At 35.9% G+C, this 72,089-nt stretch overlaps 1 protein-coding gene and 1 pseudogene across 4 annotated transcripts; one reads left to right on the forward strand and one right to left on the reverse strand.

Annotated features, from left to right (window-relative positions):
- The first annotated feature begins 11,249 nt into the window (after nt 1-11,249).
- LOC140801884 (protein ALWAYS EARLY 3-like) lies at nt 11,250-50,844 on the forward strand. 4 transcript variants are annotated; one of them, XM_073157238.1, is made up of 20 exons: nt 11,250-11,389; nt 11,731-11,851; nt 14,337-14,435; nt 14,708-14,770; nt 21,429-21,506; nt 23,527-23,716; nt 29,214-29,488; nt 29,582-29,942; nt 35,699-35,782; nt 39,567-39,853; nt 39,955-40,011; nt 43,533-43,850; nt 43,943-44,121; nt 44,203-44,485; nt 46,969-47,208; nt 47,483-47,647; nt 48,574-48,714; nt 48,836-49,054; nt 49,287-49,577; nt 50,509-50,844. In XM_073157238.1, the coding sequence occupies exons 2-20, from the start codon at nt 11,747-11,749 to the stop codon at nt 50,707-50,709; spliced, it is 3,636 nt and encodes a 1,211-aa protein (XP_073013339.1). In that variant the 5' UTR covers nt 11,250-11,389; nt 11,731-11,746; the 3' UTR covers nt 50,710-50,844. The 4 variants fall into 4 exon arrangements, with proteins under 4 accessions (XP_073013339.1, XP_073013341.1, XP_073013340.1 ...); XM_073157240.1 differs by having other exon boundaries at nt 47,510-47,647; XM_073157239.1 differs by having other exon boundaries at nt 29,226-29,488.
- A 10,543-nt stretch (nt 50,845-61,387) lies between these two features.
- Nucleotides 61,388-61,485, reverse strand: LOC140802466 (5S ribosomal RNA; annotated as a pseudogene).
- Nucleotides 61,486-72,089: the final 10,604 nt, after the last annotated feature.

Genomic DNA, 72,089 nt, shown 5'->3' on the forward strand with positions numbered 1-72,089 from the left:
AGAGAGAGAGGCGGTGGAGGGGAAAAGGGTGGCGGTGCCGGGGCATGCCATGTAATCGAGCAACATCTCTAACAAAAATTTCAGCCACCGACTTGGCTGAAAATGGATGTGACAATACTAAAAAGTGTGCATATTTGCTCAATCTGTCAACCACCACAAAAATAACGGAATAACCATATACCAGCGGAAGACCCACTATGAAATCCATAGAAATATCTTCCCAAACACGGTCTGGTATAGGTAAAGGCTATAGTAATCCGGTCGGTTTCAATTTGGTTGCCTTAGCCTTTTGACAGACTTCGCAAGCATGGACAAAACTCCTCACATCATATCTCAATCTTGGCCACGTGCAACTCTGAGATATCCTCCTATAAATCCTCAAGACACCCTCATGACCAGCCTCTGGATTTTTGTGGAAGTGCTCTAACAATTTCTGCCGCAATCCTTCATTTCGGGCACCCGAATGCATCCGCGGTCCAGCAGCAAACTGCCTCGATTCTCCAACTCTAGATGGCGCTTCGGATCATCCAACACCTCTTGTAATAATCTCAAAATATCGGGGGTCAAATGTACATGCATACCTCAGCTCGTCAAAGAAGGGAAAGGTAGGAGAAGAATAGGCTGCAAGCTCGGCGGTATCGGTTTGGCGCGATAGTGCATCCGCCACTCTATTTTCCCTTCCCTTCTTATATTGTATTTCATAATCATACCCCAATAATTTTGTGACCCATCTCTACTGTGCCGAAGTGTGTATACGCTGTCCTATAAAGTATGGAAGACTCCTTTGATTGGTTCGTATAATGAATCGTCTACCGATCAAATAAGGCCTCCACTTTGTCACCGCATGCAGAATTGCCAACATCTCTCTCTCATAAGCCAATAATTGTTGAGATTTTTGTGATAAAACCTTGTTAAGATAGGCAATATGATGTCCTCCTTGCATTAGTACAACTCCTATGCCAACACCCGATACATCACATTCCACAATGAACTCTTTGGTGAACTCTGGTAACGCTAGAACGGGTGTCGTCGTCATTGTTGTTTTTAGTTTTTCAACGGCTGAATTGGCTTCTTCCGTCCATCTAAAAAGTCATTTAACAAAAAAGTAAGAGGAGCAGCGATCTGTCATATTCAGCAATGAATCAGCGATAATATCCGGTCAGCCCCAAAAATCATCTCAATCCGGTGGTAGTAGTATGAATAGGCCAAGCGGTCATCTATGCAACCTTTTGAGGATCCGTCACTACACCATCCGCTAAAATGATGTGGCCTAAATACTCTACTTGTGGTACTCCCCATAGGCACTTGGACTTCTTAATCTTCAATTGGTTTTGCTTTAACAAATTCAGCACATCCTCTAAATGCCTCCAATGCTCCAATTCAATCCTACTATACATCAAAATGTCCTTAAAAAATACCAAGACATACCTTCGTAAGAGGCACCAAAATATATCATTCATGAGGCCTTGAAAGGTAGCTGGAGCATTGGTGAGACTAAAATGCATCACCCGGAACTCGTAATACCCGTCCAGAGTTCGAAACGCAGTTTTGTTGCACATCCACCGGTGAACTCTAACTTGATGATACCCAGCACTCAAGTCAAGCTTGCTGAATATAGTCGCCCCTGCAAGCTCGTCCAGTAGCTCTCTCTATAACCGGAATAGGATACCGATCCTTGACGGTAATAGTATTTAGTGTCCAATAGTTAACACAAAAATGCCATGTTTCATCTTTTTTCACACCAATAGCACGGGGGATGAGTATGAGCTATAACTTGGTTGAATGAAACCTTGCTCCAACATCTCGACTACCATCTTTTAGATAACTTCTTTTTGCACATGTAGATACTGATATGGCCTCACATTCACGAGTGCAACTCCAGGTACAATCTCTATGCGATGGTCTGCCGCTCTCCTCGGTGGCAACTCCTGTGGCTCCTCAAACTGTTTAGAAAAGTTATCTAATAAATTAGACAATTTAATAGTAGTACTTGAACTCGTTTGAGGCTCATCTCCTGCTGGTCCTAACTGAAGAAGATAGGCCAAATCATACGCACAAGGCAGCCCCACCATAGGCTACATCCTAGGAATCGGCGAAGACTGAACACCATCTAGCCTCACATCTTTGTTTTCTTATTTAAATTTCATCCACATGCTCTGGAAATCAAATGTGACGGGTCCCAAACTCTGTAACCACTGAGTACCAAGGACAATGTCCGCTCCTTGCAACACCAACGAATACAAGTCCACAATGATGTCGTGTCCTTACACTCGTATACTAACCCGGTGATACAAGCTCTCCGCCTTAAGCTTCGTGCCGTCTCCAATAGCAACGTCAAATCCCGTGGTCGGTTCAGCATCCAAACACAATCTCCTCACTAACCTCGTCTAGAAAGTTGTGTGTAATCCCCGAATCGATGAGGATGTGCACACAATGCTTTCTAACAAGTCCATCTACTTGTAACGTCCTTGGCGCAGAAGTACCCGAATATGCATGCATCGATATTTCAGCTTGGATATCTTCTTCCACACCCACCTCAACGACCTCCTCGTGGGCCTCCTCTGGACACTCTCCATCATCAACAACCTCATCATCCTCCTCGAGACCATCGATGAGCATCACACTCCCGGTCGATTTGGAACATCGATGACCTGGGGTGAAACGCTCATCATATCGAAAGCAAAAGTCATTCGCACTTCGCTCCTCCACCTGGGCAGGTGTGAGAGTTCGAACGTGGGGTCTTGTGCCTCCTCTAACATCAGAAGAAGGTCTCAAAGGTGGTCATGGTCTAGTACTAGCAACCACTGTCCTTGAACCTGTAGAATTTCCAGCCAGCATTCTAGGTGCAAATCTCAGTTGCCCCAATTGGTTTTCACTGCCATCTTTATAGCCTTATGATTTTGCTCCATCCTCACGGCCTTCTCAAAGGACTCCTCAAGAGTAGTAAGACAAAGAACACTAACATCTGCCTGAATCTCATCCCGCAACCCTGAAATAAATGTGCTCATTAATGTCAGTTCGGGCCAAGGTGACTCATAACGACTACTAACTCTTTCAAACTCAGCTTAGTACTCCAATACGGTCGTCCTCTGAACCATCTTACTTAATGTGGCAACAAAATCTTCATATGCCGCTGACCTAAATCTGCGTGTAATTCTCCTATAAAAATCAGCCCATCCGGTAAATCCTCTACCATGAATAATCGATATATACCAATGCAATGCCGTTCCTTGGAGGTGAAAGCTTGCCATCTGGACCTTTGCATCTTCCGTTGTACCTTGACAATCAAAATATTGTTCGACTTGAAACACCCAATTCGTTGGATCATCGCCTTGGAATTTTGGAAAATCCAAATGTATAGTTCTCCTCCGAATAGCATTGTTGGGTTCGCGAAAGATCTTTGGTTCAGGTCTAAACCTCTGTGCAAGTTGATCCCCTTCTCTAAATCTTCTAGCACGTCCATCACTATCTCCAAAGGGATCAACCTTATCCTCAAAGTGTCAATCCTCCTCATCGACGAAGCGCACCGGTGCCGCATGCCTCTCGGGTTCCACCACCGTCGATCTTGGGTTTTGCAATGGAGGTGGGGAATGATGTGTAAGCATAGGTAAGAGGGGATCATTGACACTCACATGATGCACCTGAACCTGTAGGGTATCAGTTCGATGAGGTCCCACCGCTGGTCCTTTGTGAAACTCCGATCGTCATCGAGGAGATGACAAATCAAATCGGTTCATGACATATTTCTTGAAATCATTGTGATCCTTTTGAATTAAGTCAACTCTATGCATCAATGTATGGAACATGCTCCTAAGTTCATCCATATTCACACTCATGGACGTTGGTTGACTCGGTCCTGTTGTGGTCGCTCTAAAGGAATCGACCTCACGGTTAGGGTCATCATGGATTGAGTCTTCCCTTGTCGGTGTGCTCTCTATAGGTCTCCTTGTTGATGCCATCGTCCTTGTTTCAACTATTAATGGAGGTCTGAGGTTCACCTACTCTGATACCAATTGATAAGTTCTCGACCCAAAGATAGGCTATGCAATGATTCCTTCAAGATTTGGATATATTATAGGAATTAGTCCGCGCAATCGTAGGAAAATATTCGTCAAATATTCTTCCGTAGTCATAAAATTACGAAACAAAGTGGATTAAATTTGTAACTCCCTGATCTACAATTTTTTTATTTATACCCTTTGTAGATTCAAACTTCAACTGGGACGAAAATATGGAATAACGTGGGTGATGGTGGTGGTGATGGGTGGAGTGGATGTTAGGGTTATAGATGGATATGGAAACGAAGGTGGATTATGGATGTGAGTTAGGGATATAGATGAAGGGAACAAAGTGGTTGAGATCCCAAAGAAGAGGGGTGACTCGACAGTTGAGGGAGATTAGAAGTTAGGAGAAATCTTGTTAACAGTAGAGGTGGAAGGATAGTGAAGAGGGAGGAGGGAGACAAGGGTAGATAGATGATAGAGAGGTAAGAAATCAATATTCTAATAGCATAATGAAGTTGGCTGCCATCCACATATTTATAGAGGCTAGCCAAAGTCTTAAAACAATATGTAACCCTAATTCTAGAATATTCCCGCTGATCGCGTTCGAATGCACAAAAGACGTTTTCTATATGTGCGAACGTGATGCAGATATTCGAATGCGGACGTTCGAACTCGCCCAACCACGTTTGAATGCACAATATGCGTTCTATGTATTTACAAACTTAATGTAGACATTCGCAAGGGCATTCGAACGCGACCCCACCTGCGTTCGAACGCGAATTACAGGAATTTTATTTTAATAAAAATAAACAACTAATACAGTAAGAAAAGATCCTAACTAAATATATCAAAGGATAACCATAAGAGATTAATAAGAATAAAATTTTCTCATAGATATACATGTGATTAAAAAAAAGAGACAAACAAAATAAACATGAGAATCGTAAAAAGATTCACATGAAAGAAATAAAAGAATACAACTATTCTAAGTCATAAAAACACAAACATTCACATGAAAGAAATAAAAAAGTACAAACAACTCAGTTCATAGTAAATCAAAGATGTTTAGAGATACAATCAACATATTTGTCTCTCTTCTATTTGCTCTATTCATCCACATCTCCTGAGTCATTTTGTAACAACCTATCCCTAAAAAAAATTGCATGGCATGACGTGGTCGGCCACAATGTGGCCGGCCTCGTGCCATGCTGGGGTGGCGCGAGCTGAGGGTGCCACGCATTAGCAGCCGCAGCTTATAACGCCCCCGCTCGGCACGGGCACGTGCACGCCCACATGCCCACATGGCACGCACGGCGCACGCAACAGGATAAACGGAGCCCGTCCAGCACAGATACACTCATGCGCACATACAATCATGACATAATCAAATACTACCTACTAACATATCCATGCTCACATAATCCAACACCAAATAAATCATACCATCAACCAAATAAACTTGTTAACATATGAATATCCAAGTCCATAATAATATACATTAGACCACTACATAATCTAGCAAGACTCACACAGGCCACAACAAACCATCAAGATACAACTAAACAACTAATACATGAGTACACTATAATCTGACATGTATTATACAAATCATCGTCTAATACAATAAAGTATAAATATCAAATAATAGTATAACTCAATATCTGGTTAAACCATCTTTTATACCATCTCATGTCTATAGCTTACCTCATCCTCACTCTAAAATATCTTTTCAAGATATCTTATGTCGCTATCACGTACCACATATTTGAAAGGGGTTAAAAGGCTCAATGAATAGACCTTACTCCGAATCAGTGATGCCAAATAGAGAATAAATCATGTATTAGATAATATGAATTAGAAAGAGCATCATGTCATGAATGAGTATATGAATATTCCTCTTATACATAAATAAAAAATAGATAACATGTCATGTCATAACTGATAAAATATATAATCCTCGACAATGTATAAATAAATCTCCATGTCATTCTATTATCATAACTCTCTCTCAAATATAACATATATGATGCATGTCGATCATGATCATGCTATGATATCAAATACAACCACCTATGATGCATATTGACCATTTAATAATTAGGTATAACAAATAATAATAAAATCATATACATTTCTCATCACGATCATCACCGATATCTCCGTATAATATCATCATACTAGACCACTATGCATAGTCAACACCCGATACCCGATCTCAACATTCTGCTTATAGGCTCAAAGTATATCCTACCATACGCTAAGGGTATCTCAGTCATAATCATACCATGCCATACGCTAAGGGTATATCAAAATCTATCTAGATCCGGTACACCACTAGTTAATAGGAATCACATGAGGGTAACTCGCCACATGCATGCCCTAGCGAACGGCAAGTGTTCGATTGTCTGTGCGCACAGACTCAACTGACCTCGGACATGGGCCACGAGTTATCGCATATCAGCGACCATAATCATCACTCTAGGCACCCCTAACTCTAGCGCCTACTCGGGTACTCTCATGCTTTTTTCCATCAACTTTTCTATCAATGAGATTTATGCATTTCCTTTTATATGATAGATCACGTGTATATATCTAGTACTAATGTATTATAACAAGTCATGCATATCAAAAATTTAGGTGGTAAGGAAATCAAGAAGAAAATAATGCAATGCAGTCTCCAACCATAAAACTAACACATGTATATCACTGCTAGTCTATCACATGCATACTCATGCTAGAGATCACTCCAACAAAAAGTCATAATAGTATAATCATCTTCAATCATCTCTATATATCACCAATATATTTATATCCCAAATCAGCCTAATCAAATGCATAATAAAATATGCTCGACTGAAATCATCTTTAAATAAAGTCATATAATCATGCTGGAGGCCAAAATATTCATGCACATAATATATAATATATCCTAACTTAAGAAAGGCGTCTAAAGGATAAGACTACTCACTGTCTAATCAGAAGACACGAACCACACATCTCTCATGTCCGTCAGTCAAACATCAACTCATCATTAGGGTCTACGGGATCTCACATAAGGGGGTTCGGGGTCTAAAAATATTTAAGTACCATGAACTTAGTCGTTTATGTAATTAGAATTAATTCAAGTAAAATATAACTATTTATTAGGTTTAGAATCACTTCTCTTTTATTTTTGATTACACAACTAGGTCTATATTATAGATATGATTCAAATACTATAATTATATTATTATCATAAAATGCTAGTTATAACATAAGGAGAAAAGTTTGTTTCTTTTTATTTATAATATTCTAAATATATAATTATAAAGTAAAAGCTAAATAATTATAAATAAGATATAAGTATAGATAAGATTTATTTTATAATAAATTTATAATTCTTAGTCTATTTTGATTAATCAGAAATTATATATAGTATTTACTTAATTACGCCAAATAATAAATTAATTAATTAATAAGACTAAGTATCTTATTCTACACATAATAGTATACGATAAATTGTTAAAATTACTTAAAATTCATAAATCTAATATGAATAAATAAATAAAAGTATTACCTATATTTATGCGTAATAGTTATAACTTCATTAATCATTAATTATACTAATTAAAATTAATAATCATCATGTTGAAGAATATATATATTATTATGAACATAATTAATGTCTAAATAATTTATTTGCATTAATTAAGGAAGTAATACCTAATTGAATAAATAAACAAACATAAAATAAAGTAGATAATAAAATAATGTCACTAGAAGCAGAAGGAGCTAAGAGAGAAGAAGAATGGCAGAAGGAAGAAAGAAAAGAAGAAAGAAAAGTAGAAAGAGAAAGGAGAAAGAAGGAAGAAGAAGAAGAGGAGAGGAAGAAAGGAAGGGAGGGGACCGGGCCGGTGGGGAGGGGCTTGGCCGCTGCCAGCCAGCGGTCGTCCTCTCGCCAACGGCTTTGTTCCGATGAACCCGAGAGAGATAGAGAGAAAAGGAGAGAGAGAGAGAGAAAGGAGGAAAAAGGCTCACCGGCGTTAGTGGAGGTGGCGGCGGCAGCGGTAGGCCGGCGGAGTGGTGGCAGTAGTAGATATATATATATATATATATATATATATATAGAGAGAGAGAGAGAGAGAGAGAGAGAGAAAAGTGAGAGAGAGACCGAAAGAGAGAGAGAGAGAGAGAAATAAAAGGGAGAGAGGCGGTGGGGAGGGAGGCTGCGGCGGCGACGGCGACGGCGAGGCCCACCGCGTCAATCGGCCGGGCCGATGCTTGGGGCGCGTGGTGCCCTCCTCATCTGCCACTGCATGGCACGAGGCTGTTGGCACTGTAGCCAAGCCGAGCCAGCTAGCTCCGGTGGGCCCGCCGGCGCTGTAGCTACAGCACCGACGTCCCCACTGCCTCTTTCTCTCCATTTAAATCTCTCTTTCTCTCTCTCTTGCCGAGGCCGACCTACCGCCCCCACCGTTGTCCTTGGAAACCACTGTAGCAACTTCCTCAAGTGTTGGTAAGCCTCTCTTCCTCCCTCCCTCTCTCTCTCTCTCTCTCTCTCTCTCTCTCTCTCTCTCTCGCTCGCTCACACCCGAGCTCGGGCTTGTCGGAGCCGAGCCGCCGACAAGAGGCCAGCCGTTGGCTGGCCAACAACGGCCGGTGCCACCCTCCCCATCGACCCTGGTCCGCACTTCCCTCCCATCCTTTTTCTCCTATAGTTCTTCTTTCTTCTTTCTTTTCTTCTTCCTTTCTTCTTCTCCATTCTCGGTTCCTCCTCTTGCTGCAATAGTGTTGAGCTTGGCCTAGCACTGTAGCAAAGAGGATTATTATTATTATTTTAATATTAATTCTATAATTAATTTCCAATGTTTGGTAAACTAGTCTATTTAGATAATTAATTATTTTGATAATTTACACTCACTAATATAATTTACTAAGTATGTTTAGTATAATGATCTATTAATTCTAATTATAAATATTGCCTATAAATTTATTTATAGTTAGTTATTATTTATTGGATTAATATATGTAGTATTGTTGATAATAATCTTATATTTATATTTATATTTTATATAACTATTTTTAGTATATTATTATTGTCTAATAGTTTGTATAAAATAAAATACTAGACTTGCATATTAAAATGTATAATAGGATAATAGCTATTTTGTGTATAATTTATGATTAATTAAATAAGAGTAGGTATTACAATATAAGTATTAATAATATTATTTTTTAATTATATATTTATTAAATCATATATATAGTAGTTATTTACAAAACGGAGATAAATTACTATATAGTTATTTCGTATTCTATAATTAGCAAACTAGAATTTTTATTAAATATAAATTATGGTAAGCATATTAATATTATCACAATTAAATTTATCCTATGAATCTAATCAATTTTAAACCTAATAAAATATTATATTTTACTCAAACAGATTATAATCGGATAAACAACTAACTTTATGTTACTTAAATATTTTCAGACTCCGAACTCCCTTATTTGAAACCTTGGGGATCTCACTAGCGATGAGTGACGGATGATTAATGGGCGTGAGGGATACGTGTGTTGGGTCTCTAATAAGAGATGAGTAGTCTTATCCCCTAGACGCCTTTCTCAAATTAGGTTATATTATATATTATGTATATGCATGTTTTGGTCTCCAGCATGATTATATGACTTTATTTAGAGATGATTGCAGTCGAACATATTTTATCATGCATGCAATTAGGCTGATCTTAGATATGAGTATGATGATGATATATAAAGATGATTAGAGATGATTATACTGTTATAATTTTATGTCTAGTTGATCTCTAGCATGAATATGCATGTTGTGATAAATTAGCATGTGAATGCATGTGTTGACTACATGGTTGGAGATTACATTATATAATTTTTCTCTTGATTCTTGTTCCACCTAAATTCTTGTTATGCATTGACTTGTTATCGTACTAGATATATGCACATGATATATCATTTAGAAGGAAAATATAAAATATAATTAATATGATAGTTGATAGAAAGTGTGAGGATACCTGAGTGGGCACGAGGGTTAGTACGCGCTTGGTGGATGATTGATCACTCGACATAATCGCGATCTTGTTGGCCTTACGTTTGAGGTCATTAGTCTGTGTGCACAGTAGATATTCGGACACATGCCATTCGCCAAGGCATATGTGGCGAGTTATTCTCACAAGAGTTCTATCAACTAGAAGGGTGCCCGGTCTGGATGGATGTTGATACCCTAGCAGGTGGCAGAGTATGCTTATATTTGAGATACTCCTTGCGGGTGGCAGAGTATAATCTGAGCCTTCGGACATGATGTTAATATCGGGTACCGGGTGTTGACTATGCATAATGGTCTAGTATAATGATGACATATAGAACTGATATTGATGACTAAGATGTTAAGAAATGCATATAATTTTATTATTATCTGATTACCTGATTATCGAGTAGTCAATATACATTATATATGGTTGCATTTGATATCATAGCATGGTCATTGTCGACATGCATTATGTGTTATATTTGAGAGAGAGTTATAATGATAGTATAACATAGAGATTTGTTTATTCATTGTCGAGGAATATATACTTTTATCAGTTATGACATGTTATCTACTTTTCATTTATTTATTATTGAGAATACATTCATATACTCATTTATGACATGATGCTCTTTCGGATTTATATTATCAAATATATTATTTACTCTCTATGTGGCATCACTAATTCGGGATAAAGTCTATTCACTGAGCTTTTTACTCATAACTCTCTACGGACTCGGCTCAAAGCCAAGCCAGACTCGAGCTTCAGCCGAGCCGAGCTCGAGCTAAGCTTGAGCTGCTCGTCAACCTTGACAATCCTACTGGTGGTATGATGAAAATTTATATTTAAATAAAAACTTATACAATTGAAGATATCCTCAAAATCAGTGTAAGGGCATTTTGGTACTTTTTTAAAAGTTTAGGGAAGCTACAAAAAATTTAAATTGGATAATAAAATAAAATTATAAATACATTTGGTTTACGGTGAAAATGGCCCAAAAGGGTTTGAAAAAGAAGCATTCTTGATCGTAAAAATTAGTCTGATTATGGGTAGGAATCAGGCTGATCGTCTATGTGACTAAAGTTAATACTCTGATTTTTGGATAAGAATCAGGTTGGCCGAAACTCACGTACACTATCGGGTCGGAGCCGACCCGAATCCGAAACCCATGGATAAATTTCCCGTCGTCTCTCCCACGCTCTCTTCTCACCTTCCGTCTCTCTTTATACCCCGACGCTTCCCATCCCCTTCCGATCGGGCGACGGCAAGCGACGGTAAACTACAGCAACGAAGGCGAGTAGTTTTCCGGTGATATCAATCTCCGGTGAGGAGTTATCCGGCTAGGTGAGGTGTTCTTTTTTCTTTCTTTGGTTAGGTTTTTTAATATTTAATTTCTCTCTCCCTCCCCTCCCCCCCCCCCCCTCTCTCTCTCCCCCCTCTCCTCTCCATTTCTCCTCGCTGCTATAGAACCCTTTCCCACTGCATTGTTCGTTTTCCAAATAATCTCTTTAAGTTCAACATGACATTTCATCCATCAAATAGTAATTTTCAAATCCCTATCCTCCTGCCCTCCTCCGTTGCATCTTGGTCTACTTGCCTTATAGAGTTTCTGGAAAGTACTAAGCTATGATCTCCATGCATTCTTTTTTTTTTTAATCTTTTACTTTTTTAATTTTTTTTCAAAGTGGAAGGGATTTTTAAATGGCTACAACAAGAAAATCGAGAAATGTGAACAAGCGCTTTGCCAAGTTTAGTGAAGACTGGCCTGATAAGGATGCAACAACTGCAAATAAAAGTAGGATGCGAGTAAGTATCTTCTTAATTGCTTTACTTTTCTTCCTGTGCTTGGTAGAGCATATTCATTTCTATTTTAATTGCTTTATCATTTTTATTCCTCAATAATATGTTTGTAGCGCATTGAAATGTTTGTCAAGATTCATGATTGCATGTATTCCTTTCCTAGAAAGTGGGGTGCACCCAGTTAAATTTCAACATGAAGTAAGTTATAGTTAAAAAAAAAACAATGATATTAAGTGAATTGGACAGTCGAGGGGAAAATGTGTGCCAACTCTAGACAAATTCTTTTAGTGCCTATTTCTTGAATATCCTCCTATTTCTGGGTATATGATGTCAATTGACACTTAGGAGGGAAATACGAGCGGTAACTCCTCTAGATGGTATTGTTGTTCATGGGTGAAACCATCTTCTGTCACTCTACAGTGCCTATTTCTTAAATATCCTCCTATTTCATTCTACCGGAGCTTCTATTAAATGACTGAGATTTATGTCTTGCCCGTCCAAAATGTGCACTCAATTCTACTTCTACATGTTCCCTGACATAAGAAAGACTTATTTCCAAACTGATTTATGTACAGAGAAATGATATCATAATAGACTAAGAGGAGGGGCTAAAGGCAAGATAAGTTAAAAAGCAATGGCCTGCCTACCGATGCCCTTCCCTAGGTGGGGTGGAAGGTCTATTTCTCACATCCCTGATCCTTTCTCTAGTGCTTTTAAGTCGTGGAACATGCACACTTATGGAACACATGATCAACCATTTTATTTGTAGTATTCTTTAAATAGAGGGCCAAAGAGAAAAAGCCAGTCAGTAGTTAATTACTTCATAGTGGGACCATCTGCGAGGTGATATAAGAAGAGAATGCCTTTCATGTATAGCTTAATGCTGGTGGCAAGCTAAACAAAAGTTTCACAATGAGAGCTAATTTGAAACTTCTCGATGGGCGCCGCCCAAGCATGTCTTTGATGAATGTGTAGGATGTTGTAATTTGGCAACATTCTTCATGAGGCTGTCCACGGCAATGGTGAAAGAGCCTCACCAATGGGAGGGACTTCATGATTGGAAAATAAATGCAGCTGTCTAGGCTAACAAAGATGCCATTGAGCAACTCCTCTATAGAAATTCTAAAAATTCAAAACTATGATTTCCTTTGGGAGTACTGATAATTATATTGAAATAGAAGGTGTTAGCTCTGATCTCCAATTCACGTGGCATGCCAAAAGTAATTAACATTTCAACTATTAAGTATCAACATTCTGGTTTTGGAACCATAAATGTATCCTTTGCATAAACAAGTTAGGTCAATTAGTGGTGAACAATCCCACATAAAAGTGTGCCAGTATGAATGGCAATGCGTCTCTCCACGGCTAGTGTGCCAGATGTCAATGTTTCTCGTTGGCCACCCATCAATATGTCCATGACTACATGCCACCGGTGCAATGATCTTGAAGTACTGTATCACATCCTAAATACTGTGATAACTAGTGAAAAGAACAATAATTAGTGGTTGGTAATGCTGCATTGGTGCGAAAGGGATCATGCACTCATTGCATCATTGCAGTCATAGACTTCATTGGCGTTCGATAAATTCTCATCCATACTAAACAAGCTCCGGTTATTGCTGATTATCTGGTAGCCATATAATGAATCCCTTTAAGATTTAATGCCGGTAAATCAATATTCCTGATCCAATGAGTATCTCATTAATTAACAAGAAATGCTAAAACTCAGTCTGCCACCTTGTACTTTATCACTAGCCAATTTCACTACTGAAACCCATTCCTCCCAATTCACCTTTGAGGAACTACCTCTGTATCTATAGATATTGTAATATTGTACTTTAATTTTTTCACCTGAAACACTATTGGTTTACACTTCTTTGGGTTGGTATGGTTCTTCTGACTTTGTTCTATGCAAACGTCCAAGCTTTTATTAATCTAAAGTAAGCAAACTAAGCAACAACTTCATCCTATTTATAAGGATGAGAAAGACTATTGGAGAACCAGAAACATGTGGAATTTGATGTTTAAGAAGGTAGTGAGATCGGTTTCACCTTATAAATAAGTGACGATCCTTTCAGAAATCTGAATGTAAAACATAAATTTTAGATTTATGCTTTCCTCTTTGCTTCCAAACTAATTGTATGGATAAATGAAAGTACAGTTCCTCCTTGAAAAGGACAATATTTTATGACATACCTTTTACTATGCATACTACTTTCCTATAACCCTTTTAAATGGTCACTGTTGGTTGAGTTTAAGCAATTCATATTTGTGTTGCTGATCAATAGATTGACATGAATTATATTATGTAGTAACATGAATTATATTATGTAGTAATTCTGGATGTGTTTGTCATATGATGTTGAAAATTTTGAATTAGCTGCTAGAATTCTCACACAATAGTGCAGATGAGAATATTTCTACTGGTATTTGATTATGATTCATGTCGCTTGATATCACATGATAAACTTTTTAAAATAACCCTTTGCAGAAGAAGAAATTGTCCGACATGCTAGGTTCTCAGTGGAGCAAAGAAGAGCTTGAGCGTTTTTATGAAGCTTACCGCAAGTATGGGAAAGATTGGAGAAAGGTTTTCCATTTTACTTCTTCTCCTTGCTCTTTTTTGAGAGTTTTTATGTTTTGGGTTGAGATTCTGATCACTTAACAGAAAATATGAATGTCTATACATATAATCACACACTTAAAAAGTCATCTCTGTTGGGTTTGCTTTTCTTTTTCCCCTTCTTTTCGAAGAAACTCATTTGGGACTTGATTTAGTCAGATTCCTGTACATTTCTTGAAAAGTAATAAAAAGGTCACTGAATTCTTGACATTTAAGTTGTGCTTCATTTGGATTTCTAGGTGGCTGCTGCCATACGTAACAGATCGACAGAAATGGTGGAGGCTCTTTACAATATGAATAAGGTAAACATATACTTTGATTATTTCATTTGCATTCATCAAGATGACCTTTTGCAATTTATATGAAATGATGCTTTTTCCCAATTTCTAGCTTGCAAAAATACAAGGTTGCTGGAATGATCCTTAGATAAATGTATTAATGAGGGATATAGTATTCAAATATGAGAATATGTATTATAGCTGAGACACTCAAATCAGTTTTTCTATACTATCTTTTTATTGTATCTTTCTCTCGCATCGCCGCTTATGTTTACTAGACCTTTTTCTCACCTGCTGGCACGGCCATGTGCCGTTTGACACGGCCCCGTGCTAGTCATTGTGCCATGTGGAGCCATTTTTTTAAATTTTTTTTCTATTTTCATTGGTCATTATCAAATCAACTGATTAATTGATCATTTAGAAGGCTTGGATAAATCTGATGATAATGAGACTAGAGATGATAATGATGATGGTGATGGTGATGGTGATGGTGATGGTGATGATGATGGTGATAATAACGAGACTAAGTCCGGTGGCGATGATAATGGAGATGAGACATGCGTCCTTGTTACACAATCTTTTTAGAGATGTATTATTTTTACAAAAGACATGAGTTTCTAGATAGTAAGATATTAGGAGAGGTGCACCCATGGGATGATATAAGTTCATAATTACCATCATATCAATCACACCCATCGAAGCCAGAACACTATTATTATATTCTATATCTACAATCTATATATGTTTATAGTGTGTTTGTGCCTGTGCCGGTGTCGGTGTCATTCATTTCCGTACATGTTTAATATTCATGTCATATCATATCATAGAAGAATTATAAAATTTCTATTTGTATAAAGACTATGTGAGACGTTACAATGAGCAATACTATCAGTGTTTAATGAAACATTCTCGTGTTATTCTTGTGCCGACAAATGAAGTATTTGATTCTCATTGTTATTTTACGTTCAACTAGATATTAATTTTAATTATTAAACTATTATCGTTTAATATTATGTGTTCAATTATATTATGGAGTGTTCAATCATAGATATTAATTTTAATGAATGTCTTCAATCATAGTATGTGTTAAATAATATTTATATTTAAACTGTTGTTTTATCTTTAATAAAATATGTTATTTACAAAAATAAACTAAAAATAAAATATTATAATGTAGGTTTTAAACTTTTAATACATATATTTAAACTAAAAACTAAAGATTGACATATCAAAGACCGAAAAACATTTAAATATTATAAAAAGTTTATTAAAAATATTTTAAATGCGTGCTAGTGGCACATAGGGGCGTGCCTAAGGGTGAAAACGGGTCGGATTAATTCCGACCCAATTCGGATAAAAAATTTCTATCCGATTCGGATACGGATTCGGATATAGATAGAATTTTTGAAAAAAATTCGGATACGGATTCGGATACGGGTCGGACATATTTTTCGGATTCGGATATCGATATCGGATATCCGTTTACCCGCATATTTTTTTAAATGATTTACCAGTTTTTAGTTTGCTAATTTAAATAGTAAATATTAATCTTGTTACTAATAATACGTTATATATTATTTATAGAGATTAATTTCTCTAATTTTATAAATTTGACATATAAAAAAATTATTAGTTTTGAAAATAATTTATTTTATTAAAGATATAACAATCGTTCAACACATAATATGATTGAATACAATCATTAATTGACAATAGTTTAATAATTAAAACTAGTACCTAATTGAACGTAGAATAATATGGAGGATCAAAGACTTTGTTTGATATATCATGTTTGTTACATGATAAAAAAAGGGTTGCATAGAATAATTTAGGTTTACCACTCTATTGGATCCATTTCAGATCAATAAAACTCATTTTAAATTAATAAAATTCGTTTCAAATCTCACGCAATCCGTGTCGGTCGTCATGGCTTGACACGGGGGTATAGGGTTGGCAATTGGGTCGGGTCAAGATAGTACAAATACTAACACAACCTATTTATTAAACGGGTCAAATTTCTAAATACGAATACGACCAGTTATTTAAACAGGTAACACGACATGACTCAATTAACCCATTTAATAAATGGGTTGTATTCTTTATACAACACGGTTAACTCGTTTACACAAAACGATTAACCTATTTACACGACATGATTCACCCATTTAACCTAGTTCACTTGTTACAAGTTTACTATAAAACCTTAATTCAACAATATTTAGAATATATACATCATTTTCTAACCAAACTAACAAAAAAAGAAACAAATACACAAATCTAATAGAATTAGGCAATATTTAGTAACAATATTATAGCAATATTACGACAATATTTAGTAACAAATCTAGTAGAATGAAGACACCGGCTTTTGGCGATGGAGGTGTTGTCGGAGTCGGTGAAGTGATGGCGGAGATATCGAGACATCAACGGCGGCGAGGCGTTGGGAGGGGACCTCCATGGTGATGGAGTCTCAGATCTGGCTGCCATGACGGCGAGGCTTCGAGAGCAAACCTCCATGGTGATGGAGTCCAGCTCTAGCTCTCATGGCAGCTGATGGCGAACATGATGGTTAGAATATCAAATTAAACTAGGAGGATAGAAGTTAATAATTCAAAAACAAATTGAAAAGAAAGAAGAAAAAATTGTGGCAAATTGACCTTGAAAGGTTATTGTGCTGGACTCTAGAGAGCATGGCGACTTCTCTCACAAATCTGGATTCTCTCTTTCCTACTTCCTCAGGGATGTCCCCTCTGTGCACAATCTTGATAGCAACATTCTGATTCTTATACCTATTTATAATGCCAACCAACAAATAATGCATAGGAAATTAAAAGAGGAGAAAAGAAACTAGATAAAAACAATGAATTGGGGCAAGCGGTGGAGACCAGTGCAAGGAAAAGAAAACTTACTTGCCCTCGTAGGCCTTCGCATGGGCATATTTTCCAATCCTCGGACCAATAAAGAGCTGCTTCAGATCGATGAGCCACTTGGGATCTATGCGGGAACTTTGCCGGCGATGAACCCATCTCCAGATTCCATCTCTAGAGCACCGGGGATGATCTAACATCTATCTACCTATCTAGCTATCTCTAAAGGAAGGAAAGCCCCCCTACCACAAGAACCAACGGAAGAAAACATGGATAGGAAGAGAAGTAGAAAAGGGGCAGTTTCCTACTTATTCTTGCTTCTAATTTTGACCTTTTGGGAATGACATTGCAGGAGAGTGAGAAGTGGCAAAGGGAGGAGTGGAGGGTGGGAGCGTGGTTGAAGAGTTGGTTGTCAGTTGTGACTTATGGGAGATTACAAGGGTGGAGATAGTGATGGGAAAGAGCCAAAGAGGTGGTTGTGTGAGATAGTGAGAGAGTGAGGTAGGGTAGGTTAGGTTAGAATTTAGTTTATATATACTAATGGGTTGGTGGGTTGACCCGACTCGATCCAATCTGTATACTTAAACGAGTTAAACGGGTCAAAACAAGTCACTGTGATAAACCCAAACACGACCCGATCCAACTTACATACTTAAACGAGTTAAATGGGTTAAAACAAGTCACTGGTATAAACTCGAACACGACCTGATTATTAATTGGGTTAGGCAAGTTGACCTAATTATGACCCGAATCCGATTAGACTAAACCCAAATCCGATTAAGAGTCGGGTTATTGTATTGAGTTATTGAGTCAGGTCCAATATTTGCCACCCCTAAGGGTGTGCTCCTGTGCCAAATGCGGTGCCATCATTGGTCATCAAGACTATTTAATATGCCAAGTACACACTAATTCAGCAATCGGCACGCTCAATGCCTTCTACCATGGAAATCTTTGACTGTGAGTACATGTGGCTTATGGATTGATAGGTAGGAGGCACAATGTAATTGTTGTGGCTCTAGTGGTGCTTGGTCATCTGAGAGCTAGGAGGCAAGCTTATTCTATAGGAATATGTATTAGATCAGCCCAAGTCAAAACTGTGCTAATATGATAGATGGTGATAAACCCTTCCTATACTTTGAGTTTCTATCATCCCTATCATGCTATAGGAACACTTCAGGTCTTTAAACTGCATCTCTCTCTTCTTCCCCACTAGAGCCTTCCTTAACCACCATCAGCGTCCTCTTTCTTCCCTGGTATAACTCTATTTCCTTTATCACTGTAGCCTTGTTTTCTCCTATTGCAGCCAGTTTCTTCTCCACTGTAGTCTTGTTTTATCTTTGCACTGCAGCCCTCTTTTCTTACAAATCATATTCTACTGTCCTTACTTCCTCAAATCTATTCTGTTTTCCTTCTTTCTCTATATTTAAAGCCCATTTATTTGAAAAATTGCTACTGCATTGTCATGAACCGTGAAATGTCTCAACAAATAATCTTGTTGGGGGCATCAAAGATTCAAAATGGAGATTGTAGGCAAGATTTCTATATCTACATAGGGTGGCAACCAGGTCGGATTAGTCGGGTTCGAGTTGGGTCAAGATAGTACAAACACAAACACGACCCGTTTATTAAATAGGTCAAATTTTCTAAACACGAACACGACCTGTTTATTAAACATGTAACACTACACGACCCATTTATTAAACGAGTTATATTTTTTATACAACCCATTTAACTCGACACTACCCATTTAATAAACGAGTTGTATTGTTATACAACCCATTTACACGACACACACGACACAATTAACTGATTAAAACAACACGATTCACCCATTTACGAAGACATGATTTACATGTTTACAAGATTATTATATAAACTTAATACAACAAAAAATTTAGAATATATTTTTAATTTCCTAACCAGAGTAACAAAAAAATAAATCACAAATTACACAAATCCAGCAGATTTACAATATTATGACATTATTTAGTAAAAAAATTTAATTAGCTTGGCTTCCAGCAGTGGAGACATCGTTGGAGTTGGCGAAGCGGCGACAGAGATTGAGGTATTGGCGGCGGTGAGGTTCTAGGAGTTGGCTCCCGTGGCAGCGAGCTTCAAATTTGTTAAGGAAGATGAGGCGGGAGAGGCGATCGATGCGATTAGAGACAGTGAGGCAGTTAGAGGAGAGTTAAAGGTAGTGGAGAGAGGAGGGGAGGGTGGGAGGCTGTTCGTCTAGCGTCCCCTAGATCTCTGGATCTGTCGAGGAGGATGAGGTGGGAGTGGCGAGGAAGGACTTGGTAAATGTGGCCGAAGAGGCGGTAGGAGGAGAGTGAAAGGTAGCAGAGGGAGGTGAGGAGGGGGATCTCGCTGGAGAGGAGGTTGCTCTTGATGAACCGCTGAAGATGAGAGTGAGAGGTAGCGGAAGGGAGGGAGGAGGGTAGTGAGAGATAGCTGAGGGAGGAGGGGAGAGCAGAGATGTTACTGGAGAGAAGAGTGAGAGGTAGCATTGGGGAGGGTGGTTGCTAGTTATGGAGAGTGAGAGATAGTGTAGGGGAGAGGACGATGGTGGAGAGGGAAGGATTATAATTTGGTGGAGGTGGCTAGGTGAGATGGTGAGAGTGTGAGATAGGGTAAGTTAGAAGTTTTATTTATATATATATTACTAAGTTGTGGGTTGGCGAGTTGACCTGACCTGACCTGACCCGTATACTCAAACGGGTCAAACGGGTTAAAACGGGTCATTGACATCAACCTGAATATGATCCGAACTCGATTAAACTAAACAAAAACCCAATTAAGAGCCAGGTTATCGGGTTGGGTCAATATTTGCCACCCTTATATCTACATCTAAACTTGGTGCCTCCATAGTTTGCAGATTGAAGAAAGAACTTTTTGTTAACTTTGTTGCTGATTTGAGAAGTTCTTGATAACAGTGGCCTATTTTTTATAGCATGAAAAACAAAGAGTATGGAATTCAATTTTATGGTTTCACACCATTAATTGCAATTTTCAGTTTTGTAGCACTAGTCTTAAACATAATTTGAGCGTTTGGTACAATGCAACTCATTCAGTAAATTTTGTCTTATACTCTTACGTTGACAACTTAAACCAGGCAGACTAAAACTTCAATATATTAGCCCTAGACCCCCTTAAACTATCACTGTTTTAACAAATAGCCCTTGATTTATTTTGACTATCTTTCTCTCAACTTTTCTCTTCTTTCATCTAAGGCAAGGGTAAAATGCTCTTCAAAGTGCCTATAATTGATGACGTGACAACCAAATGACATTTTCTTAATAAAGAAATCAAATAGGCAACTAATGAAAGAGGTATTTGGAAATTTTTACATAGTTGAGGGTGCTAATGTGCGACAAAAAATAAATAAGAATTCTATGTGAAAAAAAAAGCAATAGTTTAAGAGTGTTTAAATGTTATTATCCCTCTTAAAATCTGTTACTATCCCTTTGTTCTTACACAGCAGTGGAAAAAAAATAAAAAGAATCATTATTTCAGTGGTCAGCTTGTCTACTCTAGTTTAGATATTGCCTCATCATGATGATTCTTTACTTTCTCTCTGTGATTTGGCCTTCTGATAGTACAGTTTGGACTACATTCTTTGTTCGGATAACTGTCATTCTTTCTTGAAGCCCCATACTGCTTATTTATTAATATTTTCTGCTTTAGGATAGATCATTTTGAGATGAGTTCTTGTAACCTTATGTACTTCTTAAAGAGAAATGTGCCCATAAGTACTTTTCCTTATATGCTATATTTGATGTGATGGTTGTGATTCTTAGGTTAGTGTGCAATTTCAGGCTTATTTATCCCTTCCAGAAGGAACAGCTACTGCAGCTGGACTAATTGCAATGATGACTGATCACTACAATATTCTGGTGAGATTGTTCATCTATTTCCAATTTAATTTCTAAACTACTGTGATTTCCTATGCTTTTTAGTTCTTTATGACTTCAAAAATAATTCTGTTGATACATCTACTAGTCTATATATGTTTCATGTTCACTGATTGATGAACAAAGTAAAAAAAATATAGTTTTTTGTAGGTATACCCCTCAAAAGCTACTTACTTGCATCTATGCCCTTCTAAATTTAATTTTGCATACATAGACTTCAAACTCTCCTGGTCAGACTAAAAATCAGTAATCATTCTGCATATAATTAGAGGCAGTAAGGGCCATCGGTGCTTGGTGATCTTCTGAGAAAACACTACTTAGAAAATGCTGTAGCAAGGTAGACATCAGGAACTCCTCTCAGATCAAAGACACCATGTACTGGTAGCACCGGAAGTTCATATATGATAAAGATAATATGTAATGTGATACCTGCTAATCATTCTGATAAAATATAAAACATTGAGTCTTCGGAGAACTATTGAATAGCAATGTAGACGATGAAAGTCTAAAAAATAAAGAAACTTTTCCATAGCTAAATTGCCATTACATCTAAGAAATTAGTCTGAATCCCTAAATTGCAAGAAATTACAGTCTGTGCAGTTCCAAAAAATATTTATAAAATATTCATACAACGTCCAAATAATATGAAACCAGATAGATTAGATTGTGACGTTATGATCTACACCTTAATCCATCTACCATCTACCACATGTAAACCCTAGACTCAGTGAGCACCGCTTCCAGAAGGACAGCAAGGGGCTTATTAGCTGTGTGACTCAAGCACACGGGTACCATTATTGAATATGTCAAGGCTCGAATGACTCAAATGCTTGACCGATCAACAACTCGGAGAAAGATCGTCTCTTTCAGGTTTCATTGAAGAGCTAGCAGGAAGCAAGGCAGTCAAGACTGATTTGATCGTGAGCTTTAGATTGGTCTTAAACAAAGCAATGGCTTGACTAATTATGATTTCAAGTTCTCCGTTTGGCTTATGAAAGTTTTTCTGAATTTGGAAGTTAATGGTTAGCAAACTTTGCATTCATTTCATCTATAGTTGTTCAATTGTAATATCTTAATTCATGTTAAATCACGGACAAGTTATAGTGCCTCTTTATTATCTAACTAGCATACTGATGTAAGATAGTGTCACAGAGGCTTATCTTAACCATACCAGTGCTATTTCTGTCTTCATGTACGATTAATTTGACAATCTATGCCAATTGCAGCTGCACTGTGACACTCTGAATTGTGAATCTTTAGCAACAGGCACACTTACCTATCTAGTAATGCATGCATATTTAGTGGATGTTCATTAAAGTGAATTTGACTACTGAATTCGAACATATTCATATTATCTTAATTGACAAAATGATTTATAATGTATTGAAAATAACCTGGTTGGCTTTCCACAAGATTGTGGTATGTTACTATGTGAGAATTGAGCTAGTAAGCAAACACTACCTGCTGTTACTGACTTCAAGTAAGTAGAGAGAGTATTGCACTATGCCACTGAACCTTGTTCCATATGTGCATAAATTTTAAAATCATAGGTAAATTAAGCTTCATTTGTGACGGCAGAAGTAGTTACAATTATAGCTTGTTTCCCTGTACAGAGATTACGAATACGTCTCTTATCTCTTGGAATGTAATATTCTTCTGTGCAACTAGGTACTCTGAAGTAAGTGGAATAAAATTCAGCTGGTGGATTTTTTTGGTGATTTCTTGGCTTCATGCTTTCTTAATAATTGTTGTACCATCATGTTTTTCTATATGGTAATTTTTGTTGATAACTTACTTGCATCCTATTCTTTGACAGGATACTTTAGTTGCTTCATTTATTTATTTGCAGATAATGGAAATAACAACTAGAAGAAATTTAATGTTGCTGAATATCTTGTTATCACTCTTTCGATTTTCTGCTTGCATCCCTATGTTTTTCAATGCTCCCAGTTGGTTGGTTCCCTTTATTATATTCTAAAAGAAATTAGGGTTAAACTGACAGGAAGGAAGTAATAGTGATCATGAAAGCAATGATGTATCCAAGTCATCTCGTAAACCACAAAAGCGTGGCCGGGGAAAACTTAAACTAGTGTCGAAAGGTTCTGATCCACGCTATCCTGATCTATTGCAATACCAATCAGCTTCATCAAGCTATGGATGCCTTTCTTTATTGAAGAAGAAGAGGTCTGGAGGTAACTTTCAACACTTGAGCATGATGCTCTAACAATAAAATGTATGCTTTCTTGGTTAGAATGTGGTTTATTTTATTAGTGCACTTACTACTGTTGCAGGTTTTTTTTGCTTACCATAGTTAAGAAATTTTTGGACGACAGTTGTCATTTATATATGAGAGAGATTTGTTTATGAGGCTGAAGATATTGCACACTGTACACTATTACCTTGTGTGTGTTGTAGTTTCATAGACTTGTGAATACTAGGGGTGTAAATGAGCTGAGCCTGAGCGAGTTGGCTTTTGCTCAGGTTCTGCTTGATATTATTTTTGACCCGAGATTTCTTTTCAGGCTCGGCTCAACTCTTTTGACCTGAGCCCAAGCTCTAAATGAGCTCATTTTCTTCCCTGTTGAGCAAGTGTCCCTTGGTTGCTATGGGGATCAATTGAGAGCGTCCAGAGTTGGGGTGCTGGAGCTGTAAATCGTTACCTCCATTAGATTGCAGAGATAGAAGAAAGAACAAAGCCTAAGCCGAGCTTGGTGTTGCTGGTAATGGTGGTTTCTTGGCTGAGATGTTGGAGATGGTGGAGCAGAGAGTCAAGGGGAGGGATTGGGAAGGGAGAAGGGGGATGAGGAAGAGAAATGTTGAAGTAGTTTTGGTGGATTAGGGGTGTATAGTCGTCGGTTTGGAAAATAAAAGTTCCTCTTTGGAGCACAAATGTAGAGTAATAGAAGAGAGAGATGATAATGGAGCACAGAGATAGAGGACAGAGGTGATAGAAGTCCAATCATGCCTTCTTGCATTAATCGTTTGTATTATTTTAATTACTAAAAAATCTAATCTTGCTGTCTTGCATTTATTGTTGGTATTATTGTAATTGTTAGAAAGTCCTTTTGTGTTCTCTCTCTCTTCAATTTCGATAATAACTATGCATGATCTGTCATTTGTTGGTGGAGGATCTACGGAGAGATTTGGATATTGAATAGTTTCTTATGTAGGTTATTTGGGAACAAGTTTAGCATGAAAAATTAGATTGGTGAGTGATGGATGTAAAGGTTCATATTAACACGCTGAGGAAAAGTGCAAAGGATTGATGGAGATATGGACCATTCATTCTATTTCATATTAACACGCATTTATTTTGACAGCCTTAGTGAACACTTCCCTTTTATGCGCCTATTCATTCTATGTTACTTTGATTTTAAGGTTGAAGGAATTGAAACTAAATAAATGATTGATGGTCCACGCAATTTTACAGATATTTTTGGCAGTTCTATGATGTCGTGATTCTCTCTTGCCATGCATTTTATTTTTTCGAATTCACTTAATTAATTATTTATGCAGTTGTAGGAGTATCAATTAGACTTGTATATGTTACTTCTTCAACAAAGTTGGGGTTCTGTGCTAGTGTTAAGATATCTTTGCAGCTGTTGTAAGTTGTAATGGTATATTGCTTCTTATATATATATTCATAGCTAATTGGTGTTGGTTTCCTTTTATTACATATTTGATTAATGTGTTGCAGTGGTTTACCTTTTCAAGTTGTTTCTTTCACATCTTAAAATACATAGTCTACTCTTTTATCAAACCAATGTTTTGAAAATTGGAAAAGACGACCACTTGTATTGCCTCACCTCTCAAACAGTAAAGGTGGCCCTCGATATGGGGGTGGGCTGCTTTGGTGGGATTGGCAGCCCACCTTGGCGTTTGGTTTGTTGCAATTGTGGATGCAGATAGGTTGATTATGCGGGATGATAGTGGGTCGGGTCAAGTGACCGGTAACAAAGTGGGTCGGGTAGGCTTATGGTTAGTTTAAAAAAGAGAACTTGTTCGAGCCCTAATTCTTTCTCCATTCCTCATCAATCTCTCCCTCTCTCAAGCTCTTTGTTCTTATTCGATGGCGGTAACAAGTGACGGTGTTTTAGAAAATGATCAAGGCAACCTCAATAGGTGGGGTGGCCACCAAGGCGCTTGAATACAAGTCCTTGAGGCGGGTTGAATCTAGGCACTCAGATGGGCAGTTAAATGGGCGTCTTAGCAGTAAATTGGGTGCTATGTGATTAAGCTGTGTTAGAATTTGTTAACAATTCTAGTACATGTATCAAGTATAAAGTACTATTCGTACTTTGGTCCGCAAACCTATGAGTCAAGTTGCAAAGGGTTCCTAATTCCTATTAAATGGGTGTTTTTGCCATAGCTTTTATTTTTCTCTTCCTTTCTTCCTCTCTTTTTTATTCTTATAAGGATTAGTAAGGACAACTGTTATAGGAAAGAGCAACAACTAAAAGGCTGTTGACTAGTACTCTAAGACTACTCTTGTGGTGGCAATGACAACAATTCCCTTTATGCATGGAATAACAAGTTTTCTTATAGATAGATATGAATATCTTAATGTTTCACGGCTTTTGTCTCATATAACTGCCTTAATTTTAGGTGCTCACCTAGACACTAGGTAACTCCCTAGTTGCTCACCTACTGTCTTTTAAAACTTTGGTGAATTGTAGTGGTGGTGCCGAGCGACAGTGGTGGCAAACGATGGTGAAGGTACCCCCCTCTCTTCACTCACTCTTGCCCCCATCGGTTGCCACCACCGCCTCCTCACTCACTCTCATTGGCGCTCACCCTCTCTCAATCCCTAGTAGCATCTCAGCTCCCACCCAGTGGTGACCTAAATTGTGAAAAAGACTAAAAGAAAGCCTTTATATTGTTTGCTAATCCCTACTCTTTAGTTGTTTGAGGATGAGACTGACGTAGTGGATATAATGTTTAAAACTTCTTTGCTCTTTAGTTTTTGATGGTTTTGATCAAGGTAAGTCGGATCGGTTGATCCCGATCCATGACCGATCCCAGTCAAATGATTGGAATTGGCCAGAATCAACTAGGATTGGCCGATCTCGATCCAGATCGGCCGATTTTGATCAAACTAGGCTAGATCCATTATGGATCTGACTTGGATCCGACTCGGAGACATCAATTATTGATGTTCCCAAGCTCTTTCCCTTTCTTTCTTTAATCTTTTCTTCTCACTCTCTCTTTCACTCCTTTTTCCTTTTATTTTCACTCTCACTTTCTAATGAAAATATGTAGCTTCAACGAACTCTGACGAACTATGGTTCATCAAGTATTTATTGTTTGGAACAATCACATGATTCATATACTCGTTATTTTTCTCCTCAATATTCTCTTCAGTATCCTCACACATAAGATCCACATATCAATTCTTATCCTCAGATTCAACAGAATCTATTTGATATGAATGATATGATGCAATCACTCTTTGTAGCATGAGACCCTAGACATTATTATTTTCAAATTTATGGTGATTATAATGACGACCACAGGATTTATGAGAGCCAACTCGGTATTCATCGAATTTTGACTTTTGAGTAAGTTAGTACTTTTGTTTAGTTTTTAAGGCTCACATGTGAATAATAATTATTTTTTTTCATGTATTTTAAATTTTTTGAAAATTTTCTATATTTTTAAATAATATTTAGATTTTTTTGTCATTAATAAAATCCGATCCCATCCAGGCGATCGATACGGCCGATCCGGCCGATTCGACCGATACATATTGTTTTTTCGAGAGGCTGGTCCCGATTCTGATTTTTTGAACCTTGGTTTTGATCATGTTATTTGTTATAATTCAAAATGGTTTGGTGGAGTTTGAAACTTATTTACTTTTAGTTTTTGATGGTTTTGATCATGTTTTTTGTTATACATTCAAAATGGTTGTTAGTGGACTAAATGTTTGAAACTTCTTTACATCTTAATTTTTGATGCTTTTTATTATGTTACTTGTTATACATTTTAAAATGGCTGTGATCTTATTGTTATGGTTGTGAATTGTGATCGTATTATTTTGTATTATTTTGTATTTTGGTGTACGACACTATTAAATTTTTTACATATACTATAATAGTATATATTATATCATATATAATTACTTTTATTTTTTTATATATTAAAACTGCTAGATTGTTAAGGTGCCTAGATATGCAACTGTATACTGCCTAGGCATTATGCGCTGGTGACTGCCTGGATACCACAGGCACCGTTCAAAACACTGTATCAGACATGTTCAACTCTCAACATCCGCATTTTGATAAGAGTATAGAGAACAACAATCTTCCAAGATTCATGCCCCTTTTCCATAACAGATAGGTTGGATAATCAAGTAGGGTTGAGGAGTGGGCGAACCATCTGGTCTTTCTAGCCAACTGACATCTGAACTTTCCCATCAGCTGAAAGCTGCAAGAGCTACATTGACTGAGTAGCAGTATGACCTTGTCCAAAGCTACTTTGCATACCTGAAAATTTCTTCTCTAAAGTATGCCCGATGAAATATAACTTAGAGAACAACAGCAACCTTCCAAGGTTCCCTGAATTTCAGATAGTTAAGATTGCTATATGAGATTAAATATCTAGGTAGGAGGTTTTTTTTCTTTCCCTATTGGTTGTTTAATCTTTTGGCATGTCATATGTTTCTTGTCTAATATTAGATTGCAAGAACTCATCATTTGATCAGATGATACCTATCCATCTTATAAATATTTATGTTTATGATCGTTTCCAACTATACCTGATTTTGTCAGTTCATCTTTTTCTCATGATTTTGTTTCTTTCATCTTGTTGCTCATTGTTCGTACCTTTTGAAGGATAAAATCAAGTTCTAAGTTCTGGTATTCAATTTTGGTTTCGGGAACTGAAAGTTTGAAATATGTGAGCTGTTGTTTGAGGCTTTGAACTGTTTCAGTTTGAACCTTCTTACAATTAAACAAACATATTCAGAAGAATAGTAAAAGAGTTTTGGCTGTTGTTTGAGCCATTTTAGTTTTGGGATTGTGTGTAGGGGCTGGTTACTCAATTTCAGCCCATGTTATCCAATACAAGTTTCAGCTGATACTCGCTGTTTCAGATGACTGGGCTGATATTAATCTGTTATGTCTGGTATGAGTTGCTATTGCCCAATTTTTAAAATAATTAGAGCTATCTTTCCTTGGCACTTCAGTTTTCTATTGTTTTATTCTTCTCTATCAAAAGATGCACTCTTATCTCTTCTTCTTGACTAAATTGGTCTAATAAACATTACACTGTTAAATTTTATAAAAGTTACAGTTAACCATTCAGGCTAGGATATTTAATGTGTTATTTACATTTTTAACATCTATAAATCTTTCAGGCTAGGATATTTAATGTGTTCATTGACAAGCATGAACCTAGTCTCCAAGCTGATGACATTAAGTAATGTGGTAAATGGTAGTGCTTGTTCATATCTAATGTTTCCAATGAAAAAAAATGTATCTAGTCTGCTGATCATCTTTAGTGGCGGCCTAATTCTCTTCGATTGGAGCTTTTCATTCTCTGCTGTTTAAGTTGTTTTGCAGTTTTGTCCATGTATCATTCTCCCAAAGTAACAATAAGGCGATAGTCTCCTTTTAATTGTTGTGCTTGTGCAGTTAAGAAGTTCTCTCTTCTACTTTAAATTTAAAAATTGAGTTCATGAAATATTGTCAGATTTACTTGCAGGTGCCAGACCACATGCTGTTGGAAAAAGGACCCCACGGATACCTGTTTCTAGCATGTATAACAGAGATGACAAGGATAAAATAATCTCACTAGATAAACAGGTAACACCTGAGGTTAATGCTACTGATGATGAAGGGGCTCATGTGGCAGCATTGGCTTTGGCAGAGGTTTTTCAGAGAGGAGGTTCACCTCAGGTTTCTCGAACACCTGGAAGGCGAGTTGATCAGATGAGATCATCCCCCATCAAAAGTGGTGAAAAAAAGGTAATTCTGTAGAACTTTGTAATGTTTTCCTACTTTCCTCTTTTGTGCTGTAATACATTACTGATTAAGATTGCTCTGGGTGATGAAATCTAGGGTGCTGAATCAGAGATGGAGAGTTCTAAGTTACTGGCAACAGATGGATACTGTCCAGAAGGTAGCGTAGAAAGCAGGGAAGCTGAGAATGTAGATTATGCAAGAGATATTTCTTACTTGATGGATAATGACAGTGCTGGGCCAGTTGAAAGTGAACAGAAGTTGAAGAGGTCCCAACGAAAAAGAACAAAAGAAGCAGATAGAGGGAATGACGAGTTTGATGATGACAGGGAAGCATGTAGTGGCACGGAAGAAGGGCTTACCAGTAGAAAGGTTAAAGATGAAACTGATATAGAGGTGACAGATGGTAAAAGGGGATCTAAGATGTCAAGAAAAAGAAGCCGTCAACTATTTTTTGGAGGTACGATTGTCTTTCACTTGTTACTAATGAAAGTAAACTGTTGGTATTTTCTAGATTCCATCTTTTTCCAGAATGTCTTTGACAGAAATTCGTTTGCTTAGCTTGATGGCATGCATTGGAAGGTTGGGTAATGCTGCTGCTATTATGCTGTGGCTAATTGTGATACCTAGCATCTTTATTTCATCCTTTAATTGCCTCTCTAAGACTACACTTTCCTTCATTAGCATAACAGGAAGTGGTAGATGCATTTTCCCCATAGAACTTGTTCATCATCCCGATATGTTATTTTATGGAAAAGTCTACATTACATGGATATAAATTACCATTGAGGATGACTATAGAAGTCTAAATTATGTTTCTTTACTATTAGTATGTTAAATATGATATTTGAAACAAACAATTATGACAACAAGACTCAATCAATTTGATTTCGTACCTAATAATGCTGCTGCTCATTTGATGAACTCAGTAATGATCAGGCAAAAATTAAGTTCAAAGTATGCAATTAATAAATGATTGGATTTTATGGTACTATGGACTTATGGAGCACTTGGATAGGATTCTGCCATGAATTGATGCACCCAAAGAAGTCACTAAATTTAAACTGAAAGTTTTCATACAGATGCAAATGGTACAAGAGGAAAGAGTTCAAAGAACGAAGCAATCAATGAAGAGAGAAGTTGAGTTTATCCTTGTAGCCAAGGTTCCAAGCATCGGTTTCCGGATTAGGATCGGCCATCCCAAAAATAATACATATCGGTTGTATCGAATGCCGTACCAACTGTTTCAATGTTGGGTTAATTTTTAATTTTATAAAATTTTAAAATTGTTATCAAATTCAGAAAAAATATTAAAAAATTCAGAAAAATAATAGAAAAATGAGAAAAATCACCTACTCCACCACCTCTCTCTATTCTCTCCCTTCCTCTCCAATAATCTTTTCTCACTCTCTTAGTTAATGTAGAAGCAAAGATAGGGTATATTATAGCAGCAAGAAGAAATGGAGAGGGAAGGGAGGGATAGAGGGAGAGAGATGACAAAAGGGAAAACCTTCACCTTGCTTGAGAACTAGTCACCGGAATGTTGATCTCGTTGGAAGGGTTGAAAGCGTGAGAGAGATGATTCTGAAGAGAGAAACTTATTACTTATTAATTGAGTTTTGGATCTGAGTCGAATTCGACATGTTAATGTTTAGTTTGTTTCATCCTGTTTTGGCCTGATACGATTAATCCAGCCCAAAACTAGTGAAAGCACTAGTTTCTGGCATGGATAGATATCAAGCATGGCCAATCCAGATCTGAATCAGCTAAAAATTCAATCCATGCTTGTAGCCATCAATTTGATTGGTTTGGTCTTGCAGAATACTTGAAGCTTCATTAATTATATATAGCCAGATTGGTTGAGGACAAGATGTACTGACCTATTTTGTCAGCTTGAACCATCAATTAAGGTAAATGAATGAAATAAATCATCCATGCTTCTTTATCTTTGTTACCTTTTCTTAATGAGACACAGTTTGCGATAGCCGAGCGAGTTCAAAAATTACTGGCCCTCATACTCCTCAATTGACCTAAAAGTTCAATTAGAACTCAAGCTTAGATTGATGTTTTGTTCAAAAAGTTGTAGGATCCAGGCCTGATTTTATGGTAAGAAAGAAAAAATGGAGATTGATTTTCAACTAGTCAGTAGGAGAAATGGATAATACACTTATGCAAAATGTGATGCATATGCTTGTTACATTTTTCGGATAGGGTTGAAACTTTATGTTAAAGCTTCATTAAAATTTATAACACCTTTCTAACCAATGAATGCACTGTGGGATCTGAAGAAACTCATTTTGAGATGAGAAAAAACTAGTACTTTCTCTTTTTGCAGCTTGGAACAAGTATTTTAAAATTTCAAAGCACAACCAATGGCTAGAAAAGTGTTGAAACTTTTCTAAAGTTCTAATGTAAAAGTTTCTAGTCCAACTCTATGTGTGTATATTGATTTTCCTAGATAGGCTTTTTCTTGAAGTCCAACCAATGACAAAGTTTATGGTGGTTGGTCTTATGCTATGAAGCACGGACACGAACACGACACGATACGGACATGGCGACACGGCAAATTTTGAAAATATAGGACACGGACACGGCATAGGGTAGGGCGAAATAAAAAAATAAAAAATAAAATAATATATATTATTGATACATCTAAAGTAAAAGTTTGCAATCTAATAGTGTTAAGTACATACATCAAGCTATAAGAACTAAGAAATATCATTCAAAAAACTAAGAAGTATATATTAAGCTGTAAGAACTATTTAAAGATAAGAACAAAATTGAAAGACAATCAAAAGTGTACAAAATTCTAAAACGATATCAGATTATTATTACAAGCCCCAAAAGTGCAAAACATGTCCAATTATCCAAGTAATTGAGTTCCACAGAAGTTTAAAAACTAACAATCATTACAAAATAGCAACATAAGGTAGATCATTCATCTTCAATTGCCTCATTGCCTTCATCAACAAATATTATAGTCTCCAAATCCAGTTCATCAATTGAGAGATCAGCAAACTCCAACATTCCTGCACTATTAAAGGAATCATAAGAATCTCCTCCGACATCCCACATCTTAGTCTCCTCTCTCAAATAATCTGGAGACCTCCTTGATAGAAGGCGAAGATTAGTATGCACATATACTAAATCTTTAGCTCTCTGTGAAGTTATCTTGTTCATTTTCAATGAATGGATAAAAGAATAGGTGCTCCAGTTCCTCTCACAACCTGAAGAAGAGCAAGGTTGCCCAAGTAACCTAAGTGCTAAATTTTGAAGAATAGGAGCAGAAGCACCATGAGCAACCCACCATATGTTTGGATCAAACTCATTTCTATCTGCTATTGAATCATACTCAGCAAAACTTTTGGTTGATGTGGAAAAACTAGTATACTCTTGGTATGCTATTTTTCGTTCTTTTGCATTTGGAAATAACCTTTTTAAGCATTTATTTCTCATATTAGAAATTTCCAAATCTTTATGCGGTGGTACACGATTTGGATCCTCTTGAATCCATGAGAGCTATAATACCTATTAACATAATTATATAATTAGTAAACAATAGCAATGAAAGAACAATAACATTTTTAATCATAAGAAAGAGGACTATAGAAATTAAATTAACCTTGGATTCAAAGAATGTGCTAAGCAATGTAATGGTGTATTTTTTTTATCCTATCTATCTACTAGGATCTTGTGCACTACTGAATAAAAAATAGATTCCTCGCCTTCTTTCTTGTTTTCATGCATAAATATGACTGTCTTCACCTTTTCAATCATTGTATCCCATATTTCATATATCAAATGTAAGCATGGTTTATCTGTGTCTGCAACCCGTAGCATACTATATTTAAGCTCTATGAAGGCAAGTATATATTCAATTTTATCCCACCAAATGTCATCAAGTACTTTATCTTTGACAAATTGTGCTTTGCCAATATCATCTTTCCTATAAGAACTCCATTTATCACTGATTACCATTGATTGAAGACCCTTCTTGATCTTTCCGAATCTTTTCAACATTATAATCACCGAAGCAAAGCGATCTGCGCAATAGCCAACCTCATTGAATGTTGCATGATGAAATTTTTTATGCACATTACATCCCCTGCAATTACTGAAATTCAGCTACACTCATCAAACACAATCTCATTTGCCTCAGTGTTTTTTGTTGCACATATGTTCTTCAAAGTTAGGTTGAGAGTGTGAACTACACATGGAGTCCAAAAAATGTGAGAAAACCTTGCTTCAAGAAGCATCCTTGCTGCCTTACAAATAGGTGCATTATCCGTAACCACTTGGACTATATTATGAGGTCCAACCTCTTCAATGATTTTAATGATCAAATTAGAGATAAAAAATTTGTCTTTATGTTCTCCTTTACAATTCACAGCTCTCAAGAACATAGACCCATTCTCAGTCACTGCTAAAAAATTTATAAGCGGTCTCCTCTGTGCATCAGTCCAATTATCACATACAATACTCAGCCCTTTCTCCCCCTATGTGCTTTCAATAGGGTTTAACAACATTTCAATATTTGCTCTCTTGTTCAAGTAGTGTAGTTCTCAACATATTGTAGCCAGGGGGCACAAATCCAGAAATATTATTATTTGCTGCAAATTGAAAGGCTCTAACATAATGAGGGTTTCTTGCCAGATGAAAAGGCAACCCAGCTGAATAAAATATTCCTGCAATCTCACAATATAATTGATTGCGAACACCAGAATTAAATGACTTCTCAATAGGTGTCATTCTTGTTGCACCTTTTTTTTTTCTTGATGTCCCTCCCATATCAAAACCTACACCTCCAACTGAGCTACTAGAAGATGCCGATTGTCCAAATTTTGGCAAAGGAATTGTTTAGGCATCGAGTTTTTAATTCTCAACTCGGCCATATCAACAACCCTTTTCATTTCCATAACATGTTCACTACTCACTTTTGGACAATCTCTAATTCCATGCCCACTAATTTTCAGCAAATGAGCCTTTACTCTATAATATGATCCCTTGTAGACTTGTTGACAATAATTGCATCTAAAATTATAATTTCCTCCACCTTCTTCTAATTTCTCCATCTTAGTAACATATCTCCACAAGGAGCATTATATTCACGGAAGATGCAGTATACTATTTTCAGTATTCATTTTTCTTCAACCGCAATAAAACTACATTAGTAAAGAGATTGTATTAGCATATTAACAATTTAACAGATAGAGATTAGAGAAGCTTTAATATAATTTAACAATTTAATAATAGAGATTAAAATAATTAACATAAATTAACATAATTTAACAGAGAGAGAGAGAGTGAGACAGCGAGAGAGAGACAGAGAGAGAATGAGAGAAAGAGAGGGAGGAAGAGATAGAGATAGAGAGAGATAATGAGAGAGGGAGGGAGGAAGAGAGAGAGAGAGATAATGAGAGAGGGAGGGAGGAAGAGAGAGAGAGAGAGAGAGAGAGAGAGAGAGAGAGAGAGAGAGAGAGAGAGAGAGGGAGGGAGAAAGGGAGGAAGAGACAGAGAGAGAGACAGTGAGAGAGTGAGACAGCGAGAGAGAGAGAGAGAGAGAGAGAGGAGGGGGAGGAAGATACAGGGAGAGAGACAGAGACAGGAAGGGCGGCGAGGGAGGAAGAGAGAGAGAGAGACAGAGACAGGGAGAGAGAAGAACCTGCGTCCTCGCCATGCTCGCTCAGTAGCTTGTTGCGCCTCGGATCGTCGTTCGGCAGCTGCTCGAGGGTTTTAGGGTTTCAATCGAACGATTTCGTTGCTCAACAGTGCTGGTGAGAAAACGATGGGGTTTTAGGTTTTATTATCGGGTTTGGATCTGGGTTAATAACATTTGGCCGAACCCGACTCGACCCGTTAAACATTATCTAAAATACCGCCCGTGTCCCAACAGTTCTTTTTTTTGGGGGGGAAACTCTGGACACGTGTCGGACACGGACACCTCCTCCTGGGAGAGGTGTCCGTGCTTCATTGGTCTTATGGTTAAACTTCTATCAAACCTATATAGACTGCTTATCGCTTCATGCTTGGTGTAGAAAATTTAAATTTGTGCCGTTCTCTGACATTTATTTTGTTTTTGATTCTCCTCTTGTATGTTGAAATTTTATTTTATGCTTTCTATTCAAAATTCTGATCTTAACCCAGTTGGTTTAGAGATTTAGAAAATTATTTTACTTTGGCATTCTTTCTTCACTTGGCTTTTCTCCTATGTTTTAGATGAAAGCTCTGCTCTAGATGCATTACAAACGTTAGCCGATCTATCCGTGAATATCCTACAGCCGGCATCTGCTGTTGAATCTGGTTAGTTTTGTCTGCTTTGAATTCAACTTTTTTTTCATTTAACTATTATAGGATGACCTGTGACAAGTCATGTTAATTTGGATAAATTAATGAAGAACTCATATTTGTTGTAATTTTTATCTTTAGTTAAGCATGTAATATTTTGATTATTTTTAATGACTTTACTAATGCGGTTGTGGAATTCTTTATAACTTTTCTTCTTGGGCAAAATTGCATGATCAATTCTACCCCCCATTTCTTGCTGCTAATTTTCATGTCTAGTGATAACAGAGATATCTACAGAATATTTTCTGAAATTATTATTATTATAAGGGTAATTCTTTCCAAGTATTGTTAGAGAATGAGAAATTTGTGTCAATTGAAATTTGTTCAATATTATAAATATTTATTTTTTGGTGGCTTAAGTTTGTATCATTTGTAGAGATTTCTATATATGTTTATATACGCAGTGTTTATATATGTAGAAATTTACATGCTCTTTTTAGGAAGGTAGCTATCCAAGTATGATAGATGGGTATAATTATACTGTAAGAATGGCATACTAGCTCTTTGAAGTTTTGGTTAGAATTGGGAGGAACATACATGACCAAAATAAACAAGCTGTAGGAGTGTTGACATTTTTGATAACTCCAATTTAGTTTTCCTTTTGAGATACAGATGGTTGATGCCTGACTTGGGGGCCATTTGACAAAGTGGGATAAAGTTGGATAAGGGGGTTTATTCGGGATAAAACCCCCTTTATCCTACAATTTTTTTGCCAAACAAGGGATAATAGAATGGGATAAAAAAAAGCTTAAACCCCACTTTTAGTATATCTTTATCCCAACTTTTAGCTATGATAAAAAAATTAGATATCTCACCCATTTATCCCAATTTTTTAAATGTCTGAATTGCCCATCCCGAAAAGCCAAATCACCTAATTGTAACGAGTATAATATATATTTATAATGTCTAATAATTAGAATATATTACTAAATTATTATGTGGCTGTAATATAATATATTATAGTATGTTTGTAGTGAAAATTTTTTGATATGAAATTTTCATTTGTGATATCTATATTGTATAAATTATGATAAATTAAATTAAATTATTTTTTGGCTAGAAATGCTACAAAATATCATGATATGATAATATAATTGTTGTAATATAAAACTATAATTTCTATTTAATTTTAAAAAAAGAATAATAAAATATATATTTACATTGACTTAGGAAAAGTGCAATAAGTTAATTATATTATTTTTATCTCAACCAAACACCATTTTGTCCCATATTTTTATCTCAACACTTATCTTTCTTTTTGCGGCTAAACACTTAACAAAAAATTAGGATAAAAACTTTTTCTATTTTTGAATAAGTACTCATTTTATCCCAATCCTAGTTTTTCCTTATTCCTTTGACAAATGAGCTCTAGATGTTTTAGTAATCTATATATATTATGACATAAGTGAGAGGTGTAGTTGACCTAACTGTGGTTAGGATGTGCTAGTTTCTCTTTTTTTCTCCTTCTATTTTGTTCTAGAATCATGGATGGTTGTGCCGGTCAGCACGCCCTGTGCCAATTGGCACTTGCCTTGCTAGTAATGGCACGGCACAGTGTGTGCCAATGCACACCCCCCGTGCCAACCCGTGTCGGACATTGTGCTATGTGGAGTTTTTTTTAAATATCTATTTTTATTTTTATTAATCTTTATCGAATCAATTGATCAATTAATCAATTGACCATTTAGAAGACTTAGATAAAATTGATGATGATGATGATAGTGATAGTAATGGTGATAGTGATAATGACAAAACTCAATTTGGTGGTGGTGATGATGGAAATGAGACATGCATCTATGTTACACAACCTTTGCAGAGATATTATTTTTATAGAGGATTTGAGTCTGTAGGTAGTAGGATATTGTAAGAGGTGTACCCACAGGATAATGAGTTTATCAGTATTACTATCATTTTAATCACATCAACTAGAGCCAAAACACCTTTATTATACTCTATATCTATAATCTGCACATGCATATGGTGTGCCTGTGGTAGTGCTAATACTGGTCGCTTTCGTGCATGCTCAATATCTATGTCATATCATAAGAGAATTACAAAATTTCTATTTATATGAAGACTATGTGAAACGTTACAATAAGCAATACTATCAATGGATGAGTTTTGGAGAATATTAATAGTATTTAATGTAATATTTTCGTGTTATTCTTGTGCCGACAAATGAAGTCTTTTTAATAAATTGGGTCATGTACAAAAATAATCCAAAAATAAAAGACCGTAATGTAAGCTTTATATATGTATTTTAATTAAAAATGAATATTGGACCCACTGCGTACTGAGGGCATGCCCATCGGGGATCGGCATAGCACATGCCTTCGGCATGGTCATCATTACTTTGTAGTATCCTAGGAACATGGTTTTACTTTTTAAGAATAGGGGCATACCCCTTGTGCTATGACCTTATCTACATGACTCTTTGTGTTGTAGTTCTATCAAAATATCTCCCTAGGCAAGGATTTTGTTTAGTTTGGTGGCGCAGAAAGTGTCAGTTAGCTGTTGGCACAATACATGTTTTCTAGCAATGATTGACTTACCATATGCCAAATGAAAGGTGGAGGAAATTGATCCATCAGTAAAGGGAGAGGAGCTGGTTGAGTACAGGGGTACAGGGAAAGGAAATTAAGAGTCACACCCTTTACTGCACATTGTTCCATCAGTGAAGTTGGTCCCATGGTTTTTGGAAGGAGAAAATAAAAATGGGTGGGGCAGGGCATGTCAAGTTTAAGAAAACTCTTGATCTTCTCCTAACCTCTTTGTTGAGCTATATAATTGAAGAAGTGGGTCATGTGTTTTCTTAAACTTGATTCGTTGGATCTTTGTTATCTTCTTCCTCATATGCATTTGGGTTGAGAGACTAAGTTGATTAAAGTAAGAAAAAGTAGTACCAAATAAATAAATAGAAATGTAGGGAAGCTGATCAAATAGAATTCCTTCGAATTAGCACTAGAAACTGGATTTATGTTTGGATTCTGCTGATCTTGGTAAACCCATAATAATACATTAATTTTTGCTGGATAACCAATTGAATCAAAAGTTTTAGATAATAGACTGACAAAGTATATTATGCCTAAACACACCTACCACGTGTAGCCCTATATGCTGCACATGGATACAAGATGTGAGGCCCTTCCACACCGCACTAGAACATGTTACAGTGAATTAGTGATAAAGATTAAAAGAGGACACATGAAGAAGTCTGCTCTGTCAGACCAGGTTTGGATAGGATTAGTAGCTTAGCATGAATCAATTAGTCTATTGCACTAAAGCCTTTCCTTTTTTCTTTCGCCATGGAAAGTCCTATTCTTAACTGTGACAAATACATCCCTCTTTCCCTCTCCACTCAGCACCCCACCCTCCCGCTGCAAGACCCCCTCATTAGGCTATGGTACAATTCATGTTTGCCTCGTCTTTTTTTCCTCTCTAGATTAGAGCATTAGTGTATGCAAGCATTACTTTCTTCTCTTGTGCCTGACCTTTGTAAGAATATATTCTGCAACCTGTAAAGGTAAAGGTATGTGTTAGTCATTTGGGCTCAGTTTTGCTGCAAATTACTACTACATTCAATTGATTCTTGTCCATATTTATATGTTTCGGTGCTTCTTAGGTGTACTTAAAATCAACCTATATTATTTCATGTGTTCACTGCTCTTTTCCAACTTCTCCATTTTTACTAAGAAGCTAAATGCTATCAAAAACTAACTATTTCATTCTCTTTTCCTAGAATCATCAGCCCAGGTTAAAGAAGAAAAGAAGGACATTGATTCCGATGGGAGGCCTAATGTGCCTGAATCGAGTTCAACAAATTATCAAAGAGATAATTCTAGAATGTCCTTAAAAAAGGATAAGAAACATTCTGAAAGTTTTGGTTCTGGTTTTGTTGCCCGGAGAAATGCTAAATCTACGAAAGGCTTACAACACGATGAAAGTGCTATTTCTGAAATGAAACAACAAACTTGTGCTTGTAGCAGTAAAAGAGAAAAAAGAAAGCGTAAATCTTTGACTGAAAATGTAAGATAATATGTCACTAACATAGATGGGCATTAATTCTTACTCTTCGCCGAATTTAAGTACTTCATTTGATTAAGATTATTTACATTTGTAATATGCAGATTTCAAAAGCTGAATTTGATAGTGATTCACAAAAGGTTGAATCTCAAAAGATTGAGGTACCTTATCTTTTCTTCCTGAAATTTTTTATACCTTTTTCTGATCATTAGAAATATTTTTGTTGCATGTTGAAGAATTTTCATAGTCATGCCTTCAGTTAAATAATCTTTTCTGAACATCAATTAGCAAATAATAGGATAACATTGCTAGCATGCTAGGAATGTTGATATCTATTTTAGCTTGAAGCAGGGGGCAAATGTTTTGCATAACTTCTATGTTTCTTTCAAGGTTATGAATGTTGCTAATGATCCCTAGGCGAGTGGGTCTCTCTGTCCCTAATCTCCTATGTGCCTTCTTGGCTGATGTTGACTGCTTGATGCATCAGCTTGTCGATTTTTAAGAAAAATCATGGTTCAAAGAATAGTAATACCAATTTTGTATCCTTTACATGACAGGATAACATGAGCGGACGTTGTTATGCTACCTTTTGAATCATTTCTCTAAGTCATTATCTAACTAAATTAGTCAAACGAGACAAATTGAATGATAAAATAAAGAGAAATTTGCATATAACACCCTGTTTTTTAACGAAAGTGCGATTTATGCCCTATATTTTCACTGTTTATAAATCAAGCCCTATGATTTAGTGAATATATGTAAAAAACACCCTACTAACACTATGAGAATTCGTTAAGTAGAGATATTTTATTTTTAAAATGACTGAAATGCCCTTAGTATGATTAGGTTGAAGGTATTTTGATATTTTTTTAGTATAATTAACTTAACATAGAGGTTTGGTTAAGTTTAACTAACAGATTTAACAGCAGAGTAATTTTTGTACATATTCGCTAAATTATAAGGCTTGATTTGCAAATAGTATAAACTTATGGTGTAAACAACAATTTTGTTAAAAGACAAAGATGTTATATGCAAATTCTCCTAAAATAAATGATAAGCTACCAATTTTGCATTGCCACGTTCTTCAAAATTTCACCTAAACTTTTATCTTTAACTTTCATATTCTTAATTTTTGTAAATCAAATTGTGATATAAACATTCGCAAAATATCGTCATTGTAGCATGTTCTCCGATGCTAAAAAATGAGTGACAAATCTAGTATGATCGAGTTTGATGATATCCCTATTATTAATCATCTAAGTAAATTAAGAACTCAATGATAGTTATATATAAAGTTTGTCAACTTGACTTTCATATATGACTATATCAATTTAAGGATTTTCGGCAATGTCCTATAATATAAGATTAATACAATACATAACACATGACGTCCAATAATGTCACTTCATCATAAGTAATTTTTCAGTAACTTTATAATTGGCCCTATTATTAGTAACCACTTGGATTACTCTTTTTTCACCTATTTCTTCTACTATCTCATCTATCAACTAGCAAATATAATTTGTATTTTTGAAATAAGCAGTATCATCTATAGACTTCAAAAATATTGTTCCCATACGCGAATACATCAAGAAATTAATTATATTTCTTTTATTTTGTGTAGCTTATCCATCACACATTAATGTACAACTAAATTCATCACAAGATATTTTAAATGTCTTAACGTAAGTGTGAAGCTCATTTACCTCTCAATCAAAATATTTAGTAGCAATATCATTTAAACTAGATGGACCAACATCTGTTTTCTAACTTCCATAGCTACTTAAATTCAAGCTACTATATTTTATTGTCTTTCAACCAAATGTTTTTCAAACTGCTAACACCGTTACTCATTTCTTCCCCCACACCAATTATACTTGACACGTTTTTTATTTTTCCCAATAGTACTGTAATGTTGCTATCTAATGTCAGTATCATATGATTTTTGTTTTGGAGCTATTTCAATTTTCATTGTAGATAAACCTAAACAAGTAAACAAAGATAAAAATAAAATAGAACATAATTGAAAATTAAAAAAAATAAAATCTTCTCTATCTTCATCCCTTTCTTTTTATTTCTTTCTGATTTCTTTTACTCTCCCTTCTTTTTCCCTCTCTCTTGCTTTTTCTCTCTCTGACTTCCACTCTCTGAAATTCTTTACTGTTGAAAATTTTCTATTTTTTTTTCTTCTCAGTTTCTCTCTCAATCTCTCCCTTCTCTCTCTCCCACCTTGTCCTCTTACCGTCGGTTTGACACCTTTTTTTCCTATTTCTTCTCTCTTCTTCCTTTTCACTTTCCACTCTCACATTCTCACTATTAATAACAGTGACAGAGAGAGAGGGAGGAAGAGAGTGAGAAAGAGAGACAGAAGAAAGAAAAAAAAACTCACTCAAGGTCACTGGAAGTTGAGATTGTTGGATCTTGGTTGGAGCACGTTACGAGATGTCAAGGTCGTCGGGGATCTGCTAGGGTGACGATTGGTTGAGTGGGAGTAGAGAATAGGAGAGAAGAGAGAGAGAGAGGGGGGGGGACACGAGGACATCATTATTGATGTCCCAAGTCAGATCGAGTTGGATCCGACCCATATCTAGCCAATCCCACCCATATCGAGCGTGATCAGTCGATACTAGGCTAAAACCAGTCACTAGATTCATTTCGACTATCAGGATCAGCAATGGCTAATCCCCACTGTTTTGGCCGATCGACTCGGGTATCGGCCAAAACAGGTTTTTGTGGTATTTTGATACACCTTGCTAGAGTCTTTCCTTATTGTATTAGTTATTTAACGCCTTTATGAAAGCCTGCATCAGTTTGCAAAAATAGAGAATGCAAAATGTGTGTTCGAATATTGTCTAGCGTGTTCGAACACCCGCGTGCGAACGCCTGCATCAGTTCGCATCCACAGAGAACGTGTTTTGTGTGTTCGAATGCGGTCGACCCCGTTCGGATGCAATCGGCGATAGTCCACTAGTATTAGGGTTAATAATTATTATTTTGGCTTGTTGGCTTGTCTCTATAAAGGTGTGGATGGCAGCCAAAATCATGATGATGAATGAATATTGGTTTCTACCCTAATCTCTCTTCTTCCTCTTTATCAATCAGTCACCTCTACTGTTGGCAAGGTCTCATCTATTTTCTAATCTCCCTTATTCTATCGAGTCTTCTCTCCTCCTTGGGATCTCAAGCCACTTCTCCCCCTTTGTCTTTATCCCTTAAACTACATCAACCATCCACCCCCATCTCCATTATCATCCATAATCCTATCATGCACTCCACCTGTCACCGCTACCATCACCCCACTATATCGTATTTTCGTCCTAGTTGCAGTTCGAATCTGCAAAAGGCGTAAATTCAAAAAACGTAGATCAGAAAGTTGTGGATCGATCAACCTTAGTTTCGTAATTTTCTGACTACGGGAGAATATTTGGTGAATATTTTCTCTCGGTTGTGCGGACTACTTCCTGCGTTCAATCCAAATCTTTAAAGGATCGTTTTGTAACCTATCATATTTCTTGCTATTACGAAGGGAAATCTGTTCCTTATCTGAATATCTCATCCATACATATAATATGTAGCTGTTGAAGATATTAATTTGTTTCTTATCTGTTCTGTAGTTGTGATTGATAAGTCCCTTGCACACATTTTCACTGTTAGTATTGCTATTTTATGAACTTTTTTTCAGGTCCCCATTGATGAAGGGAAGAGATCGTCTAGTAAAGTTAGACGCGTTGGTCCAGTTAGTCCATTATCAAAGCAAGGGAAACAGATTAAACCACAAGAGAACTCTTTAAGTACCGATCTTGGTCATATGGATATGACTGAAACAACTGTACTGGCTACAGCAGGAAACCAGGTTAACGTGGTTACTAAAAACAGAAGCCGGAGGAAGATAGGTCTACAGAAAGCATTGGCCTGGAAGGAATTCAAATCTAGTGAGAGTAATGGAGATCATCGTCCTGATAAATTTTCTCATTCTATCAGTAGGGCTATTGATCTTAAGGTTTGATACTTCTCATTCTATGCTCCTTGTTCCCACATTTTTTGGTGGTTCGTAATGTTTAGAGTCTTTTAATGGTTTATTGCTGACTGCAGGAAAAATTATCTCACTGCTTGTCATCTCGCATATTGCGTAGATGGTGTGTGTTTGAGTGGTTTTATAGTGCAATAGATTATCCATGGTTTGCTAAAAGTGAGTTTGTTGAGTACTTGAATCATGTGAGACTGGGCCATGTACCAAGGCTAACTCGTGTTGAGTGGGGTGTCATAAGAAGGTTTGTATTCTCTCTAATAATTTTCTTGTTTTCCCCCTTTTATAAGCTATGCTAACCTGATTAGGCTTCTTGTTGTTGCAGTTCTCTTGGAAAACCTCGTCGCTTGTCAAAGCAGTTTTTGCAGGAAGAAAGGGAGAAACTTGTACTGTATCGTGAGTCCGTTCGGACCCATTATGCTGAACTTCTAGCTGGTGTTAGAGAAGGTCTTCCAACTGATCTTGCTCGGCCTTTATCAGTTGGACAACGTGTTATTGCTTGTCATCCCAAAACAAGAGAAGTTCATGATGGAAGTGTTCTGACAGTCGATCGTGACCGGTGTAGGGTTCAATTTGATCGGCCAGAACTAGGGGTGGAATTTGTGACGGTAATATCACTATTGCTTATGTGCCTTTCACTGTTTTATCTTGACTCATCAAGGAGTGTGCATGATCTTCAAATAATCTAATGTTATGTTATCATATCTATTTTGGTGAAATGATACTGCTTTCAGAGGCACTTGCAACAATCTGTTTTTTTATTTATTCAGAAACCTTTTTTTTGTGCAATACTGTATGCATCCTATTCCTTTTTCTTTTTCAGCATTTTAAGTTGTTGAATCTAAAGTATGGAGTGGAAAGAACCGAGAATGTAGGTGAACTGCCTTTTATATGAAAATAAAGTGAATAGAGTAATTTGTGCTATTATGATCTCATATATGATTAGGGAAGTCATTGCGTCTTTATTATATTATGAAGACAAGATCTTCATTGTTTGAATTGTTTATTTATTTTGTTTATTTATGGATGTCCATCATCTTGAGTAATCCTTTACTATATCTTGATGTTACAAAAGATCGGTTTCTCTGTGGGTTTCATTCGCTTTTGAATGATCAAATACTTTATGAATGGCTTGAAGTTTGGTTGAAGCTGACTATTGGCAGACAGACTTGGTATAAAATTAGGTCCAAATCAGGATTAGGTTTGTTGCCTTCAAAGCCTATTGTGTTAATTTCTGGCTGAAGCCTGAATGACCTGGTTGATATTATTAGTGAAATGGCTCGAATTTGGGGATCATTTTAGTCTGTGTTCATTCTCTATGCGATCCAATAGTTCAAATGAACTTTGGTGTCAGCTTCTCTCACATTCTTAACATTGTTTTATAAAGTGGCCACTGTGGCGGTGGCTGCCATGTGGTTTTTGTCTTGTCATCACCATGCTTCTGTTGTGGTGCACATGGCGGGTCATGGTGCTCGCCACAGTTAAAAGGCTCTACCTCAAACTACATAATTGCACTATTCTCTTCTTTGATTTGCCATTGAAGTTCTTACTGAATTAATCCTCTACAGGACTTTTCCTATTTTAGAATTCTCCTTAGTTGGTCCCATACAATCTTTTATGCCCTTTAGTTTTTATACTGGAATAGTTCTCTTTTTATCTTCTAAACTATTATCATTTTCCACAATAAGTTTTTGAACATTTTTTTTATATATAATGACTCTAAATTATCAAAAATACCTTACTTTGACTCCTTTCATTAGGGGGTCATTATGTACCAAAAAATATTAAGAGAGTTAATATGTACAAAAAAATGTTTAGATGGTCATTGTAGAAAAGGGTGATAGTTTAGGGGGTGAAAAGTGAATTATTCCTTTTATGTTTTGTTAGAATTTCTTTTCGACAACCTTTTTTCTTTATAGAAAAAGCTTCTTAAACAAAGTTATGTTGTTGCTTCCTTCAGTTCTTGGACTCCTGTTTTTTTTAAAATTTCAATTTTCTTCAGTTAAAGCTAGATGTAAATTGTTGAGTCAAGTTCTATTATCATAAAACATATGCACTTTATAGATTTTGTGTCAAATTGCTTGTGACACATTTTCTTCTTATGGTGTATGATAGTGCTAATGGTAAAGTTGCTGAAAACTAAAATTTGCAGCTAATAGGGACATGTAACAATCTGAAAGTTCCAAATAATTATAAAGAAGATTTAAGACATGGAGTTCTTCAATAGAACTTCAGAAATCTTGTGGATAATTTGAATTTGAAATTCTTCACTTCTGTTACCTTCTAGGAAATATATGGGCAGGTAATAGGTTCAGTTGAGAAAGATAACTCATGTTACCAAAAATGATTAAACTATAATATTGGATTAATTTGAAGTCATTGGTAGTGCTAAATAAGTATATGATGAGGAGCATTCTTTTAAATACTAAATCAAATGGATTGATTCATGTTGAGCTGCCACGAAATCTAAAAGAAAAATGATAGAGTTGGATAGAAGTGCGAAAGCATGGTCCTAGTAGATTGAACGGTAAACAATTTGTGTAGCTGATATAAAATAATCTTGGATTTATTGCTTTTTGCAGAAGCTTTTGTCACTTGTTCTGCTATGAATTTTATATTCATAACGCCTTAAATGTACACTTGATTCTGCCAGCATATGCATCAATAATTTTATAGCACTTCAGCTCTTAGTTTATAATCTGTGATATGATGTAAACTTTTTGAGCTATTTATAGATGTAATTTGAGAACTTTTTTATCATTTCAAAAGTTCAATGTTGGTTTAATGTTATTGGTATAACATTTTGAAGTTGCTGAACTTGATGTAACCAACTAGAGAATTCCATTATTATAGCTAAGTTATGTGTACTTTCAGTCATCTCCCTGTTGGTTTCCATGTATAGGTTTTGCATATGTTTCTTTTGTAATATTAGGATATATCCCAGATATTGAATTTCTTGGGTTTCTTGTGGATATTTTCTTTGTTTACTTTGTCTTGCTACTTAATGGTCCTATATATCAAGCTGCTGACTAGATTGATTCTCTTATTATATTGAGCTACTGAATGGAATCAATCTCTTATTATATTTCAGGATATTGATTGTATGCCACTAAATCCATTAGAAAATATTCCTGAAGCACTTCGAAGACAAAATATTGTCATGAACAAATTTTGCAACAGCTTCTTAGACACCAAGCTAGATGATCGATCGAAGGAGTGGAAAATTGGAGGCACTATGGAGTATGCTTCAGGCAAGAGTTTGGAGAGTGCACATGGGACCTCCCATGTGGCTTCTTATTATCCAATGAATACTTTAATGAAGCAAGCGAAGGTTATAGTGTATTTCATTCTTATGTAGTTATCTACTTAATTTGCATAGAGGGTGGCACTTCAGTGTTTCCCTCTTCAGGGTAAACTTGTGGTCATTAGTTCAAGTCGTAGAAACAGCCTCTCTAGCATGGACGTAAGGCTGAATCTTCTCCTTCCTATTCCCTGCATTAGCGGGAGTTTTTTGTCCACTATGGCATCATTTTTATCCTCTTTGATTTGCATAATCATTTCATCAGTCTGTGAGAAGTGTTTCACCACAAAAATCTTTTGAACAGGGTGACACAATTGATGCCATTGTACAGGCTAAAGCTACTGTAAATGAAGTCGCTGTTGCAGCACAGCAGGCAATGTACAATCAACCTTGTACTCTTTCACAGATACAAGAAAGAGAAGCTGATATAAGAGCACTTGCTGAATTGTCACGTGCTCTTGATAAAAAGGTAGCTCAATTGATATGGTTTGCAATTAATTTCACCTCTCTCTCTCTCTCAACCTTGCTCTTTGTAATTTTACTTAATTTCTGTTAAGAGAGGACAAAAAAGAACTAGGATTCCTCCAACTATGACCATTGATAAAATATCAAAAGTTATTTGTGATCATCTAGAATTTAATTGTTAAGGCTGTAGTAGTTGGAAATCATCTTGAAGTTAATACATTTTGTCCTTTGGTTCTAGAGAAACTAACTGTTTAGTGTATTCATTATGCTACTGACCTGATCAACTTCAAATGAGCTGTTGTCACCCATCAAAGGGGATGGAAGTTCATTCTATACTGACGTTGATGCTATGTCGACAGTAATACTTGTTTTAAGAAGGAAACGGAGGACAGCTTGATCATTCTGTGGCTTGGATGCCCTAATTGACACCAGATTAGGACATTTTTAGATTGAGACTTCAGAGGTTCAATGTGTGCCTGTTTTCTCCCTTTCTGGCAGACATTGTTAAACAGATGTCATGGTAACGTAAGAAGGGAAGGGTATAATACGTGAGCAACTAAATATCAGTATAATCTTTATGCCCATAACCCTGATTCGAGTAGTCATTTATTTGGTACCTTCCAAGGAGCGGGGACTGTCATCCTTACCCTTGTTGGGGATTTAATTCACAACGCAGAGTTCATGACTAACTGAATATGCACCTGTTAGTTTCAGGTAAATATAGAAAAAAAAAAATGCAATTTGGAAGTTTGTATATAGACTATGGAGATCATCTGATTCTTTAATGTTTTCTATTTAGTGTGATGTAAGTTTCTGATTATTTTTCATGTGTTAGAAATAATTGCTAACTGAAACTCAATGATTGTGATCCTTCAAGTTCTGATACTTCAAAGATCAAAACATTCTGAGATCGTCTTGCAACTTCTTCAGGAAGCTTTGTTAATAGAGTTAAGGCACATGAATGAAGAAGTTTCTGGAACACAAAAGGATGGTGATATCATTAGAGACTTGGAGCATTTCAGGAAGCAGTATGCCATGGTGCTTGTGCAGCTGAGAGATGCCAATGATCAAGTAAGCTATATTGATGGGTTTATGTTCTTTTCTTTAAAAAATTATTGTTGACTGCTCCTTGTCTTTCTGCAAACCTTTTCAATCATAAATGCAACTGTACTTGATTAATTTCATAATTTAGGTGGCTTCTGCACTGCTCTCTTTGAGGCAACGTAATACATACAATGGGAATTTAACACATCAATGGACTAGGCCCATTGAAAACCAAGGGGTGCTTGCTGGACCTCCAGAATCTTTAGGTCCATCTGCTTTCCTTAATCAAGATTCAGGATCTCAGGTAGTGGAGATTGTTGAAACCTCTAGGCGGAGAGCAAGAATGATGGTTGATGCTGCTGTACAGGTAAACCTTATGTTTTACTATGTCTATTATGTTTTGCATCAGATGTTTATATCCAGTTTCATCACACTTTCAAAGCTTGAGTAATCAAGCTATGTCTGTTTGGGCCTTCTTTCACTTTTATGTTTTTATGACACAAATTCGAAACATAAATTTAACTCCTTGTATATATGCTTAGTGTATTTTACAATAATTACATTGTGGATTTTTCCTTTCTTATTCTTACATTTATCAGGCAATGTACACAATAAAAGATGGAGAAGATGCTTTTGTCAAGATCGGAGAGGCTTTGGATTGTCTGAATACTCGCAGTTCTGGATCTGGCTCTAGCATATTAGGAATAAGACGTATTCCTCCTGATTCAGGATATGCCAACTCAGCGTACCAAGATACCACTATGTCATCCGCATTTGAGCCACCAACAGCCCAATCTCTGAGTCCAAAACCTCCTATCAATTATGATACTGAGGTTCAACTTCCTTCGGAGCTTATTTCTTCCTGTGTGGCTACAATGATAATGATACAGGTAATGATTTGCAAAATACTGGATGCATCAAATATTTGATGTAGAGGCATGATATTTGAAAATTGCATATGTTCTTAAACTGAAGTCATAAGAAATGGCAGGAAATAGTCACTCATGACATTGGCCACATTAAGAGTTTCTTTTTCATTCTATTTTTTATATTAGAGATCCATATTATAGCTTACCCCTCCAGATAGGATTCAAGAGAAAATTAATGTTTGATTTAAAATATATTAAGCTTTTTAACCTTTATGAAAGCCGATGAACCTGGCATGGAATTGAAAATTCATTCTAGACAGCAACCCTTAAATGATTTTCTTTTCTGGATAGTCTTTGAGACTCGATTAGTATGAAACTGCTTTATCTCTTCTTCTTTTTTATACATTTTCATATTATTGAGTGTTGTAACATGTACATTCAGTCTCCTGATAAAGGGCATGAATATTAAAATTGTTGTCTGTTGATAACTTTATAACATGTATATACAGTCTCATAATAAAGGGCGTGAATATTAAAACTATTGTCTGTTGAGTTGTTAACTCACCAAAATTTCCCTTTGTTTGTCCTTGTCACTGAACCTTTAATGATTATCCATTCTAAAATTTTTGCTGGTAATGGGCCAGCATCATATGCTTTTTGTCATATTATGAATGGAGAGAACCCTGGTTCTCGAAGCAAACTGCCATTGTTCCAGATCTAGAATTTCAACTGTTGAGGAATAAAAAAAATCCCTGAATGTCAATGTGAAGTTGAATCACCTTGGTTACTGTGCAATCATTTCACGTATTGATATCACTCAACTGTATTCCTGCATGCCTTAGTTTTCTAGTCCATAGCTGAATGTCTTCTGTTATTTCTTAATGTCAAACGTAACATCAATGTCAGAATTTTATGTGCTCTAAATTTTCTGACTTTCATTTTTATTGTGCAGACCTGCTCAGAGCGACAATACCCGCCTGCTGAGATTGCCCATATTCTTGATTCTGCAGTCACAAGTCTGCGACCATGTTGTGCACAGAATCTTCCAATCTTCAGAGAGATAGAAACATGCATGGGCATCATCAAGAATCAAATGTTGGCCTTGGTACCAACTCCAAGCACCATTTCTCCTTCTGAGGTCTCTATTGTGTAAATTTTTTGCTATATATCTTTACCTATTCCGTTTCCTGTACGAGAAATTGCATATGCCACATCTGAGTATTGTCATGAACCACATGATAGTTGAGGCATGTATATAAATCGCCGCTAATCTGTTGGTTTCTTCGTACCGCTAAACTTTTACCTATAGCCTTCTGCTATCAAAGCTACACAAACGCTCCAGTAAAGAACAAATCAAATGAAGACAGAAATAGGAGGGTTAGCTGGAAGAATCACTGTCTATAATACAGCTCCTGCAACTGTTATTTTGAAAAAAACAAATTCAATAATAATTTAAGATATTTGTACTTTATCCATGAAGTAGAAAACTAAAAGCCAAAATATGAGTAAGAAAAAGTAGAACACAGTTAATGCACTATGACACATTTTTAATGTGAAAAATCTCACAAAAAACTACATATCCGTTTAATGCAGATCGATTTTATTTAACCAAGTAGTAGAAAGAAAACTTATTCACTACTCTTGATATTTGGGTTATTTGTATCGAAAATCCTTTGGTTTTAGATTTGGCAGTCCTTGCCGTTAAGATTTTTTTCTTACTTTTTTTTCAACTTTATCTTTTTTGTTATTTAGTGATTTATTAAATATTGACGCGACACTAAGAGAGAGAGAAATGACTTGTACTTATCTTCTTTTTTATCTTTTACTTCATATGCTCCTTTTTTTATCTCTTTAACTTTTTTTATACAAGTCTCAAATTGCTCTCTAATCTCTAATCTTCTTCTTATACAAGTCTCTAATATCTAATCTTCTTCTTATACAAGTCTCTAATCGCTATTTCTACTTCACAATTGAAGTTGTTAAAGATAACGAAATATGTAAAAAAAAAAATGAAAGTTATTAAAAGATAACGAAATATAAATTCACACCACTATCTCTAATTAGTCTCTTATTTTATTAATTAAAGAGTGATTATAAAGACTTGTATAGGAAAAAAATAACGATTAATAGAGACTTGTATAAAAAGCATATAGGAAAAACAATGAAAGTTGTTAATATGTTTCTTCGTTTTCTTATTTTATATTGTTGCTCTTTTTCTTAATCTACTTCACCACTAAAGTTGTTAAAAGACAACGAAATGTGTATAGAAAAAAAAAATGAAAGTTCTTAAAAGATAATGAAATATAAATTTTCATCACTATTTCTAATTAATCTCTTACTTTATTAATTAAAAAACAATTATATAGACTTTTATAGAAGAAAAAAAATATGATTAATAGAGATTTGTATAGAACAAACAACGAAAGTTGTTATTATATTTGCAAAAGTTATTGTTATATTTGTAAAATCTGTTATTATATTTGTGAAAGTTGTTATTATATTTACAAAAGTTGTTAATATGTTTCTTTTTCTTCTTATTTTCTGTTATTGCTTCTTCTTCTTAATCTAATTTACCATTGAAATTGTTAAAAGACGACGAAATATATATAAAAGAAAAAAAATGAAAGTTGTTAAAAGATAATGAAATGTAAATTTTTATCACTATCTCTGATTAATTTCTTATTTTATTAATTAAAGAGCGACTAGAGAGACTTGTATAGAAAAAAAAATAATTAAGGCATTGAAGAAAAAGAAGAAAAAGAAAAAAAAAAAGACTTGTATAGAAAAAACGACAGAAGTTATTATTATATTTGTAAAAGAAGAAAAGAAGAAAAGAAGAAAAAGAAGAAAAAGAAAAAGAAAAACAAGAAGAAGAAGAATAGGAAGAAGAATAATAATAATTATCAGCAGCATATGAAGTAGAAGAAGAAGAAGAAGATGAGTACGGATCATTTTTCTCTCTTATAATATCTCGTCAATATTTAATGAGGCACTAAATGACACAAACAGTAAAGTTAGAAAAAAGTAAGAAAAAAAACCTGAAGTGCAAGAGAAACCCAAAATGACCATGACCTATCAAATCGAAAACCAAATGAGTTTTCGGTGGAGATAACTCTTGATACTTTGGATGCTCTATTTTATTTAACTAAGTAGTAGAAAGAAAACTTATTTACGACTCTCGGTACCTTCAATGGTCAAGAAAATGATTAGATTCAGCTCCTATAATACTATTGATTATCATCAACTATAGCTCTAGCTTTTAGACATATGATAATGATACTCATCACAATTAATAAGAATTATGCTCTCTAAGATATTCTTGAACTCATAGATAATTTATTTTAATTTTCTTCAATTGGATGCTTTTTTTCTAAGCGGATCACTTATTTAGAGGTATGGAAAATCTATTTTTTAGGATCCACCAACGAAAACTCTAGTCTGTAAAAAGGATTTTGAATTTTTGATTTGTAGCCTACCACTGTTTAGGTCCTGTTTTAGATGCATCCAAACCCCTCTGTCTTGCCTACGTCATTCATATCCCATTTGAGTGGCGTTAGGACATTATTTAAGTTTCTTTTTAGATTTGCACTTGTCGTCCAAAACACCATATGGATTAAGAATTCTATATGTCAATAGCGCCGTGACCTAGCACTATCATGTGCATGTTATTTGGGTAGTGAGCGGAGACCACTTCACTTGGCATTTAGGGCTGTCAAAACAATTAAGCCAGCTCGAGCTCAGCTTGAGCTCGATTATATAAGGCTCTATCAAACTCAGGCTGGAAAGTAAGCTGAGCCGAGCTTAATCTTCAAAATATTTGAAAATAATTTTGAGTCAAGCTTGTTCACGAGCCAACTAGATCAAGTAGGCTCAATAAGGCTTGAAAAATACTAATATTATCTAAAATTTGCTTAAATAGATGTTATGTACTCTAATTTTAGAGTATAGTTCTAAAATTCTAATCCTTTAAATACATAAAGATTTCTATTATATTATATTTTTATAATATTAATTATATATTTTAAATAACTTTAGGGATAAATCCTGGTTGATGCTAGGCTCAGAGAGGGCAATAGAGTTGTGGTGGGTGGTTGTGTGAAATGGCTGTCGAAAACTAATGAGGCCCAGTTTTTAGAGCTCGGCCTCATTGGAGGAGAGAGTGGAGAAGGCGGTGGTGATGGAGATGGGAGAGGAGGGAGGTGGTTATGGAGGAGTCAAAAATCAAAAGATAATTCTTACATTTAACGATAAATCCCACTAAATTGTATAGGCATCAAGATTAAGGTGTCGGTTATTAATGTATTATATATCATTTTGGGTTAGCTCGAAAAGATCTACAATTCGGCACAGATTTGAAATGAACTATTGCTATCTCTCGGCCAAACTCGTTTTGAGGTTGTTTAGGCTCTCAAATTGCTTGATCAAATAAATATTACCTGATATGAAAATTTCTGGCCAAACCAATTCTTCTAATTCTAAGGGAATTGGACAACGTGATAAGAGAACAAATTGAATTATGACTCAACTTTTACCTTATAGCTTAATTTTATTTATTTATTTATATAAATATATATATTTCTTATATATCAAGGAAATAATGAGTTTCCTATATTTGAAAACTTCCCGCTAGTAAGTTTTAGCAAAATCTCTCATAATAAATTTCAAATGGAATTTATGATACTGACTCACTCGACTTAGTTAATAAATAAATAATATTCTGATTAAAATCTTATCTATATTATTTTCATCATTTTATCACATTGGATTAGTCAAAGCCCGGCATGCTCAAACTCTCACTTGTAGAACTCGAGGGGGCATAAGTTGATATGCATTTTGACTAGTTCAAAATAAAATATTTAATCTACATATATATAATATATCTCAGTTAGTATAATAATAATTACTCATATATTATACCTAGTTAATTAGCATATATTTACTTATAGTATTAGTATTATAATACGCATCACATATATGCAGGTCGCAAAAAGCTCCTCTAATATCGAATTGGCAACAATAGGCCCCTCCATTATCCAATTATAATTTTAGGTTCTTTTTTACTAATTTAGCCCTAACAAATCCTAAAAAAACTACCGTCTCCTAAAACTACGGAACTAATACCGGTCAAATTATCTCATTATCTTATTTATTAATTTAGGTCTAATAAATTGAAAAAAAAGACTTTTGCGTCCTTTTCTTTTGCATGATATCCTAATTTCTACTCCATTCCATCTTTTTTCCTTTTAGTTTTCTGCTATTTTCTTCCTCTCATTCTTCTTCCATCTTCTATTTTCATAAACAATAATTTAAATACTCTTTCTCCTCTAAAATAATCTCATTTGGCAATCCTAGAAGATAGTTCCTTCATTCAATATCTCTCTCATCTTGTTCACTATTCATCTTCCTCAGTTTGTTCTTCAGTGATTGAAGTATTCTGAATTAAGTTAATATTTTGGTAACTATTTTATCTTGCTCAAACAATATTGTCAATGCTTATATATCGTTTTAACAATATTTTTTACCACTCTAATTTGGCAAATGTGTCTCTGATTAACATTGGTGTAAAAATATTATGTATCACCTATGTAAATTCTGTGCAATGCCTATACAAAATATATGTATCAAAATTAGGTAAGGTACGTATTTATAATGATAAAAAAGTCTTATCCATCACTTATGTAAATTAACGAAAAAAAAATCTTTCAGGTATTAAAATATATAGCTATATATAAAGGCTAAATATTAATGAAATAAAATTTAAGATAAAAATATCATCATTAGGCTTCTTCTCCGAGGAAGATAAAGTAATAATAGAAGATTGCATATATTTTAGGATCTAACAATCATATTAGTAAACATAGTAAAATTTTTGCATATCACTTATGTAAAGTATTTTCAAAGAGTATACAAAACATGGGCAGAAATTTTAGCTAAGGTTAGTAACAAAACTTAACCGTTAGTTTTTTTACCAAAAAATGAAAAACTTCAGGCATCGCCTATGTAATTTATACGCATCGCATGCGCAAAATATACGCTCTAATTTTAAATAAGGTACATATTGAGATTTTCAAAAATATCATACATCACTAATACAATATGTACGCATTACCTATGCAAATTGTATGCTACAATTTTAACCAAGGTACATATTGAGACTTTCTAAAACTGCCACACATCGCCTATGTAATATATATGCATCGCCTATGTAAAATGTACACTCTAATTTTAACCAAGGTACACATCGAGATTTCTAAAAAAAATGTCATGCATCGCCTATGTAATATGTACGCATCGCCTATGCAAATTGTACGCTCTAATTTTAACCAAGGTACGCATCGAGATTTCCAAAAAATAACGTCATGCATTGCCTATGTAATATGTACGTATCACCTATGTAAATTGTATGCTCTAATTTTATCTGAGGTAGGTAGCACCCAAACCGTAAACACGTGCATGGCACATGCATGGCACCTGACAATTTGGTTAGTTATTGACAATCAAATAAACCTGTATCAACATCATAATTTTATCCATAACATCTAAACTAAGAATAACTCAAGTCTAACTATCAATAGCATACAGATAACCCTACTTGGGCCCCACATAGACCACAACACATCATCAAAAGCTTTTCACAACTACATATACACAACGGTGGTATATACATAATTATACAAGTACAAAGTCATCTGCTAAAATATAAGACAATGATACATACACACTTTAGAGGATGTCCACTAATACATCATATAAGATAACTTATCTAGCATATAACACTAACCACACTCTACTCCTCACTCACCGGCAAGGCCTCTAAGGGAGTATCCTGCTCCACTCGTTCACTTGGGTTATTGGAAAGGAGAAAACAAAGAGAGTCATGAGCTAAAGGCTTAGTGAATAGACCTTACCCCGAATTAGTGAAGCCAAACAGAGAGTAAATCATGTACTGAATAATATGAATCAGAAAGAGATAACATGTCATAATTGATAAAAATACATAATCCTCGACACTAAATAAATATGTCACCACGTCATACGATCATCATATCTCTCTCTCAAATATGACACGGTGCATGCCGACCATGACGATGCTATGACATCAAATGCAACTATATATGATGTATATTGACCACTCAATAATTAGGTAATTAGATGATAATGCAATCATATGCATTTCTCAACATCACGATCATCACCGACATCTCATTATAATATCATTATACTAGACCACTGTGCACAGCCAACACTTGGTACCCGGTCTCAACATCATGTCCGAAGGCTCAGAGCATACTCCGCCACTCGCAAGAGTATCTCATATATAACCATACCCCACTACCCGTTAAGGTATCAACATCCATCCAGACCGAGCACCCACATAATTGATAGAAACCTCGTGAGGATAACTCGCCACATATGCCCTAGCGAACAACATGTATCCAAATGTTTGTTGCGCACACAGACTAACGACCTCAAACGTAAGGCCAACAGGATCGCGACTATGTTGAGCGATCAATCATCTCCAAGCACGCCCTAACCCTTGCACCCACTCGAGTATCCTCACACTTTCTATCAACTATCCTATCAATCACATTTCATGTTTTCCTTCTAAATGACAAATCATATGCATATATTTAGTATGATAACAAGTCAATACATAATAGAAATTTAAGTGGGATAGGAATTAAGAGAAAAATGATGCAATATAATCTCCAACTATATCGTCAACACATGCATACTCATGCTAATCTATTACATGCATACTCATGCTAAAGTTCAATTGGACATAAAACCATAACAGTATAATCATTTACATTCATCTTTATATATATCACCAATGTACTCAAATTCAAGATCAGCCTAATTATATGCATGATAAAAATATGCTCGACTGTAATCATCTCTAGATAAAGTCATATAATTATAATCATGCTGGAAGCCAAAACATGCATGTACATAATATATAACATAACATAATTCGAAAAAGACGTCTACGGGATAAGACTACTCACCGCCACTGCAATTACCAAACAACCACTCGTTCACGTTGCTACGACAATGATCAAACCTCGATAGCTAAGTCCACGGGGGGTCTTGAATAGGGAGGTCGAAATCTGAAATTATTTAAGTAGTATGATGTTAGCTGTTTATCCCATTTAGAATTTATTAGTGCAAAATATAATAAATTATTTGATTTTATTAAATAACTTGATATACATTATATATATATATATAATTCAGATGTCCTTATTCTAATTATATATATTAGGCATCATTATTAACTTCCTTAAGCATAAAATAATTAGATATACAATACTATAATTAAAATATATGTACATAAAATAACTAACTATAATCCAATTATTTGGCAAATACTACTTTTACTTAATCTAATCATACATATAATAATCATTATCCATAAATATAAAAATAATTATTTGAGCTCAGCATCTTATTGCATAGAAAATAATATATAATAATAATAAAGTGCTAGAAACACATTGCATATTCAAATATATTAAATATATGCATGTATAAGCATACATAAACATTAATAGAAACTTATATAATTTAATTATTTTTAATAAAACTAACTATATAAAATATAAGATTATTATCAATATGATTACATGTAATAATCTAATAAACAATGGCTAAACCATATATAATCATATGCAAGTGTTTATAACTATAATTAATAAATTAATATACAAAAATACTTAGCTAATACTTATACTAGTGAGTGTAAATTATCAAAATAAACTGATTTACCTAAATTTACCTAAATTTTTGAAACTAAATCATATAATTAATGTAACAAATTAAAAAGGAGTAATTCCCTTATCATAGTCCTGGGCTCGGCACTGTCTGCTACAGTGCTGGCCGAGCCTAGCACTATTGCAGAGGGAGAATAGCTGAGGAAGAAGAAGAAGAAGAAAGAAGAAGAGAAAGGAGAAGAAGAAAGAAGGAAAAAGAAGAAGAAGAAGAAGAGAAGAGAAGAGAAGAGAAGAGAAAGAAGAGAAGAGAAGAAAGAGATGGGAGGAGGGAGCGGACCGGGCCGGCGGGGGAGGGAGCACGAAAGAGAGAGAGGGAGAGAGAGAGAGAGAGAGAGAGAGAGAGAGGCGATGGAGGGGAAAAACAGTGGTGGTGCCGGGGCCCACCATGGCCAGCTGGCCGCAATCGATTGGCTGCGACCGCGGCGGTGGGCATGTGGCACCTCACCTTGCATGGGCATGAGGCCACTACTTTTTTTTTTAATCCCTACTTGGGTTATTACAAGGTATGCATCGAGAATTCTAAGAAAACGTCACGCATCACTTATGCAATATGTACGCATTGCCTATGCAAATTATATGCTCCAATTTTAACCAAAGTACGCATTGGGATTTTAAAAAAAAATGTCACGTATTGTTTATGTAATATGTACGCACCGCCTATGCAAATTGTACGCTTCAATTTTATCCAAGGTATGCATTGAGATTTCTAAAAAAATATCATGCATCGCTTATGTAATATGTACGTATCGTCTATGCAAATTATATGCTCCAATTTTAACCAAAATACACATTGAGATTTCAAAAAAAACATATCACATATTATTTATGTAATATGTATGAATCGCTTATGCAAATTGTATGCTCTAATCAAGGTACGCATCGAGATTTTTAAAAAAATGTCATTCATCACTTATGTAATATGTACGTATCAACTATGCAAATTGCACGCTCTAATTTTAACCATAGTATGCATTGAGATTTCCAAAAAAATATCACGCATTGTCTATGTAATATGTATGAATCGCCTATGCAAATTGTATGCTCCAATTTTAACCAATATATGTATCAAGATTTCAAAAAAAAATGCCATGCATCGCCTTATCTCCTTGGTGTCTATAGAAGAAGCCCGCGGATGATATTTTTACCTTAAATTTTATTTTCTTAATATTTAGCCTTTATATACAGTTATATATTTTATTACTTGAAATATTTTTTTCTCTAGTTTACACAAGTGATGGTTAAGACTTTTTCATCATTATAAATGTGCACATTGCCTAATTTTGAAGTGCATATTTTGTATATGCAGTGTGCATAATTTACATAAGTGATGTGTGAGACTTTTTCACCATTATCAATGTATACCTTGCCTAATTTTGAAACCAACCTTTTATATTGGAGGTGTGTAGAATTTATATAAGTTATGCGTAAGACTTTTTCATCCTTTTCAATTAAAGATGTCACGACCCAAAATAGGAATCATGGCCGGCCATGCATCTCAATATGCTTGAGATGCACGAAGCCTTATTAATACTAAAAAAAATATATAATAATTTAAATGAGAATGTGCTTTATTAAATTTTATAACTAATTGCAATAAAAATATAAAACAATGTTAATGTTTTTGAGTCTCTAAACTAAATAAATAAAATGTCTAATCTAAAGCATAAAATCAAAAGAGCGGAAAGGTAAATAGGTGAATCCTAAGTGGAGGTGGAGTCCGAGTACATCTCGCTCAGTCGCCCCGCTGACTATTACCTGAAATAAATATAAAAACAATAGAACTCATGAGCCAACAACTATAGCTCAGTGAGTGGAATCCACTCACTAACCAAATAAATTTTAATTCATATTAATGCTGAATAAATTAAACTAAAAGCAACAATATCCATCACAATATGCAATAGGCATGCTCTCTAAATAATAACAATGATAACAATAGAGAGAGATGTTACAACTTATAACCTTGCACGTTTTCAACATATTAACATCTTTTGATATTTATACTGTCATATGTCTCAATGGATCTAAACCCTGTGGATCCACATCAACTAGAAGTCACCTCGAGATGACGCGGTTAGGGTCATCAGAGGGTATCATCCTGTAATTAACACACTCTATCTTTTCCTCTAACCGTTGAGAGAAGTTAAAGTCACGTAGCAATTTTTCTCATTCATCCTAAGACTGTTCCCTAACCTCGTCAGAGTCACCTAAGAAAGTCACCACAGTGATCTAATTTAGGACTTTCTCCTGGACTTCCAAATAGACTTGAGTCACCACAGAAAATCGCAAACGATTTATAGTGGAACTGTTCTTTAAGTCGTATTAATACTAGTCTCATTTTTCTTTTCACAAATTTTAATATTTGCACGAAGTATGGTGATGCACTGAATATAATAATTAAATGCACATAGAAAATAAAACAATTAAATTTTCGCACGTACGGATGAAATAAATAGATTTGCACACAGAATTTGCAGCAATTTAATTTTTACACATAAGGGTGAAATAAATAATTTGCACACAGAAAATTTACATGGTCCGACAAAAATACGAAATACAATAAAATAAACATGTGAGTGAACCCACTCACCTGAGTCTAGGCAAGACAACCGAAATCTCAAATCTCTAGCTCACGTACTAGAAATCAGCACCCTAAATAATAAATAATATTCAAAATTTTAATTTGAATAATATCAATATTTCTAAAATTTAAAAAAACTAAAAGAAAAACTAAAATGGGTTTAACCCACCCATTGGATTGGGCTGGGCTACTGCTGGCCTGGCCTATTCTAAAAATAAGGCTAATCGGGCTGGGCCAAAGCCCAGCCAAAAGAAACTAATCGGGCTGGGCCAAGGCCCAGCCAAAAAAATGGATTGGGCTGCTGTTTAGCCCGCAGACCATCCAATTTAATTGGTTCGGGTCGGGTCTGTGGATCCGAAATCCAAACCCGAACCCAAACCTAATCCAAATTTAAAAAAAAATAGGGTTGGCTCGGGTTAAACCCGAGCCCAACCCATCCCTTCTCTCTTCTCGCGTCTAAAGAGTGGGGGTGCAACACGAGGACTTCCCAAGGAGTCAACCATCCTAGTACTACTCTCGCCCAAGCACGCTTAACTGCGGAGTTTTGATGGGATCCGGTGCATTAGTGCTAGTACTACTCTCACCCAAGCACGCTTAACTGCGGAGTTTTGATGGGATCCGGTGCATTAGTGCTAGTATATGCTTGAGATGCATGGCCGGTCATGATTCTTATTTTGGGTCGTGACAAAAGACATTTGCAAAATTAGAGTGGTGCAAAATATTGATAAAATGATATACACTCATCTTTCATAAATTAAAAAATTAGCATCTTTTTAATGCACTCATCTTCTAGAAATTAAAAAGTAACTAACAAAAACCAAAATAAATGCACTCATCTTCTAGACGAAATTGCACAAATAGATTGCAGAAATTTTTATCAATTTCCTTAGCAATAAAAAAAAATAAAGAACAACACAATATCATGTCCCAAATTAAAAGGTTTGCATCTATTTAATAATATAAATGCACTCATTTTCCAAAACTAAAAAAAATTCTCAGAACAAAATATTAAAATTATCACCGAGTATATCTACCATAAATCATCACTAACATAAAATAATAAATCATAACAACACAACAACACATCCTACTAGTAATAACAATAAATCATCACTGAAATTTGCATCAATTTTTAGAAAAAAAATATTATAATCATTATTGAGTATGTTACACCATAAATCATTACTAAAGTCATCAATAAAATAAAACAATAAATCATAATAATACAACCTAATTATAATAATCATAAATCATCACTAAGTACACCATAAATATTATAGTTATACCATAAATATCACAATTACACCATAATTACATGATATAGTTTAACTTCTCGCTACTGCATAAATATCACAACCCATCATAAGCAATCTCAACAGCTATCTTCGTCATAATTTTTATAATATCTCACCACTGAAAGTTACACTATGAACATTGTTGTAAGTAATCTTCATATTGTAAGACAAATACGTTACAATCTTGCTTGCTCATGTAAGTTGATATAACTAACAAGTTCATAATAATAAATAATAAAAACTTAGATAGAATAAGATGAAAAATAAATAAATAATATCTCCTCATTGTTGTGGGATATTTACAGTAGAAATCATATTCTAGTTGTCTTTTCTATCAACTCTATTTCGGCTGCACATCTCTTTGTACTAATTAGAAAGATGATCATTTATAATATGTGCCTACACAAATAAATATATTTACCAAATTTTAACAACCAGAAATAATTTTATGTACTTAGGTTACTAAGTAAGTTACCATATCGCTAGCATCTTTTATGTATTTATCACTAAGTAGAGAAGTATTTAATACTTTTTATACATATTTTGAACATGTTTGCACTGAATTGTCTCCATTTGACACATGTCATACTAGATCTCATCAATCAATACTCTAAATGAGAAATTGAGTTATTTGATATTATATGCCCTTGAAATGATTAATTTAAAATTGTATATATAACCATTAAATGTTTTAGAGAAGTATTATGCTAAAAAAAAATTTCATGGCAAATGAAACTAAATTACATTTATCTAGTACATTTTGGAAAATTAGTTACATATTGGGCTCTTAAATTAGGCAACTCCAATTATTATTTTCCACCCTCAATTGCAAAAGCAGTGTGATTCTAGCCATATTTTTACTCATATATTATTTAGATCAATGTAAATGTATGATGGTGATGCAATCACTCTAAAGTTGTACAGACAAATAAAATAATACTAATCATAATGCTAGTTACCTAAAATCACCAAAGGATTTGTCTTGCGCCGTTACCGAGGAGCCATAAGATCAAATAAAAATAGTGAAAATGGTGAAAAAAAGGAGAATAAAATAAGATAACAAGAATTGAATATATGTTAGGATTTGATGTGTAAAAATGGAAGGACAATGTTAAGAAAGAAGAGAGAGGAAGGAGGAAGAAGAGAAAAAGAGGAAGAAAAGCAAGGAGAGAGAGAGAGAGAGAGAGAGAGAGAGAGAGAGAGAGAGAGAGAGAGAGAGAGAGAGAGAGAGAGAGAGAGAGAGAGAGAGAGAGAGAGAGAGAGAGAGAGAGAGAGAGAGAGAGAGAGAGAGAGAGAGAGAGAGAGAGAGAGAGAGAGAGAGAGAGAGAGAGAGAGAGAGAGAGAGAGAGAGAGAGAGAGAGAGAGAGAGAGAGAGAGAGAGGAAGAAGAGAAAAAATGGCTTGATGCGTGAGAGAGAAAATTGAGATTGATGATGATGAAAAAAAAACTAAAAGAAGAAGTATGGGTTTTGAGCAGGAAAATAGGTATTATGAGTAAAAAGGGCTCAAAAATGCAATTCGAAAATAGAGGAGCCCATATTTGTCAATATGAAAACTAAAGAGCTTTTTGATGCAAATTGACCCATATATGCATAAAGTTCTAAATTTTTGTAATTACATAATTACCTTTGAGACTTAAATATCATCTTAAAATATTAATATCATATATGTAAATCATTTATGCCAAGTTTCATAATATTTTGATGACATCCTATATAGAGACCTATAAGATATAGGCATTTTGGTGATTCTATATGTTATAAGATATAGGCATTATGTCAAGTTTCATAATAGGCATTTTAAAATTTTTCTCTTAAATTATTGTCGGACTTGCAGCATTTGGATACTCCAATACTAGCTCGGAGGGGAGGGAGGAGACTCCTTGCCTAGCTCACCTCCAAACCCACCCTTCCGGACAGGATTTAAGGCAGCCCAGGCGACGGTTCCACCTTTCTCTAGATTATACAGCAGGTGTTGAGTGACAGGAGGAGCAAATTTAGTGTGGGCCCAGTCGGAGTTTTAAGGTTCGGGAGAGATTATGTGTACCCGAGTCGGGGGGATTACGGGAGTAAATTTTGGCATCAATCCACTTGTGCCTTACATCTAGGGGAAACCAAGATGTACCATAGCTTGCAAGGATAATTTTGGTGGCCCGATCTAAAGAGGAGCATTGTAGAGTTCGTCGCTCGGTGTCTGACTTGTCATCAGTTGAAGATCGAGCATTAAAGATCCACTGGTACCCTCCAATCGTTGGCTATTCCTGAATGGAAGTGGGAGCACATTACTATGGATTTTGTTACTGGGCTACCAAAGACCAAGAGGAAGAAGGATGTCATCTAGGTTATTGTAGATAGGTTAACTAAATCAGCACACTTCCTACCGGTCAGTGTCTCCAACTTGATGGAATAGCTTATCATTCAATTCAGAGATAAGATATTTTGTCGGCATAGGGTTCCGCCTCTATCACATTTGATTGGGACCCCAAATTTGTGTCTCGGTTTTGGCGCCACCTGCATAAGTTCTTTGGGACCAGGTTGTAGTACAGCATAGGTTACCACCCTCAGACTGATGGGCAGACTGAGCCTGTTATTCAGACCTTAGAGGACATACTTCGGGCCAACATAGTGGATTTTGGGTTGGGGTGGGACCGGCATCTATCGTTAATTGAGTTTGCATATAATAACAACTATCATTCCAATATTGGAATGCCTCCTTATGAGGCCCTCTATGGATGCAAATGTCGGACGCCAATAAGTTGGGATGAGGTAGGGGAGAGAAAAGTGGAGACTGCAATACTAGTACAAGCAACTATCGACAAGGTCTATTTAATCCGAGAGCGCCTACGCATTGCTTAGAGTCGATAGAAGAGCTATGCAGATCGTCAACGTCATGACCTCAAGTCTCAGGTTGGGGATAAAGTTTTTCTCCCAGTGTCGCCTTGGAAGGGAGTTTTCCATTTTGGAAGAAAGGGCAAACTAAGTGCTTGCTATGTGGGCCCGTTTGAGATGTTAGAGCGCGCTGGGCCGGTGGCTTATGGGGTTACCTTACCCCCTGACATGGCCTAGATCCATGACGTCTTCCACGTTTCTGTGCTGAGGGGTTATGTCCACGACCCTTTCCATATTCTCCAATATGAGCCTCTCTGCCTCTAGAAGGATTTGACTTATGAAGAGCAGCCGATACAGATTCTTGATACGGGGATGAAGACGCTGAGAGCCAAGACCATACCTTTAGTCAAGGTGCTCTGGACAAATCATTCAGTGGAGGAGGCCTCGTGGGAGTGTGAGGAAGAGATGAGGGCAACCTAACCTTTCCTGTTCGAATCACTGGGTGAGTAATTAAATTTTGAGTCAAAATTTTTTTGTAAGGGTAGTAGAGATGTAACATACAAAAAAAAATGGGGCACGTGCCCACCCTCACTTCCTCTCCCTTGGCGTGTCTTTGCCTGACAAAAGGATGTCTTTGTCAGGCCAAGGTGAGGGGAGGAGGGCAGGCCTAGCCTTTCCCTCTGCATACGCCACCGACGACGTGCGCGGAGGGGCAGTGACCTCGGGTAGAGGACCGCCGCTTATCTCTCTCTCTCTCTCTCTTCTCTCTCCCTATATGTTCCCCTCATTGAAGAGAGCTCAAGCGTCACCCCTTTCTTTCCACCCTTCTCCTCTCCCACTCCGAACATTGCCATGATCATCACTATCGTGGTCAAGCCGATGTAGTCCTCGTCATCATCGATAAGTTTTCTCCCTCTTCCATGTCCTTTCTTTTCTATCTAGTGACGACGCGGCGCTTTGGGCTGTGCATCATCACCGCCCCTCCTACCCCGGTAAGGCGGGAGGTAGTTGGCCGCCGCCTTGGTGCTTCCACACCCCTAGGTGGTGACTTGATGGGGAGAGAGGAGGTGGTACCTCCCCTCTCGGCTCGGGCTGGGTTATACCCATCCTATGCCTGCCTCGAGCGGCTCCTGCTAGCCCGAGCGTGCTGGGCAGGTCGAGCTTGAGCATAGCAGGCACACTCAAGCGGGTCTGCCTCGGGCTGGGCTCGACCAGCTCGGTCACGCCCGCCTCGGGCTGGGTTTGGCCAGCCTTCAAGTAGGGGGCTAGGATTGGCCAGCCCGAGCTCGAGCCCTGACCACGGACTAGGCTTGGCCTTAGCCCAACATGCTTCCTTGAGCCCCTTTTCTTTCTTGGGCTTTTCCTAGACATGATCAAATGGCCTAGCCCGCCCATGCCCGGCCCGGACCCGGTTTAGGCCCGGCCCGGCCCGAGCCCGAACTACCCATGGGCGGCACGGGCCAGCCCTTTGCCCACCCGACCCGACCCGAAAGCCCGCCCGTTTAGCACGCAACTAAGCCCGCCCGTCTGCTACAGTGCTTTGCCCGTTTTGCTACAGTAAAAAAATATTTTAGTATTATACCATTTTGCATTATTTTAAGCAGACTTTTAAAAAATTTTATTTTTTTTTAATTTTTTTTAAATAGAGGAATATAAATATTTTAAAAAAACTAATAGTTAAAAAAATTCTAAAAATAGCTGAAATATGGGTTGGGCCGAGTGATTGGTGGGTTGGGCTGGCCCGGCCCGATCTCTCACGGGCCAACGGGCGGTAACGGGCTAGACTATTCTAGCCCGGCCCGAACCCGGCCCGGCCCGAGTGATTAATGGGTCGGACCGTGAACAAAGACTTAAGCCCGCTTGGCCTGAAAAGCCCGGCCCGAACCCGGCCGCCCGCCCCCGGTTATCATGTCTAGCTTTGCCTCATATTTTAGGGCAGGGTAGGGATTGAACTGGATTTTCTTTCCCCTTTAACCCATGGCATTTAATACTATTTGTCCCTATTTTCTGTTCCTAGTAAATCTTTTTAAGATTTTGGTGCTGACTTAGTGATCATGTAGCAGAACACCCTATGACCAACGCTCAGCCCGAGGTCGACCATGATTAGGTGGGGACCGCACTTCGCTAGGGACTTTTTAGCGAATCTAGGCAAGTGGTCTATCCATTGTTGATTTATTATTTGATGTGATAGCATAAGCATATATGACATGCTAATCTTTGTATTCTAGCAAAACGTGTCTAATTAGTACGTTGCTTGACATGATTTGTTATTTACTTAATGTGATGTGTCGCATGCTTAGGTAACCATGTTTACTATCCTGTTATGCTAAACTTAATTACCTTGTCATAACACCTGCACATGTGCATGAACCGAAAGGGAATGATTCTACGTCTCGGCAGTAACCAACACCTCCCCAGTTAGGGGTTAGGGGCGGGAGATATTTTATAGTATATATAATAGGGCCTATGCCTGAGGTCTCAGTCTGTGGATCCCAGACAATCGAGCAGCCATTTTGCCGAGCGATGCTCGATTTACTAATGTGCGGTACCAATGTCAATGTGCGCTTATGATTGGGGTCCTTAGTCTGCAGGGCGGACGACCGATCATGCTATTCGTTGGGTTATATGGGCAGGCAATTTTACCACTAGGGTCTACCCTCCCTTGAGGGCCTGTGTTAGGAGGCGTGCCATGCATAAAGAAAGGATAAATTAATTGTAATCCTATTGGACCATTCTTGTTAGTTATTGACATATATATTCCTGTTATGATGCATATCATCCTATATGGTGCACTTTCTTGTATCTTGTTTTCAGCCAGATGTGATAATTATTGGTGATGAATAATTAGGGATAGTACCACTTGCTAAGTGTTAGGCTCATTTCGTGTTGACATTGGATGCAGATTGATTTACACCCTGGCGAGAGGCTTGGCAGCTGCTAGCTAGTAGAGCGATAGCCCCTTTTTAATTTCATGTTTTGTTCTGAACTTATAATGGGGGATCTATATCCCTGTTTTGTAGCTACTTTGATCATGAACTCTTATCGGGGATGCTTACTCTCTTATTGTATTATGGATGGATTTGCTGTGGCTTGGAGGCCCTTATCTACTTTCCGCTTAAATTATTTAGATTCCTTGTTTTGATAGCATGTTGTCGAGCTTCTAAATCCTGATGTGACCCTCACGTGAGGGGTAAGCCCCGTGAGAGCCACGTGGCAGTATTGGGGTGTTACACTATGAGATTAAATTATTCGGTATATGTGGTGGACTTTGTTTGGAGGATGTAATAGAATACTAAATTGAAACATTTAAGGAATTATCAAGTTCAGGTGATTTATTTATTAAGAATAAAAAATGAGTTGTGATGATATTTTTGACATCGATATTAAATTGAGATACTATGGATATTGACAGGGATATATATGGTCCTGATGATACAACTAGAGACGTATTTAAATAGAATTATATATAGAAAATATATGATAGATATGACTCTTTATTATAACCGATAGATTATTTTGAAGTTGGATTAGTTGCTTCCTAGGACGGTAATTAAGAGAATACAGACGACTATGATCTTTCATATAAAGAGTATTATAGAAAGTTTTTGAACCGATTTTCTTTTAGGATGATGATGTTGATCTAAATAATTTTAGTGATCCACGAATTTGCATTTGAATTTTAAGATAAAGATATCTAATTAAAAGATAATGATTACATGATTGATAATTTCACTATAGTTTGTGAAAACTTGATCTTTTAATGAATGAAATTAGGATGTGAATTGATCTAAGGAAAAAGGTAATATATACCAGTGAAGGTAGATAAATAGTATTGTTGGATATCTTGTTATCTATATGGATCAATTGGTTTCAGTTGTTTTATTAGCAGATTTTATTAGCATGGATAATTTGGAAAATTGATCTTAGTAACTTTATAGTTCATGGACAGTACTTTTGTGGATTTATCTGAATTATGTGTATGTATTCTTAAAGACCAAGTATGATGGATTAGTAAATCCTTAAAACTTTATTAGTTACATAATGCTATGTTGAAGTTATTGAGTATATGTTAATAGGTGTTGGATATGAATCGGTAGTATGAATTGAGTATTATATTGTCGAGTTATTAAGAAGATTGATGGATTACCTGGCAAAATTTACTAGACAGTCATTGCATTTTAATATCATTAAATGAAGATATCAGTGGATATTCTAGAAGCAACAATAATTGAGTTAATCATGATTGTATTGAAACTATGTTAATCAGGGAATAAATAGTTTGGGTACAGAGGAGGGGAACTATTGGTGGAAAAAAATCATTAGAAATTCTATTATGTATATTGCTAGAAGTAGTATGAATTTAACCATTCAAATATTACAGGTTAAGAAAGAAGATAATGTAGGGAATGAGAAGATTGTATAAATTTTATTTGATGTTGCAATATGATTAACATTGATAAGTTAAATTTGATGAGTTGTATGTTATTTTTGAAGAATGTATTATGATTATAAATTATGATTTAGTAGTCTTATGTGGATCACAGTCATACTGATTTGTTTAGTAAATTGCATAATTGTTTAAGTATATGAGCAGTGTATCTTTGGATAAGAGAATTTCTACTAATGTCTAGGAGCAGAAATAAGTTCTAAGTATATGATGATAGCAGACTGGTTGTGGGTGAAAATTGGGATTAGCTAAAAATGCATTTAGGAAAAGAAATTAGAATTTAGTATTGTGATTATTCCATGCTATAGTATTACTGTTCTACCCAATATTAGTGATAGTATTGAGGGATGATCGTTTAAGCATGTCTGAAATTGGAATATATATTCTGTAGATCTTAGAGATAATTTATTTTAGTAAGTTGTATTATATTATTATAGGTAATTATGTCATTTCATTGTTATATGGTTGTAGTTTAGCGAGAGAAGTGATAGATTTGGACATGTTTAAGTATCTTGGAGTAGAACATGATGCAATTAATTAATGTCAACACTTTCCATACTTTAGAATTACTGTACGTGATTATATAGCATTAACAATTCTTTGTTAAGGACCAGTATTATTATAAACGTATTTCTAGAATTGATGTTCATAGAAGGATAGTACAATTACTTGATTGGCTTAGATTTAGATAATTGATTCTTATATTGAGATTATATTTGATTATGAAAAGTTAGGTGTTAATGATTAGAAGATAGTAAACGATGTATGAGTTATGGATCTAGAGTTCCATTAGACAATTGTAGATCTGCTAAGAAGGTCATAATACTAGTAATGTTGATTTTGTAATTTTAGTATGATATAAATTTCGGGGTCAAAATTTTTATAAGGGGGGAAGGAAAATGTGATAAACTAGATGAAATTAACAACAATAATAATAATAATATATAAATAAAATTAGAATAAAAGAAGAAGAGAGATAGAAAGAAAGAAAAAAAATAGCTATTGCGTGTTGCATGGCACGAGCTCATGCCATGCAAGTAGTGGCTGCACGCTGAGGGCGCCACGTGCCTCCACCGCAGCTATGGTTCGTTTCAGCAGCCACCTCTCTCTCTCTCTCTCTCTCTCTCTCTCTCTCTCTCTCTCTCTCTCTCTCTCTCTCTCTCTCTCTATCTATCTCTCTCTCCCTCTCAAACTCGATCACTCTCTCTCGTTCTTCTCTCTCAAACTCCCTTTCCCTCTCGGTATGTCGTCGCCGGCCACCTCGGACTGCCGCCATCGCCTCCACCGCCGAACAGCACTAGTGAGCTTCCTCTCTCCTTCTCTCTCTCTCTTCCTCTCTCTTCCTCTTCCTTTCTCTCTCTCTCTCTCTCTCTCTCTCTCTTTCGGTCTCTCTATCTCTCTCTTTCCCCTCTCTTGCTGACATCGGCCTACCATCACTATCGTCATCATCACCGCCGAGGTGAGCCCTTCTCCTTTCCTCTCTCTCTCTCTCTCATTTTCTCTCTAGTGGTCTTAGGTTCGTCGGATCTGAGCCATTGACTAGAGGGCGACCAGTAATGGCCAGGCCCCTCCTCCCCGTGAGCCAGATCCCTTCCCTTCTCCTTTTTCTCTTCTCTTCTTCTTCTTCTTCTTCTCCTCCCTCGGTTGCTATCTCCTAGCTGCATCAATGCTGGGCTCAGCCTAGCACTGTGACAGGAGGTTTTTATTTTATTTTTTAATTTTCCTTTTAACTAAGTATTTTATGTTAGTTAATGTAATTAGTTTAAATAGGCAGTTAATTATATTGATATCTATATATATTTGGTAATATAATTATTAGCTAATTAGAATTAGTTGAATTAATAATTTATTATATTATAAACACCTAATTGTACCTATACTTACATATAATATTATTTGCATATAGTATATTAATACTTTGCTTCATTAATTATAGTCATGAGATTTGAGATTTATAAATATACCCTAATATTCATATATATATATATATAATGTATTTCTAACATCTTATTGTCATATACTATTTCGTATAACAATAAATACTAACCTTTGATAATTATTTTTATAGGATCGGATAATGATTATTTGATGTGTAATTAGCGGTTAATAAAGTAAAGAGTAAGAACCACAAAAATTAACTATATTTTGATTTTATATATACTTATATTTTTTATAATTATATATAAGCCACTTATTATTATGTTATAATTATATACTTAGACTACTTTTATATAAAAAGAACAATCATTTTATTCTTATTTCATAACTAGCATTTTATAATAATAGTATATTTCTATTACCACAACTATATCTATCATAAAATCTAAATATTTAATAAAATATAAAAAAGATGAATTCTAAACCTAATAAATCATCATATGTTATATGAATTAATTCTAATTGGATAAACGACTAATATTCAGATCCCAGACCACCTATTTGAGACTCCGTAGATCTTGCTAGTGATTAGTTGACACTCGATTGACGGATGTGAGCGAAACGTGGTTCGTATCTTCTGATCAGATGTGAGTAGTCTTATTCTCTAGGCATCTTTCTCAAATTATGATATATTATATAATTATGTATATGCATGTTTTGGCCTCTAGCAT

Source organism: Typha latifolia, chromosome 15, assembly GCF_019914945.1.
Source record: "Typha latifolia isolate L0001 chromosome 15, TyphaL0001v2, whole genome shotgun sequence".
Classification (NCBI taxonomy): domain Eukaryota; kingdom Viridiplantae; phylum Streptophyta; class Magnoliopsida; order Poales; family Typhaceae; genus Typha; species Typha latifolia.

What these genes read in the sequence shown, in the direction of transcription:
- LOC140801884 (XM_073157238.1), top strand. Translation starts at nt 11,747, where the DNA reads ATGGCTACAACAAGAAAATCGAGAAATGTGAACAAGCGCTTTGCCAAG. An exon ending in CAAATAAAAGTAGGATGCGA is followed by an intron (nt 11,852 to 14,336) that starts GTAAGTATCTTC and finishes AACCCTTTGCAG; the next exon opens with AAGAAGAAATTGTCCGACAT. An exon ending in TGAGAGATGCCAATGATCAA is followed by an intron (nt 48,715 to 48,835) that starts GTAAGCTATATT and finishes TTCATAATTTAG; the next exon opens with GTGGCTTCTGCACTGCTCTC.